Source organism: Condylura cristata, unplaced genomic scaffold, assembly GCF_000260355.1.
Source record: "Condylura cristata isolate star-nosed mole 26May11 unplaced genomic scaffold, ConCri1.0 scaffold00001, whole genome shotgun sequence".
NCBI classification, from domain to species: domain Eukaryota; kingdom Metazoa; phylum Chordata; class Mammalia; order Eulipotyphla; family Talpidae; genus Condylura; species Condylura cristata.
The window spans coordinates 13,504,183-13,576,271 of NW_004567102.1; the positions used below are offsets into that span (position 1 = coordinate 13,504,183).

Consider the following 72,089-nt stretch of genomic DNA (forward strand, 5'->3'; position numbering starts at 1 on the left):
CCTACCTTTTTTTTTTTTTTTTTTTTTTTTTTAAGATTTAAGAACTGGGGTACAGGCCAGAGGTGCAGGTGTGATGAGAGGATTCACCAGAGACAGAGTGGGGAGCAGAACAGGCTGACTGATGAAGTACACTGCTGAGGGGAGCAGCAGGCAGGTCAGGAGAGGTCTGTCGCGCCATGTGGATCTGGGGAGAGGAACGGACGCATGCTGAAGTGGCTGTAGCTTCTCAGTGCTGTGTTTTAACCTTTTGCACCACACCACCAGGAAGGGCCACCATTTTTTTAAAGATCTGTATTTCCTTGATATTCTATCAGTCTTAACACAGAGACAATTTACTATTAGAGATTGAGTATTTCAATTTTTGCTGCTCCTTTTCCTTGGACACCCTTTTCCTCTTTCCTGAGTGCTCCATTGTTAACTTTCTTGACATTCCTTGGCCTTCCTTGGCCTTCCTTGGCCTTTCAAGGACACCCATTTATTATATTATGTCCACTTCCTCCTCTGTGTCATAACTGGTATAACCCACATCACACGTACTTTCAGGTCTATTCTCTTCTGCCAGGTATCAATCAACTGTTTCTAGAAAATCCATCTTAAAGTTTTCATGGGCACTGACAGATTTAAAATTTTATGTTCTCAGGTAACTTATAGCCAGAAAGAAAACTTGGGGTGTTTATGTCTGAAGGTGACAAATGACATAAGTTTCAGAGGTCAGGACAATAAGCAGGGAAGCTCATTTTGGGCAGAACTATCAGATATTTTACAGAAGTAGCTATCTGTAGTGGCCATCCATTTATTTTGCTAGCTCCTGTCTTATACCAGTGCAAACTCGCATGTCAAAGTGAAAATCTGTTATTGCTTTTCAAGAGAATTTTAAGAGTGGAGAAAGTCCAGCATAATTATACTCTCATTCTTGATGCTAACTTATTGTGATTATTTCGTTTTAGAATGTGCGGCTTTACCATACAATCCCCCAAGCCCATCTGTTTAAATAGTCATTTTTAAGGTCATTCAGTATAGACATGAGGACTGGAGTCCAGCTAGGTCTCAAATTACCTCCTGATTTTATGGTGGAATAGTAAAGATTAATCTAGGTAACTGAAAAGATAGTTAAAGCTTTCATGGATAATGAGGAGTTGGGATGTTTTCAGATGTGTCTGTAATCAGTTATGAGAAAGAACAGCCTTAGGAGGTATTATTCATGGTCAAAAGGACTGATGGTTAGCAGGTGTGAGAGCAGTAGAGTGTATTTTATTGCTTACAGGATTGTGCTAATGAGAATAATCACATATAATTTACTTAAATGATTTGCTTTATATCTTTGCCCAGAATTATAAATTCAGGGGAGATCTTGAGAAGCCATTTGCTTTATGCTCCCCTTTAAATGGGATGTTCCTCCCCAATTCTTCGCATAGCCCCTAAAATGTCAGACTCTTCAAAGAAATTCTTCCAGTGCCATGCAATAACAAATCTTTATTCCAATTTAAAGTTAACTTTCTCTAGATGTAACATATGTTTAGAATTCCCATTCATAAATGTCATTTTAATTCTTGATTCTTTAATGCAGCTTTATGGAAGCAGATTTGCTGTGTCCTGAGCATGCGTACCGTGAGATACTGTGCAAGAAAAAAGATGTTTCCATGGTTACAAAAATCTGGCAAACTCTGCATACTATGGGTCCTTGCTGTAAATAATCTCTGTGTAGCTGTCACAAGCTCCAGAAGTTGCCCCCAGACTGCAGTATATTAATAACAACTAGAACACAATTAGCAAATAACATATACAAAGGCAAGAATAACTTCAGAGTTGACTTTAGATATACAGAAACATTTGTTTGGTTATAGGATGTCATAGTGGAGCGTATGTTCTCTCTACCATGTATGTACACATTTATTTATTACATACAAATGAATATATATATATATATATATATATATATATACACTCTGCACTATAATTTCTTTTAGTTTAGATCTTTATAAAAATTGCTAAGAAGCAATAATATGAGTGGGATTTAGCTTTTAACCTCTGATTTATCCAAGAGAGGTCAAGTGGACCAAAGAGAGTAGTGTCATGAGGAAATGAGAAAATACAGTCTTGGATTCCTTGCAAGCTAACTGCAAAGTTATTAAATTCTGACATATCTGGATTATTGAAAAATTTTTACCACTTACTAGTTATCAATCAAGTAAGATCCTGGAAGCTAGCATTTTTTTTAAAGATATATTTATTTATATACACAGAACTGGGGTACACGCCAGAGATACAGGGGCAGTGAGAGGATTCACCAGAGACAGAGTGGGGAGCAGAATAGGATGATAAACAAAATGCACTGCTGAGGGGAGCAGAGGGCGAAACAGGAGAGGTCTGTGGTACCACGTGGATCACCTCCCTGGTCAGGGATCGAACTTGTGCTGCAGTGGCAGAGGATAGATTCATAGGGTTGCGCACCCTTGTACCACCAGAGAGGACCCTAGCTTTTCTTTTTAAAGCAGAGATCACAGTTGTAGATGAGGTTGGCTTATATAAGACTGCTGAGACCTCTCCCCTTGACCTTTCAGACGCCTGGTGGCTGGAGAACAGCATGGCGCTAAACCACACTGCCTTGCCCCATGAGGAGAGCCTGCCACATTACCTTCGAGATGCGGACCCCTTTGCTTCCAAACTTTCCTGGGAAGCGGATTTAGTGGCTGGCTTTTACCTAACAATAATTGGTAAGCTTCTTTAATTTTTCTGTACAAAATCTGCATCTAGCAAATGCATGGGCTGATGTGTTGATTCTGCTTAAAGATCCCCATACTTAATATGATTATTTTGAGTGAAGGTGGAGAAATGGAGGTAAGCAGAAGATGGAATGTCAGTAAGGAGTTAAAAATAAATGTTACAGAGAAACAATATTATCTTTGCTTTTAGGGATACATTTCCCTTGCTAATCCTAAAAACTGTTACAAGATAATTTATCTTGAGACTGTATTTCATTTTGGTTGTTTTGGTTTGTCTTCTGAATAACAACATGAATGATAATGATACTTAATTTAAATGGAATGTTCTTAGTTAAAAAAAAAATGCCTTTGCTATGACCATAAGATTAGAAACTTAGAATGGACTTTTAAAATGATCTAGTTCAGCCTCCTCTTTTCACAACAGAGGAAACTCTGGCCCAGTGCTGTAGTGACTCTGGGCACTCTGAGATTACTTCACCTAAAGTAAAATTCCTCACTAGGTGATTCGGGTGAGAAGTGAACCGGTGTGTCAGAAATAAACAGAAGCCAGTTCAGGGTCAGAGTGTTTTGTGCATAATGTCGAATGTGGGACATCTGCTCCTGGACTATGTTATCAATGTAGTGAGCACATGAGGTCCCTGAACTCTGAATCTGCGATCTTTCCTATTTGAGATGGGCAATAGTGTAACTATCTACCAGATAACGAAGATACTGCACTAGAAAAAAATGAGGTAAAGGAGCTCGGGAATAATTTTAAAAAATTGGCTATATGTCAAACCCATGGTATTTGGAGTTTATTAGTTAAAGATATTTTAATTCTAATTTAGTAATATTTTTACTCTTCCTAATGTGGCTACCAGAAAAAAAGCTAAATATATACATGACTCATATGTGGTTTTACCTTATGTTTCTACTTGACAACACTAGTCTAGGTAACTAGAATTTAACCACAATACGTTAATTATAAAATTGTTTTTTTCAATTTGGGTAACCAGTGTGCAGGTGGGTTATGTCTTTAGGTGTGTCTGCCTTTAATCTTTTCAAATGTTGGATCAAGCACTCTTTTTCTCTCTTTCTCTCTCTCCCTTCCTTTTCTTCCCTCTCTCTCTCATTTATTTATTACTGAACGAGAATTTCATTTAACCTCCTGAAATTAATATAACTCATTGAAAAAATCTGCAGACCTCTCTCTGGTCAGTGCTTGAGGCAAAAGGAATTGATACATTTGAATCAGAAGTTCTACTGCAAGGGATTCCCTTGGCTTTGTTACAGTAGTTATTATCCTGCTTATTTAAATTTTGCTTCTTATACATGGACCCCTATAGCCTTTCAAACCCAAATAAGCATGATGTGCCCATTATTTGTTATTGTTTAAGTTGCTGGGAATGTTGCCAGGAACATAGCAATGAACAAAATGGGCCAACTGTCTGCATAGTGACTTATCTGGTAGTAAAATTCACATTGTGTTTTTATTACACATTCCACGTATCAGGGATTGGATTTAATTTGTCTCAATAATGGCAAGGAATTAATTAAAAAAAAAACATCTATAACATGACAGATTTCTCTAGGTGGCACAAAATAGGGAGAAATATCAGTCCATTCCCCACCTTGGAATCAGGATCCCAGAAAGATGGGCAATGAGGGTGTGTGGGAGTCGAGACTTTCACCTGATGCCCATGGAGTCTGCAGGGAAATCTACAATCCTACTCAAATGGGTGTGCTTAAGAGGAGCAGGAGAGGTGAAAAAGATGTCCTTGGACAAAGAGGCATCAGGTGACTCAGGAACGCTGGGGTAAGCTGAGGTGTATTCTAGAAGCATCTTCAGCGTGAAGTGAGGGCCAGCAGGAGGGGTCTGGACTCATCCTAGACCCTGGTGTCAGCTTGGTCCTGTATCTGGTTTTCTGATCTAGGATAGGTGTGCACAGATACGCACGGATATCTTTGAAGGAACCAGAATGGAATGGCATTCTTGGTGAACCTTGTTAAATACTAGAAGGCTTAGGAAAAGACTGGTCTGAGTTTGGAATGGAGGAGAACTAAATTAGAGAGAAGATAGGGCTGAGTCTGGAATGGAGGAGAAGTAAATTAGAAACCCATTTCCACCCTCTATGGTTTCACTGTAAATAGTTAATTAACAATCTAAGTTGATTTTATTTTTGTAGCCATAGAAAGAGTTAGGATTCGGTAAACTAAATGTGTACCCCTTCTTTAATCTTTACCTTTTTAATATGATTTTTCCTTAAACTATTCCTAGAAATAAGTGTTTGCTCTCCTGGTTACTCTCCTACAGATGAGATTGCCTGTGGGAATAATCTATAAGCAGTTCATAAAGATGTGGCTAATTTTTGGTAATGCCTTGTGTACTGAGTGAAGCTTTATATAATCTCAGGGTTAAAGCAAAAGAAAAAGAATTAATATTCTCAGAAGAGATGTAGAAAAGGGCATTCAAATAAGCTTTGTGTATCAGATGCATGATACTGTCTAACTTTCTTGGATATAAAGTAGATGGCATTTGCTTATAATTTTCAAGCCATGTTTTCACATCTTAATTTCCTAGCGTGCCTTGCTAACTGGTTTTCTTTAATGAGACGTAAGTTTCATTTTAGTTGGTTTGCTCTAGAACTCCATAATTTCTTCTACTTTTTCCTCTTCTGTCTTAAGAAAGCTAAAGAGGTTTTAACGGACCATTAGGTAGCACTGACGCCAGGGATTCAGAATTCCGAAGCGCACAAAGCAGTTAGCTCCAGGTGGTTTCATACCATCAGTTGAAACACACATTTCTTTCCTTGCCCCCCAAATGAATTGTGGTGGAGAAGTAGAAATAAAAATAGAAAAATCTGGGTTTCTCCTGTTAATACTCTCCTTATTCCTTACTACTAAAGGCAGCTGTACCAGATTCTCATTTATACACAGCTACACTATGAAGCAAGAATTCCTGAAGAAATCTACTCTACATGTTAAGCTATGGAAGTAGGTGTATTCTTTTCTTAAATAAAGTCAGTAGGGATTGGGTCTTTTTTGGATTTAAATTGGGTTTGTAAGAACTTTTGAACAGTTTCATTGTAATGCCACCGTCAAATAGTTATTAATAAAAGGATATAAAAAGTTTTAACATTGCTCGTAGGTTGGTGGGATGAGGGTCACTTTCTCTCCCTTTGGTGGGAGGGGGAGAACCCATATTATCAGTTGTTACCTACTTTCCCTTGATTCCTAGTGCAGTAGCAGCTGCAGACACCCAGCATCTATGCATCCTCAGGAGGCAAAAAGTCCTGAGCTGTGTCTCCGGGACCTGACCATTTCCTTGCAAGGGGTTATGCCAGCCTTCTCTGGCCTCTGCCTCTCCTGAAGCTGGTGCTCCCTCAGGAGTTCACAGTGATAGTGAAAGCTCCTATTTTGCTTTGGGTCTCTTCATCTTCAGAATTTATCCAGAGCCAAGAGTTAACCCTACTTGTCAGAGGGAGGGCGTTCTGTAAAGCCAATACTCTATAGAAGTGGCTAAGGACATACTCCACCCTGGGGGCCAGTACAAGAACTGACCATTGGGGGTCCCACAACCTCCTGAGCGTCACTGGGAAGTTAGTGGTTCCTTTTTCTGGGTAAGTTCAGTTGGATAATCCCTGACTACTTTCCCTTCGGAGGCAACCCATCCCTCGCCTGTCACTCACAACTCATGCTTTTTATTTCATCTTCTTAATTTAGACTTTTATTTAGAGTCCTCTCACCACCCTCTAAACCTATGGTGTCCATTTTTGAGATTGAGAAGTGTTTCATATCCAAATGAACGCTAAATCCTAGTTTTAACGATGGGATTTATATTTTTCTTTGTAGGGATTCTGTCCACATTTGGAAATGGGTATGTCCTTTATATGTCTTCTAGACGAAAGAAGAAGCTGAGACCTGCTGAAATAATGACTATCAATTTAGCCGTCTGTGATCTGGGGATTTCAGGTAACACAACCATACTGTTTCTTTTCTTTTCTTTCTTTCTTTCTTTTTTTAACTGTTCTCCATGTTATGATACCCAGTGGCAACCATTCCCTGCCCATGTTCTTTTCTTTTGCTCCTCCTGCTTCACAAATTATCTTTACAGTGTTTATAGTAAGTCATCAGAGTGTTGTCTGACTAAACCAGTCATTTGCTTACATTTATTGAGGCCTTTCTTGTGCCTGGCATGTTAGATGGGGAGGATATAATTTGGAATACAGGTTATTAGATATATTATTAGATGCCTCAACTTGTGATGGGATGAATGAGAGAACAGAAGTTTACAGGTTACTATTTTGAGTTCTGTTACACTCCTCTTATCCCTATGGAAATCTGCTAAAATAGATATCAAGGGGAGGGGGAGGGGAGTAGTGCCAAAGACAGATTGAGAAATGACTATAGGAAAAGAGAGAAGATGACCTGCTAATATCATTAAGTGTGGTTTATGAACTGGTTGCAAGTATAGAATCTTCTAGTTCATTGGCTGAATCTTAGCTGCACAAAAAGTCATTTGGGAAACTTCAAAAAAATTCCTTGTAGAATTTTTTATTTAATAGGCTGCAATATCCTTGTCATTAGGAAACTTAAAATGAGGGTTTCTAGTTAAGTTTAATATATAGCCAAAATTAAAGTCATGGGTTTATTTCTTGCTTCTTTGGCCTCTCTAACAACCCAGCAACCTTCCCTTTAGTTAATTCAATTTTACAAATATGGAAGCTTTGGAGAAAGTACCCTCCCCTCATTTTCATTTATGAAATTTCAGAGTTGCCTAAATACACTAAAAGGTATCTGCTAGATAGCTCTTTCTTTAGTTATTGGAGTTGGGAACTTGAATTTGAACAGCACCCATCAACACCTCTTTCTACTGGAAATCTTTAACCACTTTCTTGTCCTATACTAAATCATTCCTTTTTCAATATTTCCTGATATTTATTTTTCTCTTTATCAGTGGATTTTTATGCCACAGCCAATATCTAAAAACAAGATTCAATAATAAACCTCAACCTTCGGAGTCGCCAGTAGGATATAGCAATTGGTGTGATAGCTGCTTATTGAGAGTTTGGTCTTGGTTATTAGGAAGGCTGTCATCATCATGGACAGACTGAAATGTCATGAGCTATTATGCACATTAAGAGAAGCATGACAAATTAGTCCTCTTGATGAACATAGTTTAGAAGAACCGGAAATTTTCTAAATTAACTAAATGACTGCCATTTTAGTTAATGCCACACGGTGGCGGTGTGGCAACATGAACCTTCTTTTTCCTGGTCCTCTCGACCTTGCTGACCCCTGAAGGTCTCTCGCGGGTACTGAAAATAAAATGCTTGAATGAAACCTGCCGTTTCAGCCACAACCCTTATTACTGAATGATAGCAGACTCATACTCGTAGTTTAATTAGACTAGGCTTGAATAAAAATATCTTTAATTGGTCCCATACATTGAAAATGCGTTCAATCAAGTGTGTCTGTTCTAGAAATGCATTTACCGCCTCATTACATCTTCAGAATAATTCACCAGGACGTGTTTTCTTCCATGTGATAGATTTTTCTGATTAACCTTAATCACTTTTTCTGCTTCTAAGTATCTTTAGTATGCTTTTCCCTTCTAATAAACCTTAAACATTTTTAATGTGTGTTTTTTTTCACCCTTGGTCAACTATATTCAGTTATAAGAAACACATTCTAGATATTAGGAGCATTTTGTTTACAACATTAATATTTGTTTTATAAATACCGAAGGTTCTTCATTTTAATATGTATTAGAATTTCCTAGGAAAATGAAAAATCAAAGTTTACTGGTCCTTGGTTTCCCTTCAGATAGATGGAATGAAGGGTTGGAGTCCTAGATCCTGGACATTAATATTTAAAATGAACAATTAAGCAAAGCAAAATAAAACAATATAAAACTACTTCAGTGATTCTGACATGCAGTTGGGTTAAGCAATGTTCTGCTAAATGCATAACTTTATCAAAATTCCACTCTAGAAGGAAGCTTAAAATAGCTTTTGCTAATAGGTCCCATCACCCAGGAAGTATGAGGCCGCAGTCCTCACCAAGTGGGGAGCAGCAGGCACTACTTGGGTTCCATCCCAGTGACTTCACTTGTGTTTTTGCTGACTTTAGCACCCATCCAGAAGATCCTTAGCACAAACTTTGTGTTTGCTGTCTACTCTGCCTGGAGTATTCCCTTTCCAGATATTTGCTTGATTTTTCAGTCACCAATTTAAGTATCTGCCTACAGGTCACATTTTCGTTTTCTGGTCCCCTTAAAGAGAACACCGATTCTATCGCCTTCCTCTGCTCTATATTTCTTCATGGCACTAGTCCCTACCTATCATTCTACCCCATCACATGTGTGGAGTTAGATGTTTCTTTTGCCTGCTTTCTCTATTAAAAATAGATTAGAAATTGTGACCTTTTGTCCTCTAGCTCCTTGCTCTGTGATTAATAATAAGCACTGAATGATTACATGTTGAATGAAAACCAATTCCTTCACACTCAGTTTCCTCACTGACATTAGGGTTAGACTAACGAGGATTAGGAAGCTCTAATGTGAGGATGCACTGACTCATAAGTCAGACCATTACGTGAACTGTGTAGACAACAAGAGTGTGTCTAGCTTACAGGAGAAACTCAATAAATATTTGTTAACTGATGGAACTAATGGAACTTCAGGATACTTTTGTATACTAAGGAAGGCCACACCTGCTGGCTGTGTTTATCAACCGTATTTGGTTTTCCTACAGCAGTAAGGTTTGGGATCCTTCTTTTGATGTGCAGGTTGGATAAAAAAATTGGAAAAACTTCCTTAGCACATTCTCTTTGAACAGAGAGTGTGCCAGGCATGAAGTAAAGCAGAAGAATGTTTTTTCTAGAAAAATGACTAATGGAAGTTAAAAAAAAAAAGGTGGGTTAAAATCCTAGAAATCTTGAATCTAGTTGTAAACATATTGGAACTAGATTTACTCAACAGTGAGTGAAAGTAGGTGGGTAAATTTCAACCAGAGGGAACTGCCCTTGACAGACTGGTTGGTGCTCTAGTTATAGGCAAACCGTTCACCATCATCTCTTGCTTCTGTCACCGCTGGGTGTTTGGCTGGATTGGCTGCCGCTGGTATGGATGGGCTGGATTTTTCTTTGGCTGTGGAAGTCTTATCACTATGACAGCTGTCAGCCTGGATCGATACCTGAAAATCTGCTATTTATCGTATGGTAAGTACGAAGGTTTCTCGCTCCCTAATAGTGAAAGCTAGGATTGAGTGACCGAGTTGTATATTATTTTACCTATGGGTGGAAAAAAAAAAGATTATCAATATCCTCCAGACCAAGAATATTTCTATTTATAACGGATGGTGTTTAAAGATAAAAGCCTGTGTCTGTAGGTTTCTTTTAATACTACTTTTATAGCAATGTGTGCTGTTTGTTTACAATGTTTTTCAAAGTATTTCCTTGCCTAAAGTGTGTAAGCTTCTACCACATTTTGTCATGCAAACAAAAGCAATAAAGAACATGGAAAGGATCTGAGGTCTGAGCTGTTTAGCTGGTTCCCACCACAAACGAATAATGAATTAAAAAAAAGGGACATATTGATAAGAAAAGATGTTTCTGATTCTCCTTTAAGACTCAGACTCCCTATGCTATCAGAGATGAGGAATTCCAAAAAGTCCACCTCCAAGTCAGAAAGCCATGTAGCTGTGCCTGTGGGAAAGGACACACTACAGAAGTATCACTCACCATTCTTTTTGAGGGAGGGATAGATAGAGGAGGTAGACTGACACAATTGGTGAGGTGTGAGCCAGCAACAAACAAGATTTCAGACACTGAAGATTTTTTCTTTTGAATGATGAAACCATTCTATATATTAAAAATAAATTTTTCATAATTTTGTATTGGGGGTTCTGGGAATTTATTGAACCTCAAAGAAAAACATTTGTCCCTGAGCATCAGGCACAAACAGGGAATAATGCTGGCTTCCTTTGGGGAGAGTGGCATTGTCTCAGTCTCACCACGGCTGTGACCTTCCAGAGCCTGGAACCTGAGGTGGGTAGGTCATGTTGACGTGGCACGCTCAATGTGGTGGAATCGCCTTGATGTATTTGAAAAGTTAAAAAGTCTCAAACTCCAAGAAAATTCTGCAAAGGACAGTAAGGTTGTAAACTATAGTCTAAATGAGCCAGCACTCACGAAAAATATTTCTTAAATCTCTTTTTCTAAACATTTCAAATCTTCCAATAGAAATGACTTGAATTAAAATTTCCAATAAGATAAAGAATATGCATACTCTGGATAATTTGAATCAAAAGAAACTTTTTTTTGTTCTTACCAAATGGATTTTAAATATACCTATTATAAAACCTATTTAGTAGAGACTTTGAAGACAAGAAGGCAAAAAGTTCTACTTCCTGGGAATATTGGAGAAATACTAAGTCTTGATGTTCTGCTTTCACAATGTTTTCTTAAATGTAGACTCTGTGTCAATTAAGGCTATGATACTGTCTACCCCCAGATTCATGTCAGGACATAACTCTGTATGGGAACTGTATATGTCTTCCAGCTTCTTCTAAGGTTGACTTGCAATAGTATGGTTTGCTCACTCGGTTTGGCGCACTATTAAACCCTCCACACAGTGTCTTAGAATTCTGGAATTACAAGATCGCTTGGGAACATTTAGATCTTTCTCCCATGTAATGTGATAAACTGTTTTAAGGCAACCCTGACAGACAGCCATTTGGCCTCTTGAATAATTCCAGTGACCAGTGACGGGGAGCTTACTACTGCACAAGGCAGCCCATTCACTGATTGGTCTGCTCTCATTGTTACAATGTTATTCCTTATATTGAGACAAAACTGCCTCCCAGTAACCTCCACCCATTGGTCCTAGTTCTGACTTCTGGAGCAACACAGAACCAATCTACTAATCTACTCCCTCCTGTACTTGACAGCTTTCACCATACTCGAATGTAAGTATAAAACACCTCACCAAGTAACCTTAACCATAAATGCTTATACGTATTCTTATGCACAGTCCCATATAGATGTAGATTACCCATGCCAGTGTCTTAGCCTTTATAATGGATACTCACAGCTGACATCTATTGTAGCTATGTAATTGTTACCCCTTCTGGTTGGGTTCTAGAAACTTGTCTTTTGTCATAAAAATGCCTCATATTTGAAAAATAGAGACAACAGGGTTTAGAAACAATCTTGTATTCTTGTTAGGGCTACATGAGACAGACACAGAAATAACAGTTCAAGTTAAGATCATTATGTATAGCTCACAAAGTAGGCCCGTGTATTACATTAACCTTGTCTTATTTTCTCCATTCTACTGCTAAGAACACTGACATCTAGAAAGGTTACATGAAGAAATGAGAAGGTTACATACTAGAAAGAAGAATTAGACTCCACTGACTTCCTAAACTTCACATGGCACTGAGCAGAGGCAGGACTTGAGTGAATGTTGAAGAAATCACTAGGCTTTTCTTGACTGTACTTTTGATATTTCTTCTCTGTTATTACAAAACCAAGGCAGTAAGGATTCACTTCTCTACCCCTTTTGGTATTAGATGACAAGTGGGGTGTGGAGGTAATTTCTTGGGAGGTTGCAGCATTAGAGTAGGCCAACATGTGTTTGGTGGTTATGTGGAACTTTGGAAAATAATCACTAGTGCTTCTCAGCTTTTCTTAGATGGCTGCACTATATCTTCTTCTTGGCAATTCTCTTTTGGTTAATGGAAACTAGTGCTGAAATGGAGCTCATTTTTTGTGTGTGTGTGTGTTCCTGAAAATATTTTCACAGAATGACTTTTGTGCAATATGATTCACTCTAGATTCTCTACCTCTCCCACTACCACTGTGTGTGTGACTGTTAATAATGTTTGAAGATTCAAAATCTGCTCAAACCAAGCAGAATCAACTGTTTTAACATCACACCACACATTTATGATCAGGCCTTATCAGCTCCTACTCAACAAGTCCTTTTTTTTTAAGATGTTATTTATTTTTGCATAGAAGAACTGGCGTACAGGCCAGAGGTGCCTGGGAGATGTGAGAGGATTCACCAGAGAGAGAAAGTGGGGAACAGAGCAGGCAGATCTACTGAAATATACTGCTGAGGGGAGCAGTGGGTGAGTCAGGAGAGGTCTGCTGTGACACATGTGGGTTAGCTCCCTAAGGATTGAAATCAGGCTATGACAGTGATAGGTGCTGATACTTCTTAACCCTTAGCCTACCAGGGAGGACCCTCGACAAGTTCTAGGAAGGCAAATGAGATGAGAGACATGAATGTTCTTAGGAAGAAGGGGATTCTAAAGACAGAAACAATGTCTTCTTATTTCTCACCTGCCCCAAAGTACTATCCCTTGAATGACCCATTCTACATGCATTTATGTTGTAGTCCAAATATTGTATCAGTGGACCTCTTGTATTGGATAGGACCTCAAATACCTTTCCCAAGATCCTTCATTGTCTTTGCCATCTTCTAACTGAACCCTGACCCCAGCTTTTGACACTTCCCATTCCAATGTTCCCACTTGCCTTGAGCAAACCTTCCCTGTGCAATGACTTCCAATTTTATTCTCTTAGAAAAAGGTCCAAGCTCTGGAACGTTTCTCCCTTCGTTCCACCCTCCATCAGGCTTCAGTTATATGACCTCTTCTCCCAGAATCCAATGGAATGACTCTTTGGAAATGGAATTTGACATATCAAGGGGAGGTAATTGGGTATAGGGCAGATTACCTCCTGGTAATGCTTTTCTTTCACCTCCAGGGGTTTGGCTGAAAAGAAAGCACGCCTACATCTGCCTGGCAGTCATCTGGGCCTATGCTTCTTTCTGGACCACCATGCCCTTGGTAGGTCTGGGGGACTACGCACCTGAGCCCTTCGGAACCTCCTGCACCCTGGACTGGTGGCTGGCCCAGGCCTCAGTAGGGGGCCAGATTTTCATCCTGAACATCCTCTTCTTCTGCCTCTTGCTCCCAACGGCTGTGATCGTATTCTCCTACGTGAAGATCATTGCCAAGGTTAAGTCCTCCTCCAAAGAAGTAGCTCATTTTGACAGTCGGATCCATAGCAGCCATGTGCTGGAAGTGAAACTGACCAAGGTAACTGCAGCTATAATTTACAGAGGTGTGTTCTGATCAATTAAATCTTCATATGGTGTACACCTGAAACTTTGGTGATTTATACTTCAATTTTAAATATGAGATATGGTGCCTGCCACAAAGTAATAGATGACTTCTAGAATTCTTACTATCGCTATTTAAACCTACCTATCATTTATCTTTCTGACTCCTTAGCTGAAAAAAGCAGCGAAACAACAAAATCTTCATAAGGCCAATGCACTATTATTAGGTTATCTGTACTGATTTTAAAAGGAATGTGAACACTGGGAAAAAATTAGAATTATGTACTTCTTAATGCTTTCTTCTGTCTCTATTCCTCTCTCATACACACACAAATAACTATTAAATTTGTATAATGGATCTAGAAAAAGCTTATACTTTCTTTTCAATAGCATATTTTTGGTTCTTGAATGTTATTTCAGTAACAAGAATAATAACTTAATGAATTATAACGTGCTTTGTAACATGCACTGTTTTGTATGGACGTTGATGAGCATGATTTATAATGTAAGATTTTCCTTCCCACATCTGCTTTCCTGTGGGAAAATTACCTTAACACAAGAGCAGTCTCTGCATGGTTGAATCCTTGGTAAATACTAGCTTCAGGGTTGCACTTGTTTAGGTATTATGATATAAGGAAAAGAGTACACAATTTGCAAAAAAAATCAAAGTTTTGATTTCCTCATCACCACTGCCAGGTTTGGGGCCTAGAATTAGATATTTCACTTCTTTGTCTCCTTATACCCACCCTTGAGGAAGAGGAGCAGTGACATCTATCTCCTGGAGACCGTGGAGATCCAGTGGGCTGGAACAGGTTAGCCTATCTCTTGGTGTGTAGGATGTCTTAAAAGAAAGTGTAGTTCTTCCTTTCTGCTATACTTCTTAGGAATTCTGGTAAAGTCTAAGGCAATGACCTTCATACTTTTATCATGTCTCACCCTTTTATTGAAAAAAAAATTATATCAGCATGTTTTCACTATAAATGATATGCAGGTAAGATGTCAAACTCTATACCTAATATCAGCAACCCCTAATTTCTATCTTACATTTTAAAGACAAAAATACATGTAGATTGAAGTCCTAATGCTGTCTTCTGGCATTCCAGTCAATCATGGTGATTGATAGCCCACTTTTCAGTGTGGTCGGAGCCTACTCAGAAGGCTATTGTTCATGGACCTATAGTAACATAGTTACAGAGGTGTGTTATGATCAATTAAATCTTCATGTGGTGTATACCTGAAACTTAGGTGATTTATGCTGTGTTTCTGTAGGTCCATCATTCATGAATCTACAGTAACACAGTTCCCTCTACTCCAAAATGGCTTCTAATAACTCGGGGCCATGGTCCTAGTAACATAATTCTCACCATAGCTATTTGAGAGAATAGCTATGTAGTGGTCTGTTGGTTGCATAATGTGAACTAGTTTCTGGGTGATTCCAACTGACTTGTACTCCCTAAACTACATGTTGAGTAAGAGAAAACTTTGAAGGAAGTTTTTAACATTAAAATCAATACTGAGGTCCCTCCCTGGTAGCTCAGCAGGTTGGAATGCTGCACTGCAAAGCTAAGCCAAGCCAAGGCTGCTTCAGTGCTAGTTTGATCCCTATCCTGGAGCTGACCCACATGGCGCGGCAGACCTCTTTTGTCTCGCTCGCTGCTCCCCTCAGCAGTGTACTTTTGTCGATCTGCCTGTTCTGCCCTCACTCTGTTTCTGGTGAATCCTCTTGCTGCCCCTGCACCTCTGGCCTGAACCCCAGTTCTGTATGCATAAATAAATAAAATCTTTTGAAAAAATCAGTAATGATAACCTAATATTAAGGCATTTCTACTTGGACATAAGTGCAGAAGCAGAAGACATGATCTACTTCTGACTTTTAATGGGCTTTAACGTAGGGATAATATTTCCATGAAATAGCAGATTGTGAATTAAGTTTTTCATTTCTAGATCTCACATTTTGCAAGTATCTGTGACTTAAGAAAAAGAAATTAGTTTTGTCTGTGCCTTTGCTTAGTTTCTTTGCATTTCACATATGAGTGAAGTCATCTAGTATGCACTTTTCTCCCTCTGACTGATTTCTCTTAGTTTAATCCCCTCTAGTTTCATCCATGTTATTACAAGTGGGGGAATTTCATCTTTTTTTTTTTAATAGTCATATTCCATTGTGTACATGTACCAAAACAAACCCTAGAAATCTGACTGTAGAACAGAGTTTGCCAGACAAGGAAGGTGGGAAACAGAAGCTGTGCCACCATGAAGGGCCCTCTATGGCACATTTTAATGCCCACTTTTGATCTTGCAAAATAAACAATAGTATATAATCAGGATGAATTCAATTGAATGCATTTTCATCCTTTCCCTAAAGATATGTATTAGTGCAAAGGAGTCATGGGCGAGGGGCTCTTTGGTTTGGTCATTGGCTAGTGACTGGTATTGCTGGAACATTTAAGATACTCTCTGGTCTTAGTCATCCTTTGTCCTGAGTCACTTCCCCTTGCTTCTTGTTCCAACTTTCCAGTCTCTTTAGGCTCATAAGCAATTCCAGTTACTTCCTACCTTTCATATCACCAGTCTGGTAGAGACCGAGAGACTGGTGGCACTCCAGGGAATGAGGAACAGTGTTCTGCTCTCCACTGCCAAATGCTTCAGGGTTGCTGTTTCTCCCCATCCTAGCTCAGTAGAGTGGCTTCAGGATAGCTTCTCCAGATCAGTCACCTGTTGTCCTCCATTGCTTTTAGACTGTAGGCCTTATGTTCACACTGAGGTGGGGAAGCTGGCTTCTCTATCCTCATGTATCCCACTAGATTATTTAGAAGTAAACTTCAGACACTTACAGTCATTATTTTGTCATTTAAAGCTCTTTTCTCTCCATTTTTTTAAATCTCCTTTAAGTTTCAAATTTCTTTTTTATTTTTTAAAGATTTATTTATTTATGCATACCACATGGGGGTAAAGGTCAGAGGTGCAGGGGCAGTGAGAGGATTCACCAGAGACAGAGTGGGGAGCAGAACAGGCAGATCAACAAAATACACTGCTGAGGAGAGCAGAGGGTGAGACAGGAGAGGTCTGCTGCGCCATGTGGGTCTCCTCTAAGGCCAGGAATCCAACTAGCATTAAAGTGGCTGCAGCTAGTTTGTACTGCTGTGTCCTAACCCATTGTACCACCAGGGAGGGCCCAATTTCAATTTTGAAAATCAGAAGCTAAGAAATGCATGTTTCCTTCTTTGGGTTTTTCTGCCTGTGAAAGCCTTCACACAATGCAGGGCTCACACCTGCTACTGCTTCCAGAGGGTGGTGGTGGAGTGGTAGGAAGGAAGCACTAGACAAACACTTCACATTTATTCATGTAGCACCTATAGGTCACATCCAGGCCTCCAGTTCATAGCAAGATTTGGTAGGCTTCTGGAAGCTCTTCATTTCCCTTCTTCCCATCAAGTCTCCTGACCCCTCTCACTGGTTTCAGGCCCTCTTTCTGTGTCACAAAGCACCTGGCAGGTTCTTCCTCTGAATGGCATGGCGTGGCTGTCAGTCTGTTTTGCTAGGTAAGGACAGGTGCTACCGCACCCCACTGGTGCCTGCTAGAAGCTTAATCAAGACCACTGAAATGAATGCATAATTGGATAGCTGAGTTTATCTAATTACCTTGATGAATGTTAAGTGTCCCTTGACCCCTGCTTGAGTGCCTGGTTCCTATTATACTTGAGGCTATTGTTTTGCTTTGTTCATTCACATTCACTCCAAAGTCCTTTTAAATTTAGGAACATAAACCTCTACTTCCCTCAAATGACTCTTGCCCTTTATTGCTCATCCAATGTTATTGATCATTAAGGGTTCAGATTCAGAGAACCCATGTGGACTCTTAACACAGTTTGTAGATTAGCTGAACTGTGCTGCTTTCTTTTTTAAATTGAATGAATCCTCTGATTGTTTTTAGTTGTTCCATGCCTAAATGTCACTTTCCAGGAAAGCATTCCTCAAATTGAATTCAAATGTTCCTATTATAAAGATTCACTGCCACCTTTACATTTCTTTTTTAGGATTTCTCACAATTTAGAACTCATTTACAACAGCATACTTAGGTACTTCTTCAACAATTGTCAGTAAAGTCCATGGGTGCAACAGCTTCCTCTTTGTGTTTCCCTCCTATCCCCAGGACCCAACACAAGGCCTTAAACATAACTATGGTAGATGTCGATTGGTTCTTGCACACTCTATGTAAAATGATTTATAAGGAAAGAAGGTCCTCACACAAAGTCATTTTATTCAGTGTTCCCTGGCATTTTTTAAAATTGACGTTGAAAAGAAATGATATCATTTGAGGACTTGCTATAGATTTGTTGGAGAAAATAATTTTGAACTAGGTGTCTATTTTAGTTTTGCTATCAGTTCTCTGAAAAGTTTCACACAGCTGACATTTGTTATTTAGTTTAGCTACCAGTATTTGAACTCCTTTCTGTCTCTGGAGCTTCTGTGTTGAGGAATTTCCAATATTTTGTGTCTCACTGGGAAGTGGAAAGAACGAAGATTACTTCAGTTAAAGAGATATTGAAAGACCACTTATAATTTTCCAAGATTCCCCTGCAGTGAGAGTATCTCTATGGACTGAGGGCAATGGAGGAGCAGAGAGATCTCTCCAGGGGCCATGGCTGCATCAAAACCAGTTCAAGGCATCTCTTTGGGCACCATTTCTGCTTGATTGGCTTCATTTCTGACTAGGACAGAGTAGTGCTCTGTTCTAATGAACACATTCCTTTTCTGTCTCATTCAGTTAAAGTCTTTCTGTGGCTTACACACAGAATATTCATTGATTTACCCTGGAGAAACCACTTAATCTCTCTGGTTCTTTGTTTTCTCATCTGTGAAAGGAGGTGTGGAAGAAGAATCAAATGGTATCTAAGTGATCTGAAATCAAATAAGAGTCTATGAAAATGGCAACATTGGTTGCATTAACCAAAGATCATAACACTAGCTTTTATTAATAAACCACCAGGTCTCTTGTTCTGAGTACTTGTTCTCTCCTGAATAGCTGTACCCATCTCAAGGGCTTTGGTTTATCTACAGTAATAGTGAAAACTCTCTGTTTTGTTGAAACTTATAAATGATAAATGACAAACTATTTCCTGTTCTTTGAGTCAGCCTCTGTGTAGTTGGGGAATATTGTGTTCAGTTTAAATCAAAACACCCAAACACAGATGCACAAAATGACATGACCTAATTCACATCTTTTCCTTTCAATCACAGCTTTTGCTGTGGTATTTTAAGATTTGAGAACATGGCAACTGGGAAGTACAGAATTCTTCTTATGCTTCCTTTTTAAAAAGATGAATTGATATTTTCTACTTAGATAATAAGCAGGGTTGACATATGGCAGACATACCAAAGATCTCTCCTTGTGATCTTATCTCATCCTCATCATAGAAATAAATTTGCTATTAGTTGTCTAGGTCATTTGTGATGGATTCAAACTTTTTATTGCTGGCAAATTTGTTTTATTTCTTGGATCTCCTTTTAGGCTTTCATTCCCAGGTCAATTCCATATCCACTAGTCATCTAATTTGTTAGTCAAAGAAGGTTGAAGTCATACTCATATCTGGGCAAAGGAGCCTGGTTGAAGAAACAGAAATGGCAGTCTTAAGGCATCAGTGTAAGGTCCCGTGGATAGAATAAGGCAAGGAGACAGAAGTAAGAGAGGGGAAGCCTTTATTGAGTTCCTGGACAGGCTCCCTAGAAGGGGCCCGGGGGTCTCACTCAGTGAACAGGCTGAGGGTCTTTGATATGCTCTGCTGTCAGGCTGGGGAGATTGGGGAAGACCCATGCGGTCCTTTTGTCTGTGGTCCCATTTGTTCAGGGTCTTTGATCTTTATCAGGGTGGCTATCTAGGGTAACATCCTGATGCCAGCTCAGCAGCTGTCTCAGCTTGATACAACCGGATATGCTTCCTTTTGCCACTCTGGAGGCCTGGGTGAGAGGCTTGGGTGAGGGGTCTGGGTGACCTTTCAATCAGGTAATCTAACTCACTAGCATTAGATGGTGAAGCTGACCATGATTGAAACCCAAACCGCACAGCTTCTCCATGTCAACATCTTTCCACCATCTGACACTTCCTCAGCTCACAGAGGACCTAGCTTCTCAGGAACCTTGTCTGCTGGAGCTAGTCTGATGCTTTGGGCCCAGTAGCAGAGCCTTGTAGTTGGCAAATTTACTTTCAAGCCCATTGTTCTATTATTGCTTTAGTTGGTTCATTCAGTGGAATTTACTGATTAAGGAGCATGTTGCTTCCGTGTCACTGAAGTGCCAGCTTAGACTGTAGGTGGAATGGGCTGATCATCCTTGGGCCTTTGCAGTGAGATATATTTAAAATGAACTGGGTTGCAGATGTGTGATTCTTTTGTAGAAGCTAAACACATATTCTGTGAATTTCCTCCCACAAAGACTGTCTAATTTAAGAATGTAAAATTTAACTGCTTTTTCAGTAAACTAAGAAGCCCTGATACAAGTGAAATGATTAAAAAATAAACAACTTAGAAATACAGATGCTTGTTAGAATTGATTTACGGATGGCTGGGAGGGAAGGTATGGGAAACAGAAATAAAGACATGCTGAGACGTGAGGAAACCAGGAAAGGACTAATGGAAAAGCTAAACAAGAGCCAAGAGGAGAAAGTGCTGAAAAACTGAGTGTGACATGGACATTTTTGTGGAATAAATCTTAAAATATTTAGTATTTAATATTTTGATGCTTAAATGTTAATATTTTATTGGTTAATATTTTGTATAGTATATTTTAAACTGGACATAATTGTAAAAAATGACGTGCTTTATATTAATTTTTACATACGTCAACAACAGATGTATATTCTGCAGTGCCCCATAGACAGAACAAGGCTTCAGCTCCCTTTCTGTCCTCAACTTGATTTCCTGCCATTCAATATAAAACTTTAACTTTATGCTAATTACTGAAAAATAACAATGATTCTTTTGGTAGGTGTTAAAAGAAATGCACATTTAATTCTTCTATGTACTTTTTTTTTTTTAAAGATTTATTTATTTATGCCCATAGAGCTGGGATACAGGCCAGAGGTGCAGGGGCAGTGAGAGGATTCACCAGAGACAGAGTGGGGAGCAGAACAGGCAGATCAATGAAGTGCACCCATAGCTGAGGGGAGCTATGGGTGGGTCAGGAGAGGTCTGGTGCCATGTGGGTCACCTCCATGTGGGTCACCTCTGGGGAGGGGATTGCACTCATGTTGAAGTGGCTTTGGCTTCTTAATGCTGTGCTTTAACCTGCTGTGCCACCAGGGAGGGCCCACCTATGTCCTTTTAAAGAGGCTACTGGTAAGCCAGTGTCTTATGTCCCTCCTGTTTTCCATTTCACATGCCCTTGAAAGTCAAAAAGTATGCAAAATATAGAAAATAATAGGGACTAAGTGCTAATCTGTTTTTTGTCGTGGACTTTGGCAGAAACAAGGAAACAGTTTTTGTGATACTGTGAACTCATCATATGACTCAGGAAAGGAGAGAGGCTAGAGTTCTGCTAACTTCTCAGACATTGCTGACCCAACCTTTATTTACTGTTTATTTGGAAATTAAAAAAAAATAAAAAGACCCACAGTGTGAGCCTCTAGGCATCCACTTCATTTACAAATGAAAGTCAGGCAGATCAAAACAAATCCAATTGCTGGGGAAGCTTCTACTGAGGGCTGGAGAAGCCAGCTGGTTGGAGCTTATCAGTGCCCACTGGGCCTTGCTTATAACTATTCAGCAAAGGTGAGGATTTCAGTCCAGGACCTGTAAGCAAGACTGTAGGCCCTTAACCTTGCTTGTCAGCATGTGCCAGAGTCTGGTTCACTTGATTCACATCTTTGGGATGTAGTTCCTCCATTTGCAAAATGGAGTAAGACAGTGCTGAGGTGTTTCTCTGCTGCAACTGATTTTAAAAAAATAATCCTTGAACTCCCTGGGTGGAATTTTGCAACCTGAGGCTTTAGAGTCTATTTCCTATTCTTTTTTCTTGATGCATCCCACAAATGTAGGGTTCCCAGGGTAAACACACCCTACTGGCAGGCTGTTCCAAAGGCAAGGTATGGTATGGACCATTCTCTGCTCTGCTGCTAGGAATGCATATTGACATGCATGTCCACATGAATGACTTCTTATTAAAAAAAAAATGTCCAATTAAATTCTTAAAACAGAAAAGCGTGCACAAATATTTTTGCCTTAACTAATATTAATAAAATAGCATCCCAGTCCTATCACTGATGCTTCCCACCAGCTGGTCATGATCCTGGTTCAGAACTATGATTTTTACTTCCAAAATAAAAAGGTGGGGAACAGTTAAGTGCCACTTGGACAGCTCCCTCACTGCATGTTCCTAAGGGTTAGGGAACTCAACAGTAAAAGGAAGGCTACTTCTTAAAGACTCCTTATAAAATCTCAATGATAATGCTCTTTGTAGCTATGTCCATCCTTGTTACCACTGTTCCCACTTTTGTTGCTAAGGGCATGCCATCCTCTGGTCAGGTAGTAGGATACCTTCATGTCAAGGCCATATGCCATCTGGGACATGCGCGGATGCCAGCAATGCTATTGGAGAAGATAAGCTGGGAAGAGGGAAATAAACAAATGTGTAAATGAAACCACATGGTTCATTGGAATATAGAAGGTTAATTAGAATATCATTTCATTATTTTACAGAAAGAATATTCTAGTATACACTATATCCGGGAGATGTTCACTAACACTCCGTGTTGATTGAATAAACAATAACCCTTCTACCTCCCATATTTTCCTCTTCTATTTCATTGATACTTAATCTCCCAAAGCACAGCTCTGCTCAAGAACCTAGGAATGCCTCAAAGCATTTGAAATTAAGTGCAAACCTGGTGATATGTTATACAAAATCCTCAATGCATGGATATTATCTTGCTTTCCAGTCTCATTTCCTGACATTGCTTCAAATATGCCAAAGACAAATTGTTCACTAGTTCCTATGCAAGAGTAACACATACCTGTCTCTGCCTTCTCCTGACTATTCTTTTTCTATTTGCCAAAATGCATTTTTTTTATATGCCACATCCTTCATGAAACAGTTCTTAATTTACCCCACAGGATGTAATTGTGCTCTTCTCTGAACTGGTACTTAAATCCTATTCTGTTTTAGAGCATAGCTCTTTGTATTCTAGAGGGACACAAGCCAGCACTAAGGTATCCTGGGATCTGTCCCAGCACTTAGCACAGTGGCTTGTCCAAAGCACTAACTAAACAGGTAATATTATCTGTAGGGTCAGCTAGATAATCACAGGGCATGAAATTGAAGGACATTACTAAAGGCATTGAATCGGAAATGAGAAACAAATGGTGTTTCAACCTTATCTCTTTCTTGGCCTTAAAGGTTTTTTTTTTTTTTAAGATTGATTTATTTATGCATATAGAACTGGGATACAGGCCAGAGGTACAGGGGCAGTGAGAGCATTCACCAGAGACAGAGTGGGGAGCAGAACAGGCAGATCGACAAAGTACACTGCTAAGAGGAGCAGCAGGCTATAGGAGAGGTCTGTTGTATTTTAGGGTCACCTCCACGGTCAGGGCAGGGATCAAACTCATACCTAAGCAGCCCAGCCAGCTTCACAGTGCTGTGCTTTAACATACTGCTACACCAGGGAAGGCACACTTGTCCTTAATGTTGAGAAACCCCCAAGATTATTTTAATTTGGGGAGTGAAAAATGCTTTCTGGAAAAGTCTCATTTTATAAAGGGTATTGGTTAACGTTCAATGGTTCTAATTTACTTTGTATCTAGTGAATTACGACTATCTGAGACTCAATATCCGAAAGACTTGAGCCAAAAGAAGTAACATTTATTAGAAACATCTGAAACAGCTCATATATTAGAATTTCAAATGACAGAGTTCCTAAGTTTCCTGAGGCCATGGGTGACTTAAAATTTTCCAAGGTGAACTGATTTTTCATCTAGTTTTCAGATGCATATGGCTTAAGAAGTCCAGAAATTTCAGGAACACAGATGTCTTTTGCAAGATTTCTTTCCCCATGTAGGCAAAACTGATAACTTTTATAAGGTTAAACTTTGGGTCTTTCGGTCCATTCAGGATAGATGGTGAGATGTAAATACGATAAAGAATTAACTTCTGGTTGAAATTATGATCAAATGAATTTCTATGGACAAGACAAATGGGAAGCTAATATCTCAGATGGAAATAGGTTACCTGCTCTCTTCACATCATCTTTTTCCATTTGGGTGTTGATTGTGTTTGCTGCTCCTTTCTCTCACCAGGTGGCGATGTTGATTTGCGCAGGCTTCCTGATCGCCTGGATTCCTTATGCTGTGGTCTCCGTGTGGTCAGCTTTTGGAAGGCCAGACTCCATCCCCATTCAACTCTCTGTGGTGCCTACCCTACTTGCAAAATCAGCAGCAATGTACAACCCCATCATTTACCAGGTTATCGATTACAGATTTGCCTGTTGCCAAACCGGTGGTTTGAAACCAGCCAAGAAGAAATCTTTGGAAGACTTCAGGTAAAAATTCAGAAGACAGAATTGAATGACCCTCTTTTCGTTTCAGTATTCCGTGGGGTGCAAGCCATTCTGGGATGCTGTCTTCTTAAGGACAGAGCCAGCTCATCACTTAGGATTATTACAAGAACTTTAATTTCTGCTCATTCGAAGTTCCCGAATGCTGTAATTAGATAAATTGAATGATCTGGGCAGATGGTTGATTATAAAGCTGCCTTTGTTTGAGCAACCAGTGTGTGTTATGCTTTCTTATCCGGGCACAAATCTATGTTACTCCAAGACAACTAGCCCCTGTCTCAATGGTCCAAAATTTAGTTTGTTCAACAGAAAAAAAAATCCTTTTGTTTGGGACATTTCTACCATTAGCTAAGTATATTAGGATTTGGGCACTAACAAGAAAGGGGAAAAGAGTGATGACATGTCTATTCAGTTTTGTTTGTTTGTTTGTTTGTTTGTTTTAATTTTCACAAGAGTCTCATATTAATCTTTTTCATTCCAGACAAGGAAACTGAGGTTCAAGGAAGGTTATGATTAAGTAAGCTGCATGTACTTACACAGCTAAGAAGTAGCAGAGCAGGGATTTCAAGTCAGTTCTATAAGGCTTCAGAACATGTGCCTGTTCATCTCCATTGTCTCTGTTAGGCAGTAAACAAGTGAGCTGGGGGATCTGGTACCCCTTTTCCTAAGGCTTTCATGGCTCAGAAAGCCATGAGAAGGATTGCTGGTCTGTCTGCTCAGGCCAGTGGTAGCAGAAGAATGCAGAGCTGGTGCCTGAAGTCTCAGGGCTGAGGTGAGGGGTGTTGAGAACGCAGAAGTTTCTCTGCACTTCCTTATTTTTGCTCACTTGAGTCTCAATACCATTTTCTTTTGGTGCTTTTCAATACACTTTCCTTGGGCAAGTAGAGAATTGAGTCAAAAATAGAGAACTGACTATTGGAAGATGTGGATTTTTAATCTTGTTCTTTTATTGTGTTTGAGTAAATGATGAACCTCTTTACTTTGGGTTTCCTCACCATACCATATAGATACAGGTTTCAAAGGCAAAAGTCAATAAAAATAATCACAAATGAAGGCCAGTATTATCAGTGCTGCTGCCATACAGAGGAAGAAATTCATATTTGGTGGTAGGAGACCAGTGATTTCTAAGTCTTTCATTTGCTTTGTGCAAATGAACTGTTTAGAATCAAGGACAGGGATGAGTAGATGGAAATACCCACGTAAGGAAGTTAAAAGAGTTACACACAGAGTGTACAGGAAAAGTCTTAGGTGACAACTATCCCCCACACCTCCACATTGGTGGTTAATGCCTTCTCTGTTGAGTTGAATAGTTATATCCAGATACCGAAGTATTTTGGAAGTAATAATACCTTGCCCTTATCAGCTATTAATATTCTCTTATGAGTGCAGGTAGAGAGACTATTTCTAAGAGAAAATAATGGGCACTTTTTCATCTGCTGGGGATGGAATTTGACAGAAATGGCTGAAGGCAAATTTCACATACCTCATAATTTTGCCTCAGACTGACTATTCTGTACATTCCCTCACAAGTGTGAGCAGCACATAAATATTCAACACTCAACAGTAAAAAGGGGGAATTTATGTGAAAGAAAGTGATTTAGGGCCATAAGCCTTTGGAGAAATCAGCCAGGCTAGAGACAGTTCTGTTCACCTGCTTCCCTTAGCTTTTTACACAAGCTACAGTGATTGCTTTGCCAGTGGAAGGCAAGGGCTATTTTCTTACTGCAGAGCCCCAGTGCTTGATGGAGGTAGCAGGCTGCTATGCTGGCATAGAAAGGAGCCTAGCACTCCAGCTGTAGAATCACCTTCAAGGAAGGAAGTGTGATGAGTGGGCAATGTAGAAGGATATGCATCAAGGCAGAGCAGAAGAGTGAGAAGTACCACCAGTAGTTTCTTTCCAGGTTTCAAAAAATAGCTAAGAAAAAACCTGTTTATATTTGTTGTTATTAAGAAGCCAAGAAAGTGGAGGCCCACAATGAGGCAAAGACACTTGAAATTGGTCACAGAATGGTTCATGTGCTAGCAGAACAATTAAATTAAATGGGGTTACTTGATATCTTTGTTCTTTCCTTTCTGAACGCTGAAGCGTTTTTGTTTATAATGGAGACACTCCTGGGAACTACTTTGAGTTCATATAAAAAACTGATGTGTCAAATATGAGATTATGAAAGTAAAGTTTAAGTAATTGGAACAGTTCATTAAAAGCAAACTTATTCTTCTCCTTTTACTTCCCTTTCCCTCTTTCCTGCTCTACTTAAGTCCCTGGGATTTTGGTAGAAGTTGGTGAATTAAAGGGAAAGATGTGAATTAGAGACACTTCCCAGATTTTGAAAAATATTCTACCACCTGGGCCTCTCCTACCCTCCCCCCCCCACACACACCCCACTGATATTTGTCTTTACTTGAATTGGGCCTGCACTTCAGTTACTTCATTGGTTAATGATCCCAGGTGATTCTCCTACACAATCATTGTTGAAAGTGAGCAAACCAGAGCCTGGGAGAGGAAAACATCAGCTCAGGGAGTCACAGCCTCCCCTCAAACCCCCAGAGATGATCAGTCTTCATTCACAAAGACACTAAAGGGGTATGGTGAAGGAACGAGATTTTGCAATCTTGTATTTTCATAGAGCTAAAGAACAAAGTCCTAAACTCTAGTGTTGCTGCTGTCATCAAACCTCCCCACCCACTTAATTTGAATAGTCTTACCAAAGAACATTCTGAGTAGGTGAATCACAAGGCCCATGTGAATGGCAAGGAGTTTTGTCCTGGAAGACAGGAAACTCACAGGGCACAGGAAATGTGTCAGACACCAAGGGTTTGTTTTGAGAAAGCTCTGACCAAGGAATTTCTTGTCTTCGAATATCTATAGTCAATTGTTATTGCCCATCTCTTTCTAATTCATGTCTTGTGCATATAATCTTCATGATAGTTAAGTGTGACATGACATGTGTGCACGCATGCATGTGTATATGTGTATGTGTGCATATACCTGTAGGTTTGCCTGCTATACTGTATTAAATTGTACTTTTCTTCCTCTCTATCTAGGCTGCACACCGTAACCGCGGTCAGGAAGTCTTCTGCTGTGCTGGAAATCCACCAAGAGGTATGAAGATAGACACAGCCTCTTTCATGGACACAATTATACATTATTCCGCCTCTTCACTGCTGTTAATGTTTGTGGTCACACTTTCTCTTTATATTATATTTTTATACTTTGTACACTTTTCCTCTTTTTCCTTAAGTCAGGATTGGCAGTGAAATTCCAATGGCCAAATGGAAGCTAGATGATAGGATACTGCTTTCAGACAAATTACTTGGATGAATCCCCCTGGAGTTTTCTTTTTGTTGGACTTTCAAACCTATTGTCATTGCCAAACAGTAGTAACTCTGAGATATTAAGAAAAAGATTTAAGATTTTTATTTATTAGGGTATTATTTAATCTCATTATATCATCATGATTTCTTAAGGTAGGGCTGAGGAGGCAGTACCTGGGGTTCATGTTGCTGGGCACCCATTGGACTAGTGTGATGGTCGTTGGCGCCTGAACTGTACATGCTTCTTGCTCTCAAATCATTCATGCTGACAGAGGGTTACACTCTAGTGGTAGTGATTCTGCAAAGTAGTCTGGGAAAATCAACTTTGCCTTAAATTCCTAAATGAAAATCTCAGAATTTGAGGAGAAAAATAATTCCCACTGATGATAGTTTTACCCACATGAGTATTTCTCAAGTTCTACTTACCAATAGAGTGTCTGTAACAGGCCATTACTAGCTATAATTATTCAAGAAAGACATTACGTGAAAATAGCCATATGTAAGTGCCCCCCCCCCAACAAATACCTTGTGAGGGCTCCAGGTAAAGAGACACAGACAAAAAATGAGACAGGATGATTTCAAGGAAGATCTCTGCTTACTTAGAGCCACTGTAAGGAGCAGACACGTAAACACTAGGTCTAAAATTCAACTTAATGTCTATGTAATCTCTCCTAATTTGCAGAGTAGGGCTGTCTACATTGTAACTGTTTTCATTCATGACTGTCAGGGGTTCTCCGCACTCCCCTGCCCATCTGCCAAGCTCTACCCCTCTCTGTGAACTCAAGTCTACCCCTCCCCCATTTTTGACCTTACCTTCTGGATGAATAGTGGTGAGAGAAGTGAGGAAAGGGTGACAGCGGCCGCCCAAGCTTATGAACACCCTCTCCACTCTTCTCTATTCCCATCTGAATATTTAGAAAGAACCAAGGCTCAGCCTTCAATACCTGGTGTCTTTAATTTATTTGTTTTATAATTTTCTCCAAAGTTGTAGCAGGGGAATGAGACAGGAGCTGATGTATGTTAGTGGTATAAGGTACTTGATAAATATGTGAACAAAACACCCTCTATTTTTAAAGGAAAAGAGTCACAGCTCTCCCTGAGGCTTAGGACTGCTTCCTAAAATCAAAAGAAAAGAAGTAGACACATAAAAAAAATGGAGGTGTGAAAGACTGTGGTCTCTCAGGTCAAGGGAGACACAGTTTGCAATCACAGTGCCAAAATGCCTGGGTTTGCAAACCAGCCTGTGGCCCTCCTGCAAGTTTGTAAAATGGGGTTACTAACAACTATTCCTACTTGAAGATACTATTTAGAGTAGAGACGATTCCACTTTGAAGGTGTACCTAGGAATTTCAACTTGCCAGTGCCTACATATGCCGTTGTATATCGTATGCATACGTCCTTATTTCCAAAATGTGGTCTTCGGACTCAAAGTTTTCCTAGCTGCTTAGATGCAAAGAACTTGAGACAAAGCTCTGACTTCCTGAATCAGAATCTGCAGTTGTCCACGGTGATTTGCAGGCCTATTCAAGTTGGTTAATTCATGGTTGTGTTAAGATCAATGTCATTTCCCACTGGACATGGTAGTAATAGCACCTCCACCAATGGACAGCTAGTGTATGAGCAGGGACTGGAAGCTTGAAAGTACCTTGGGGAATTGGGACACTTGTGAGAAGAACATTCTACGCTATAGCCCACTCTCAGAACCAGGTAGCATAAGGCACCATATGTCTCAGTGGGAGAGCCCTGAGATATCTCTTGTGGACATTGTGGACAAGGGTCTGTTCAGCTCCCAAGAAACCAGGGAGGGGAATGACTGCTCTTGGGGGAAGCAGCATTTACTCACAATATCAGCAAGGGTTGATGGCTCATGGCTAACTTGTTCAGAGAGAAGGATATTTTTTTCTTAGTACCAAGAGTTATACTTTTGTAAGTATTTTCTATTTTGAAAGTGGCACCCACTTGCAAAACACCCACCCTTCCCACATACACACACACCCAAATGAACAAAATCTAATTTTGTTAGAGGAAAAGAAAAGCATCTGATCTATTTGAAAAATGAGCCAGATTTGGCAGCAAGCATGTGGGATTTATCCAAACTGCCCAGAATTATATTTGAATTTATGAATTTTGATAATCCGTCTATGTAGAAGCAAAGCCATATATGAGTCCAGACTGATAAAAAGTTTAAAAGCTCTGGAAGTGAAGAGTAATAGCATTAATGCAACAAGTCACTCTCAACACTCCCAGAGTATGGAGAAACTGGCACCTTTCTCTAAATATAGGACTGGGTGCCCCAAAATATACAAATGCTCCCAAACCCATGTTTGGAAGGCTTTTACTGCCAGAAGGGAACTGGCAGGACACCTATCCAAAAGACAGTCTAATTCTGCAGTTGAATCTGCAGGTGGGTCATATGTGAGGCCTTTTGCTCTCCAAAGATGCTGCCTCGCTAAAGAAGGGGAAGATGTTCCGGTAGAAGAGAACATCTTTTCTCAAGTCTTGTCCCTGTCATTGCTAACTGGGCTGGCTCCAGTGGGGAGCCTAAGATGGAATGCATGAAATGGTAGCATGGTAGTGTCTGGTACAGTTTTTCAAATTAAATTTTGTGTTTCAGACCAAGAGAGCCCAAGTCCTGTTTATATTATAAGGTTGTAGGGGATTATGATGAGATGACAGCAGGTAAGGATAAATTCAAATAAATGTTTTTAAATGAGTGTGTTTCATTAAAGAGGCTAGGTAAAATATAATGTATGTTCCTTATACTGAAAGATGTTATGGTATGGTAGAAAAGAAGAAATGTGAATAGGTGTTTTCTATACTTTGTGAGAGTGCTGAGGTAGAGGTCACATAGGCAACTGAAAGAACATAGGTGTAACATCCAAAAGCAAATGGACATAGGGATTGAATGGGATCCACGACGTTCCTGGAAGAGAGATGATTCCTTGAGAGGAATTAGTCAGAAATTTCTAGAAGGGTCTTTAAAACCAGAGAAGGCTTTGTGCAGAAGAACATACCATATGTCATCGCATAATGTTTTATAGAAACTCTGTGAAGGTAGTTTGCGACCATTAATTCATAGGAGTCTTTAAGCATCGTAACATTGTGGCCAATTGTTTCCAGTTGTCTGTGTGAAATGACGTACTTTTAGTTCTTAAAGATTATCTATAGATTTCCTACTGGTTCATGTACCCTCAGGTCAGTGTAGGTCTCATTCTGACCAAAATCTGGCAATGGAGCACCTGTGTCTCAGCCGCCTGGGTTGCTTACTTAAAATGTAAATCACCTGGCTTCATGCTACCCTTCCATATCAGAGGCTCTGTGGAATGATACTTAATTACATGTAGTGTCTAAAAATAGTGGTGTTTATTTTTATCTACATTTCAGTAAACATCTTAGGTGATTCCTATATATTCCATTGGCATTAAAAATTGGTTTTGGGGAGAAGTAGTGGGACAATTAATCTAGGTGGGGTCTGATGAGAGCCTGAAGAGGGGTATCTGGGCTATAGATGAAGGAATAGATTTTAGAAGTATTTTGGAAATAAAAATTTGGAAGACTGGGTGATTAATTAGATGTGGGTAGTGAAGGAAAAGAAAATGTCCTTCTTGATTTAAAACATCTTGGTGTGGGTTATTGAAATGAGATAGAGAACATTTTTATCCCATTCACAAGCATACCTGTTTCTAACCAAATTTCAGTTAGCTTTGGTTGATATGAATCATAGTGAAAATATCACAAAATCCTGTTGTGATTCCAGGGAGTCCCATGTAGTCTGTTTGTTGGAAAGAACATTGGTCAGGGAGTCCAGCAGAACTGGTTCTGCCTCTGGCTAGTTGTATGACTTTGGCCCAGAAATTTAAGCCAAATATATATATATATATATATTTAACTCTGGAAATGAACCAGACAGTCTAGAAATGGGCAATTCGTTAAAATCTTTGAAAAACTCAAAACTACCCAGAGGTTGGTTAGAATGTATATTTACTGGAATGAAGATACTGATACAGAATATATGGTATAGTTTTGAAGTTGTCATTCCAACTGTAAGAGAGGTGGGCACTGGAAAAGAGAGCGATTTCATTAAATTAAGACTCTACACTGCACTGCTAATGAAGTCTTGGTTATGATTCAACATCACAATACCTATTTTTCTAAAAAGAATGAAGAGAAAAATGTTATTTGGTTGATGGTTTTATCATCTTTTAAGTCTGTTGATCAGCTTTCAAATGAAATCCTCAGACTTCACAAATTGACAAGCCCATTTGTAATAGATAATCAAGAAATGGTAGAAGAGAGCTCTCATGCATTTGAAGCAGACACGCTTCAGTTAGCTTTGGTTGATATGAATCATAGTGAAAATATCACAAAATCCTGTTGTGATTCTAGGGAGTCCCATGTAGTCTGTTTGTTGGAAAGAGCATTGGTAAGGGAGTCCAGCAGAACTGGTTCTGCCTCTGGTTAGTTGTATGACTTTGGCCCAGAATGAAACTGGAGAGTGATGTTGAATAAAATATGAATTTAATTCTCAAATAACTTTTTGTTTAACAGAACAGGAAAATAGTTTAACTTCAAGAAGGAAGCAGAGTTTGAGCAAAAATTTAGAGGATAAATTAAATCTTAAGTCATAGAAGGAAGTGGAAAAGATGGCTCTAACAAAGCCATGACTAGAGGATAGAGAAAAAATCGTGTTGTGTTTTTTTTTATTTGTTTATGCGTGCAAAAACTGGGGTGTAGACCAGAGGTGTGGGGATTGAGAGGATTCACCAGAGGCAGAATGAAGAGGCAGATTGATTGAAATAAACTGCTGAGAGGAACAGCAGGTGAGACAGGAGAGGTCTGTTGTGCCATGTGGGTCAGCTCCCTGGCTGTCAACAACTTCTTAGTGCTGAGACTTTGCCCCTTGTGCCACGGGGGGGGGGGGTGTTATATTGATTGAAAGGGATGTAGAAGAAAATTAGCTGTACAGACAAGTAGAGGAAAAGTCCTAGGGGGCCTTATAGGTTAGTCTTAGAAGCTTATATTTCATGCTAGACAATGTGGAGGAGTAGAAGACAAGGAAATAACTTAAGAGACTATGCCAGTGGGATATGTAAGAAAGGACACCTAACTAGAAGAGTGGCCATTAGTATGTCCAGGAAGCCAATAGGATGGGGTGTATGTGGAAAAGGAATCTTTAGGACTAATTGCATAGGGAAAAGGGAGAGGAGTTCATGGAAAAGGATCTTTGATAACAGTTACCATCTCAATTCCCACCGTGTGTGTGTATGTAGGGGAGTGTCTTAGGAGTCTGAATTTAATTTTGGAATCTCTCCCTTTACTGGTGATATGCTTCTCTCTGAAACGCATTTTTATTTTTTCTTCTCTATGATGGGGATAACCAACTCAATGATTATAAAGAATGTATCAAGCGAGCTCACATAATGCCTAACTTATACAGAGAAGTTAGCCTACAATGTTAGTTCTCTGACCTCCCACCCTTACCCTGTTGACCCTTTCAGAACAATAGCAGTTGGCAAAAATATCAAAATAGTGGTGCATCCCAGGAATACCGAAGTCAAATATCTTAGCAGAATCACCCTGTTTTAGTCTAATGGCAGAATCACTAACTACAGAGTGATTTTGAAGATGAGGTGCTGGGTAGACCTAAGCAGGCATTGGCAGTACAAGTTTATGACAAAGCAATTCAAGAGGGATTTAATAAGGGAGGCAGGGCTGGGTTGGGAGTCCTCCACCACGATACCTGAACACCTCTCTGTGGCTTTTGTAGACAACTCCAGCATCAACAAGGAGAGTGTGGGCTTTCTAGGACTGTGACCACTCATTGCAGCTGATGTGCTGGTGATGACCCTGTCCTAGCTGCTGTACCCAGATGTGGGTCTCATGTTGGCAGAAACTGTCCATTTCTTGCCATTGAGTTACTTCTTCCTATTTAAAGTCCTTGGAAATAACCCCTGTTAGAATTTTTTGAGTATGAGAAGTCAAACCAAGAAAACCCAAGTCAATGTTTATAAAGGGAGGAATGGAGACACATTGTTCCTGTAACTCTATAGAATAGCTTTAAAGTACATCTAGTCTTTATTTAGAACTATATGAGAGAAATAGAGTAAAAAGAGTCTAACTGCAAAGGTAGCTCTTAGGTGAAGGAGAAAGTCATTATATTTGATAATAGGGAGAGTGGAAACAGAAAATTTAGATGGAAACAAATTTAAGCACCTTATAAATTTTGAATGAATTATAAACACAGGGATGGATAAAAAGAGCCCTTTAGGAGACTATTAAATGGTTGAGTTGGGAAATGACTAATACATAAACACAAATCTTGGTGGCAGGTGGGTTAGCTGTCTGTGAACTTTCTAAAGGTTAAATGAACAATAATAGGATTTTGTTAATGCCCCAAAGCAAGTTTAAGCCCTAATACCGATGTAAATATGCAAGTAACATTAATTGGGCATAATTAAATATAATGAGATATGTTTATAATAATGACATTTAGAACAAATGAGCAATGAGGGGAAAATTCATCTAAAAAACCAAAAAGTGACAGCTACTTGGTTATTTCATTGCTATCAACAGAGATAATACTCTTGATTTAATAAATTGGACACTTTGGTAAGGAAAACAGTTCTAGGCCAACTGCAATCTCTGGGGATTCTCTGGCATCTCTAAACCTGGGCAATCTCAAAAGACAACTTGAGTTAAAATGAAGAGGCTCATCAGTCTTCAAATGAAGCCTACTACTGATTATACCAGAGCAGTTGAACATTTGACACATTCAATTCTCTGTTATCCAAGAGTTAATTCTGTTTTCTCCTGCTTAACTTTTTACAATTTTGACTGTAGTAACATGTCTGGTAGGTGTGAGAGAAAAAAGTTTAGCTAGCCAGTTTCTCCTCGACTATGAGTGATCTCTTCAGGTTCTTGCAGGGGTGTGAAAAGATTCACCACTGAGTTAGTATGACAAACAGAAAACTTACCTCTGCTTGGTGTGTCTGAGTTTGTGACCCTCAGCGGATTGGCTATTCACTTAAATTTTGGGTCTGTATTTTTTTTTTCTGGATTGCTTAGTATTTTTCCAAAAACTCTTATGGAATTTTCCAAGCATATACAGAAGAGAATAAATAGTAGAGTGAACTCCTGTTTATCCATCACCTAGCTTCAATTACCATCAACAGATAGCTTGTTTCCTTTATTACTCTCATCCACTTCCATCCCTCCCTCTCTTCTCCCCTTGTTATTCTGAAACAAGTAACATCCTGGTATTTAACCACAGTTTTATGGATATCTTATTTTTAAGGATGAAATTTACCACAGTATGAGCCACAGAAACTCTGTCCTGAAAGTTACTGCAAAACTAAAGGCTTCTGTTCTTTAAATATCGTGGGCAGTGCTGCACACTGTCTTTCCTTGGTCAAGAACTTCCCCGTACATTGACGTATTAATAACTCCAAGAAAGACATGTTAAAACTCATTTACACAAGTCTCTTCCAAATTAAATTGAGTCTGGAACTCTTCATTTAGAGCAGATCCTATTTACATCATATGCAAGAAATGTTAAGCGGTAATATTTACAAAATTTACTAGGCACTTACTGGTGCCAAGTTTTCTGCAAAATGTCTTTGATATACATTACCTCATTTAATCTTTATAATACTCCTTTGAGATGGAATTTACAGCTGAGGCTATTACCCCATTTTCAGATGAAAAAATTGAAGCTCAGAAATATGAAATAGCTTGACAAAGGTCACAGAGCAGATTAGAGACAGGGGAAGGATTTACTCCAGGGCTCTGATACATGGAATCTGAGCTCTTAACCACTATGTCACACATTGGGAGGGAGTTGTCTGATGACAGCATCACCCTCTGGTGTTTTGATAAAACATTTCCTCTTCGAGTGACATGGAAATAAAGTTACAATAAAACATCCTTGGTTAAATTCACTAACCTAAGGATTTTAATGATATTTTCTATTTCCCTCATGCTATATATTTGTTTAGATTATTCTCACATTCATTGTTTTAGATTGTTTTCCAATATCTGTGAAAAAAGGTAGGATAAGAATTATACCTATTAACCTACGGAGGTAGAGAGAAGGTACATATCTTTCCCAAAGTCAAAGATTCATTACAGAGGTGCAATGAGGACCTAGATATTTATGTCCAAAGCATTTGCTTTGACAGGAAGATGAATATTGCATTGAGAAATGGGATAGCCCCTGACTCCTAGCTTGTCCTGGTTGATGTGAACTGGGAAAGCAAAGGAAAAGAATAGGGTGGGATGCTGCATTAACTCAGAAATACTCGATGGAGCAGGAACTATAGTGACAGAATATTTTTTCCAAAATATTCTAGAGATGAGGTCATGTTTTAGGTTGAAGTAGAAATCTAAAGATTTGTTTTTCTTAAGATAACCTAGGACTCCCATCATGTCCCTTTGCCCTTTTAGGCCAAGGAAACCTCACCAGTGCTCATTGTGATACCTACCCACAGTCCAGCCTCCCAAGCTGCTGTGTCAGCTCTGGGTCATCCCTGTCACCAACCAGAGATGCTTATTGGCTCCCCAGTGGATGTGTCCTCGACCTAGCTGCAAAGTGCATCATGTGGAGAGTCAAAGGAAAAGCGATTTACTTTCAGTCTCTCTTTCCTTGTCAATGTCATAGTATTGTCATCTCGAGTGCATGTTTGGTATATTCTCACCTAAGTAGAATATTATGCAGAAAACTAAAAAAAAAATATGCAATTATTTTCAAATGGATCATGGAAAGCAGAACAGTTGTGTAATAGTTACACAGAATTAAACACCAGTATTATTAGAGCTTTACTGAGGCAAACTAAAACAACTCTGATTAACTAGGTATTTATTCTGCCTTAGACACATTTGCATGGAGATAGGGAACATTTGGATGTGTGGCTGGTAATAATGAACATTATCACTTCATTAAAGTAGGTCAGGTAAGCAAATGTGATAGGCTTTTTTTTCTCCATATGCTATAATTACCAAGGACAATTCAGTAGGCTTTAGTCCTGCATATATCTGGATCATAACATTACATAATAAATAGTTATTTATTGCAAGTGATTAAAATGCATATCTCTGGAGAGCTTAGAAGAGGAGAGATACAAAGTATAACACCATGGGATCTCATTATTTGTTTATTCCTTTTCATAATTAAGGGAGGTTTGAATTTAAAGGTGATTTAAAATGTGGAGGCACCTTGATATAACCAAAGAACATTCATCTGTGGGTTAAACAACTATTGTTAAAGAATTAATTCTTGTATATTTCCTAACGTGACCTTGGGGAGACAGTAATTCCAAGTGCTTGGTCTTTGTTTACTTATTTGAAAATGGAGATAATAATTTTTTCCCCTGCATGATTTAGTTAAGTTATAGTAATATAGACTGACAAATGTCCATTCTTGCTCCCAGAGAACTCGTGCTCACCTCCTCAAACTTTTCAAATCCATGAAAGTGGCCAGGGGAAGCAAAGATAAAGAAAAAAAAAAAAAACAATCAGAGGGATTAAGCAAGGAGTTTGATATAATAACATTCCCACTGTGCCGTACATTTTTTGGATTATTTAGTCATGATTAAAACACTCACTTGCCCTAAAAGATCAGATATTCTATCCATGTTTCATCCATGTAAGACTCAGAAAGCCTCACAGGCCCCCTCCCAGACATAGAAAGCTTGTAACAGAGCTGGAGAAGCTTCGTAAATCAGGGCTCATCCACCTACTTTATCTCCTGGAAGTTTAATACATGTTTTGTAAAATATCCTGAGCTGTCTGTTACTCCATAAAAAGGATCTCATTAAGGAAAACAGAGTCCTTAAAACAGTGAAGATAGAAGTGGCAGGCATTTGCTGAGGGCAATTTGCAGAGGGGTTTGTGGTGATCTGGTAAAAGAAATTAGAAAGTCGGCATAATTACATCCTCAGCAAGAATTTCAGGTAATAATCTTTCCAAGTTGAAAAGGAATGCAGCCTCACTGCAAGGGGGGGGGGTACTCAAGGTCAGCAGAGAAGAATGTGTCTTAGGTGGGGAGGTGCAAAGGGTGAATCAGTTAAAGGTGAGTGAGCTGGCACTGTGGGGAAGCTCATCAGATGTTAGCATGGCAGGAGTGGGTGGGAGACCTTTGCTGTCTTCAAATATACTCTGACATTTCTGTTGCCAGTGATCTTTTTGCTGTCATCCTGCTCTTCGGGATGAATCTGGCATTTGATACTCTCCACTGCTAATCACCCCCACCTCCACCAAGGTTTATTTTCCATTACTTTTCAGAATGAGCCTATGTAAATTAAAACCCTTTTGAGTGACAAGTTGAAATGTTGGGGAAAAAGTTATTTCCCCTGTAATTAAGTTTGTCTCATATTATAAATGTGGTGGTGAGAAAAGACAGATTTCAGTTTATCCTATAGAGAGTAAAGATATTACAGAAATGCTAAGAAGAATTTTCTAAGACTTCCTTTGTTGTTTTCCTCTTTTAATTTATTCATTTATTATAAATACATTTTTATTGCAGTAAATTGGTTTATAACATTATGTAAGTTTTAGGGGTACAATATTGTAATTCTATATCTGAAAACACTAAAAACAGTAATATCTCATTGATATAGTTGGAATGGTGCTGTACAAAGAAGTGTAAAAGCAAAGACAGTTGATCACTTTCCTTCCAGTGTTATTTCAGGGTTGAAAGTTTGATATGCATCCTTATGCACACACCTGGAAAAAAATAAAGAGGTTAAATCTTAGACAAAGCAGAGAATTTCAAAATTCTTGAGATTTTTCAATAAGATCAATCAGACTTACTTTCTTTGGATTGAATCTTCATTCAAAGATACACTGAAGGTTTTGGACTAATTTTGAATGGAGTCTAAAAGGGCACCAAGAGAAGTAGAATTAGAAGCATTTATTTATAAAAAAAAAAAATTAGCTTTGAGCAGAATGCTACAAGCCAATCAGATTATTTCTCTCAAACAATTTTCCTGTTTCCATTCCCTTACCCAAGCTTCACAGAAAGAATTATATGGTGGCATACAATTACTGACTTTCCCATGTTCTTAGAATAGCTGTTATCATCATTAAATATATATATTTAATATATATATTTTGTGGGAAGGTTATATGATACAATGTTTAGGAAATCAAGGTAAAGAGACAGGCTCCCAACTTTCAGAGAATAGAAAGAGAAGTCAAGTATCTGGACATATTTGAAGAATTGAAATAAGTGGCAGAATGAATTGAGTACTTAATAATTTTTTTTGTTGTTATTTGCATCTTGTGGGATAGTAAGGGAGGAGGATCTGGGATAGGTAGATGTTGGACTGATAGCCCTTGAGAGGAGTAGCTGCCTTAATTTCAGAAATACAGTCATCTCTGCCTAATGAATATAACACAAGGAAGTTCTAGAGTGAAAACGAATTTCCTCGCAAAGAGATAGATTTCAATAGGAATGCAGTGAAGCATAATCTTATTACACCTGCATTGTCTCTTGGGACCTTTGACTTACTGTGTGTTATACAAAATGTAAGATGATAGATACTTATCGCTATTAAATACATATGTCCACTCCATAGGGTAAATTGTGGGTCTATCAATCTATCTGTCTTCTATTAATTTATTAATTACTTGTCCATCCAATTATATAATCATATGTCTGCATGTCTATAATGAGACTTTATATACATTTATGTGTGCCTGCATACAATAGGTCTATATCTCATCAAAGTTTTTCTGTAAAGACTTGTGAGTAATAGTTGCATTATTTCTGGAGTCCTTAGGAATGGGAAAATTATATGTTTCTTACTCTTGTGATAATTGGTTTTATTACAGAAAGCTTAGCAGTGATTTCTTAGCTTAGAAATTTTGCATATTTCGTAGTGGGACATTGTACAATAGTGGTTATAAGTTCAGCTGTGTTCAGATCCTACTCTTGGAAGTCTTGCTTTCCCATTAGATCTATCTGAAATTAAGACAAGTGCATTGTGAAACAATCAAACAATTCTCCATCTTCATTCAGTGTCCATTGTTGAAATGTGTATCAATAAAGATGTATAAGAGTTTGGCTCAGACAGTATAAAGAAAGTATCTATGTAATTTGCTTTCCATAAATAGGTATGAAAAGTTTTGAAATAGATGATAATATCAATGGACATATTGCATATCAAAAATGTTCTTTACATAGAACCAAAAATACCACAATTTAGCGATAACTGTGATCTCAATGAAAGGAATCATTGTAATAATAATGGGATTGTGGCAAGAAATATGAACCTATATTCTGAGACAAAACAAAAACAAAACCCCTACATGTGTTCAACTGAGATTCAAAAAAAAAAGTCAAAGATCAAATATGTTTTGAAATTTGGAAAATATTAAGGTATTATTTCTATTTATTTTTAAGCTTGAGAAAATACCAGGCCAGTTCCTGTCAACATGTTTTCATTGAGATTTAATCATGAGTATGTAATACATGTTGTTAAAAACTCTTCATAGATGATTTAAAAATAGTGACCCAAGATGGAAAGGACATTCTAAGCAGTGGGAAGGCAAAAGAGTAGCTTAAGCTTTTCATTCATTGTGATAGCGATTGAGCTTCTTGATGCGTTTATTGTTGTAAAATGCCCTTGAAAGCACCATTTCTTTCTTTCTGTAGATAGTTAGCATTCTAAATATTATCTGAGAAACTTCTAGAAGCATAATCTGTCAAGTCAACTTGTACAAAGCATTCGTAAGTACTCTCTATGAGAATATTCAGAAGATGTTTTGGTCTCTGATTCATTATCTCTAGCTTGGTTGTGTATTGAACTGAAGGACACATTTGGCTACTGCACTGGAAAAAAAATGGATTAGTTCTTTTCATCTCTGTCAGTTTCTCTGTATCCACATATTCAAAATAATTTCTCTTTCTTTTCTTTTTAAGCCACAGCTGTGTTATTCAAGTGTATTTTTTTCAATAAAGAAAATATACTGCACTGAGGTTCTGAATCATTTTGGTTTTGTTGGTATTGTTTATTTTAAATCTAAAGATTCAGCAGCACAGTGGGTAATAAATGGGAGGCTTTGACAGAACTAAAATTAAGGGTGCCTTACATCATAGGGACCAGCCGAATCACACAATTCAGTAGCTCTCTATTTGCCTATTATGGTGATTTGTGTGGATTTTCCTAAAATCGCAAGCTTTAGGTAAAAATGCTCACTGGTTATGGATATTTCTAAACATTTGGTAACACTGGCATCTATCCACATAATTTAGAACAACTCTGAGAGTTATATCACTTATTTCCTTGGCTAAACAAAAGCAATCCCCCATGGCCACCTTCTCAATGTTGGAACAACCATATAAATGCTCTATTATAATCTTTCTGCTTTCTTCTTAGAAGGCAACTTTATTTAGTTAGAAAAGTTGGTTCTCCTGTGGACTATAAGTAAAGCAGTCATTGCATATTATGGTGGGGGGTCTCCAAATTTAGAGAGATATGTTATCAATAAATCCAGTAACATAAAAAATCTCAACCCTATGTTACCATTTATGAAAGAAACAAAACATGGGGAAGAACATCAAAGAAAAGAAAAAAGGAGGATGTGAATAAATGTGTGTGTGTCTGAGTGGGTACAAATAAAATGGATGAACACAAAAGTCAGTTCTCATGACAATCACTTTTTATAATCAAAAAAATTGTCAATAAAAATTTCTAAGAAAAGATTACGCTGTGCTGCAGGAATAACACACATGAGCAGACAATTCCAAACACAACCACCATATAATTTCAATAATTTATTACAGTGAGAACTTTTCACATGTCCATGTCACAAGCCAATGCCAATGGACAGAGAGACTCTGTAGTGACAGTTCTTCAGGGTCAGGTTCCTTCCATTTTTTCCCACAACTCCATTTTCAACAGCCTTCAAGCTCCCTGCAAAAGGAGGAAGTGAGAGTGGAGACTCAAGTGAAGAAACTTATGGGTTACTCCAGGAAGTGTTACGCATCACTTCCACCCACTTCCACTGGCCATACCTAAGTCAGTTGTGTCAATTCAAGTGCAATGAGGTATAGAAGATGGTTTTCCTGTGTGCCCCAAAGGAAAGTGAAATGAGCATTGGTTGTTTGTTTAATTTGTTGGCATTAGTGAAAATATAAGCTCTAAATAGTAGTACAAAGCTTTTTTATTATTAAAATGTAGTGGGGGAAGGACTATATAATATTTCCAGTGGCGTAGAAGTATAGATAACAGTTAATCTCTTTTCCCACATTTCCTTTATGGCATCTAAAGTAGAGACTATAAAGACTATAAATAATAGTTATTCAAAGAAGCCACCAGAAGTTTGTTTCTCTGGTGCTGTCATAATGCACAGATTTACTCTCAGCAGGGACCCATGCTCCCTCCATATCGTTGCTCTGCCATTCTCAATGTGTAATGTCCATCTCAATGACCAAGATAACTGTTCCTGCACTTTCTGACTCTTCCAAATTCCAAAAAGCAGGAAGGATGAAAAGAGACAAGAACATATAATTCTACTTAAGGACACATCTTGGAGGCCCAACACACATTTTATTTACATTCCTTAAACCAGAACTTTTTCACATACTACATCTAATTACAACAAAACTTAAGAAAAGTGTTCTTTACTTTGTTGGAAGGAGGAGTATGTCTCCCCATGACTAAAAATGGAGTTTATTATGATAGAAAAAGATAAATAGAAGTCTTTGCCGGAACATACCTATCTGTTACCCAAACAGATAGAAGATACCCCATCACTTGTCCCTACTTCCACCAAGGAAAGCAGCCTCAATATGGTTAATTATTTAGAAGAGCCCAGAAGTCCTGGATGATAGAAACCCTTTCTACCAAGTGTAGAAGCATCTGTGGTCCAGGGACTACTCCTCATTTCTAACCTCTGAGAATAGACATGATGGGTTGTAGGAACTACATAACTACCATAAAAACTATCATTCAGAAAAGTACCTCATGGAGTCATGGCATTTACATTTCCAATGTGGTGAATTGAATCACTGAATCTGCCCAACTTGGCAAAAATGTTGAAGCTCTTTTTGACCTATTAGTGGAATAAATTTACTAGTTAACTTATTTGGTAACTTGCAGTTCTTTTCACTGCAACTAATTCTTTTTTCAGTTTGGGTTCTTCGATCTCTGGCTTTGCCCAATGGGAATTCTTTTTTATCCTTAATTGTCCGCTAACAAATCTGGGACCTGAAGTGTATGCCTTTCTAAATACTACAGATTCTTGGCTTACTTATTGCTGGAAAAGATTTTGAAGTTGGGGTTTATTTTAGGGGCCAAAATAATACAAGTTAAAATATATATTTATTTATTCATAGAAGAATTGGGTATAGGCCAGAGGTGCATTGGGTGAGAAGATTTACCAACGACAGTGTGGGGAGTAGAACAAGCAGATTGCCTGAAATACCCTGATGAGGGGAGCAGCAGGCGGGTCAGGAGAGGACTGCTGTGCCATGTAGGTCAGCTCTCTAGCAGGGTTTCAAACTCATGCTGCAGTGGCTGCAGATAGTTTCATAGAGCTGTCCTTTATCCCGTTGCACCACCTGGGAGGACCAAATCATACACACAAACACACACATATTTTAAATATTGATTTATTTATGCATACAGAATTGGGGTATAGGCTAGAGGTGCAGGGGTGGTGAGAAGATTCACCAGAGAGAATGGAAAGCAGAACAGGCAGAACAGACAAAGTACATGGCTGAGGGGAGCAGCAGGTGAGTTCGACATGAGAGTTCTGTTGCACCATGTGTATCACCTCTCTGGCCTAGGATTGAACTCTCTCTGTATAGTAGCTGAGGCTAGCTTTGCAGTGCTACACTTTCACCCATTCTTCATTTTGTGTATTTTTCCATCTTGGTTGTAATCCCCATGGACTTCCCACCACCAATTCACCCGTGTGCCATCACCATAGTCCCATGCACTCTTCCCACACCAGTTTTCATCTTATTCCCCTCTCCACCCCCATAAAATGTCATGGTTTATAGTTCATTGTTTTTCATTTTTACTTTATTAATTGCTCCCCACTCCGCCCCAATCCTTTATGCTCCTGAGTGAAACCTAAATAATTCAACACTAACAGGTAGTTTTGTCAGTTAGCAGTTGCCATTTTTAGTAATGGTTGAAAATCCTGTAATGATGATATCCTTTTTAAAATTCTTGTCGATGAAAGGTAGTTCATTTTAAACAAAACTACATGATTGTTTTGCATTGTGTTTTCCAAAGAATTTATCATTTGAGCTCTTCATCCTCTACCTCAATTCAGGAAAGAAAGAGAGCAGCCTCTTTCTTCTTTTAGACTTTCTACCTATATGTCCTTACAACACATAGAACTAGAATAATCTTCCTCCTTTGAAAGAAGGACATGGTCCAAAGTCCAGATAGTTGCTAGTCACAGATACTGAGCAATGGTTTTTTTTTTTTTTGTGTGTGTGTGTGTGTGTGTGTGTGTATGGAGAGATTGATGTATTTTTGAGAAATATTCCTATCATATTCTCTGATATACTGTGCTAACACTGCCTGGTTTAAGCATGATGGATTTTGAAAAAAGCTTCTAGGATGCATCGGATGTTTGACTTTCACTTGCAAGGCTCCAACCCAAAACACACACACATACACATGCACCCTCAAGTTAGAAGTATTGTGTCAGGCTAAGAACATTTGTATATAATGAGAGCTGAAGCCAACATGAGCATTTGTTGATACACTATTTTAATTTCCAATTTTAGAAGTAACTAAGTACTGAAATGTTGCCTTATAGTCTAGACATCAGCGGTCTGATGAGGGTTTCATTGTGCTAAAATCAAGCAGTTAGCAATGGCATATTCCTTTGTATCAACCATAGGGGAAGGATTTATTTTCTTTCTTTATCCATTTCCTGGAGAATTACCATAGCCCACCATGTAGGTGGTTGAGTCCTTTTTAAATGCCATCTCTTTGCTTCCAAACCTCATCTATCTCTCTTCCCTACTTCATCCCCTTCTGATTGTATCAGTCTACGTAAACAATTCAGAATATTTTCTTATTTTAAGGTCTGATGATTTGTAAGCTTAATTCCATTTGTGATGGTCATTTCCCCATAACCCTGTAACAATAAATTTATAAGTTGTAGAGTTGGACATCTTTGGGCACCATTATTCCTTATAAAAGATATCCCAGGAATAGATAGAAAAATTGGCAGGGATAGATAGTAAATTGATTTATTCTGTTTATTTATTTATTTAGGAAATTGGAAGGTGTATCAGAAAGAGAGACTATAATAAGTGACTGGCAAGTCATTATATAAGAAAACCTAACATAGCAGTACAGAATTGTGGGCATTGAGAATAGGGTTTGGAAGGAGAGTGGGAGGTCATGATGGCAAAGTTCAAGATGTGCAAACAGACCATGGGTTTTCTAAGTGATTTTAAATCAATGTGTGTTATCCTGATGGTGGTAGGGAACCACTAAAAGGCTGTAGGATTCAATTTCCTTGGTATGAAGTTCACTACACAGAGTAATGTCAGGAAGGGCAGTAGTATTGGGAGTTAAGGCGCAACAGTAAATGTGATACACATTTATTTTTTTTTAGTCAGAAAAATAAAGACAAGTAAAGGTGAGAATAGAAACAACGAATAGGAAATATTGTCTCTAATGGCAAAGCAAAAACAAAGGTATGTTTGAAGGGAGGGTTGATATATGCGAAATATTGAGGATCTCAAAGGATGTTGAGAAATTTGGTTAAGTAGAAGAAAGCGACAGACTGACAAATCCTAAATGAAAACATATGATTTTTAAAAATTGATATCTATGGTCAATAAAGTTGCCACCTTCTTAGTTTTTTTTTTTTCAATCATAAATGTAAGTAGCATGACTATTTAATTTGAAGATCAGATTGAAATGACAATATAATAATAAGCTTCCCTTATAGCAGATCCAAGTACTTTCTCTCTTCCCTCTATGATCAAACTGAAGATTTGGTGATGAGGAAATCAGTTCATCCACTGTCACTTTGGGGAAAGTGACAGGGGGTATCTTATGAGTAACTATTTACAGTAGTACATTCTCAGCCTCATAGCCAGGAAGCAGAAATAGGCCTCTGGAGGATTTCACACGTTAGTAATTCATTATGTCACAGGTTCCTTGTGGTGTGAAATTTCTCTGATTAAGAAGAGCTGACAGAAGTAGGGGAATGAAGTAATTCTCTTCTCCCCTCTAAACAAATCACACTTAATGTTTCTTCAAGGTCATGTTCAATTGAAAATAGGACAGGGTGATAGCTCCTTAAATTTGGTTAATAACTGGGTATTCTCAGCAGAGGTCTTTTGGCAGGAGAGCAACATTAACTTATCAAAATGCTTGAGAAAGCAAAATTGCCTGCCAGACAGGAGATCTGAAAGTTTCAGGGCTCATCATAACTAGATTTCTCTTTCTTTGCCACTAACAAGAATGAATCTGAAGCTAGTGTAGCAATGCTTTTAATGTACAACTTTAGGCACAGAACAAAAATATTCTCCCTAGGACTTGGCTTGTAATTTTATTTTGTGTGTTACATTATAAACAGATTCAGAATATAGTAGAAAAATATGAAAGAGGCTCACTGCTCTTCATCTTGATGGTAGCGGTTGTTTGAGTGACATTTCACATTTGCAAAAACCAAGTGCCCCTTTGCTAATTTTCCTAAACTAAAGTTACTCACCTGTTATGATTTATAATTCAGAGTGTCAAAGATCTTGATTGCCTGTGGCTTCAAAAGCATTTAATTATATTCACTTTACTTATAGATGTTAAACAGGGACCCATATCATCAGTTGGCACCTCTCTCCAAGAGCGTCAGCTCTGATTTCAAGTCCCAGATCCATCTCTTCCCAGCTGTGTGATCTTGGACAAGTTACGCAACCTCTTTGAACCTCAATTTCTTTATAATTTTTATACTGTGGTGCTTTATTTGTACCATTTGTACCATGAGCATCTAAATGAAACACACATTATGGTAAACCTCAATTTCTTAACCACATGGCAGGCTTGCAAGTATTTGGTAGGATGAGATATGGAAAGCACTCATCTAGTGATTGGCACAGAGTGACCTCTAATCAGGAGGTTGTTATTTTTAATTTTGTATATTAACTTTTTTAAAAATTGAAACTACATTTGTTTACAACTCCATACATGAGTTAGAGGTATAGGATTACAACTTCCACACCCACCACAAAGGTCCCCACAGTTCCAAAATCCATTCTGCCACCTCCCCGGCTTCTCTCCTTCTTCCCTCTCCTTCTCTGGTAGCCTCAGTTGTACAGATTTCTAGGGCTTATTATTGCTTTGGTTTGATCTGAACCTTTGTTTTGTTTCTCTATATTCCACATGTAAGTGGAAGTAGGCACCATCTGAAATTTGTGTTTCTCCTTTTTTCTTTTCTTTTTTTTTAATGAAAAATATATTTTTTTAAAGATTTATTTATTTATTCTTACAGAACTGGGGTACAGGCCAGAGATGTGGAGGATGAGAGGATTCACCAGAGACAGAGTGGGGAGCAGAACAGGCAGATCAATGAAGTATACTGCTGAGGGGAGCAGAGGGCTGGTCAGGAGAAGTCTACCGCGCCAGGTGGATCTCCTCCGGGGCACACGGGAATCGAACTCATGCAGAAGTGGCTTAAGCTTCTTAGTGCTGTGCTTTAACCCGCTGAGCCATCAGGGAGGGCCTCTCCTTTTTTCTTTTTAAGATTTATTTATTAATGTATACAAGCACTGGGGTACAGGCCCATGGTGTGGGGGTGAGAAGATTCACTAGAGACCAAGAGGGTTACAGAACAGGCAGATCAACCCAGCACTGTACAGAAATTTGAGTTTGATGTAGTCCATTTGTTTATTTTCTCTTTTGTTTCTCTTTCTTGCTCTTTCTTTCTAAAGATTTATTTATTTATGTATAAAGAACTGGGGTACAATCCAGAGGTAAAGGGGCAGCAAGACATTCACCAGAGACAGAGTTGGGAGCAGAACGGGCAGATCAATGAAGTACACTGCTAAAGGGAGCAGTGGGTGGAACAGGAGAGGTCTGCCACACCATGTGGATCACCTCTGGGGTGGGGGATTGAACTCTCACTGAAGTTGCTGCAGCTAGCTTGCAATGCTGTGTTCTAACCCGTTGTGCCACAAGGAAGGGCCCATCTTTTGTTTATCTCTTGATGTTTCATCACAAAAAACTTTTCTTCTTGAGGTAGCCCTCTCTGCCAAGCAATAAAGTGGTGGAAATAGGGCTTGGGTGGCATCATTGTCATGGTCCATTCAAGTTTTATCCTAACTAGACCCAGACTTCAATGAATTTCCCAGGCTTTCCCTGAGAAAAGATCCATAAACTTTATGTCTTCTGGTTAAAATCTTTGTTTCTCTTTTCTGATGACTTTGCCCAGAATTGTAGCTAAACTCTGTTTATCCATCTCCTTTGTCTCCTGAATACTTGACTGACTTTCTGCCAAGTTCCAGGGACATTAGCAAACAAGCAAAATAGGAGACCTTCCTCAAAATGTATGGTTTTCTGAAGTATTCCTCCCCCCCACCTCTGCTCACACAGACCTAAACAGGAACTTCTTTATTTTATGTTCTTCTATACTTCCTTCAGATTTCAGTCAAATAGTGTGTTGTTCCTTTTAGAACTTTTAGAAACTATTATTCTCTTCCTTCTAAATGTGTGTGCCTTGGAGTAGGGTGCTCACATTACCAGTGCTTATCCCAGTACCTACCAAATTAATGATTGATGAGGGGAGATGACTGAATGAAAATCTGGGCAAACATTTCTGTGTGGTAGCATCATGGACCTGGAAAATAAATAGATTTGGGTGCCAGTCTTCTGTTAGCACACCTCTACATTCTACACCTCTCCTGTGGCCAGGAGAGATTACAGAGGGACTGTAAAGTAAACAAGTAATGTCACATTAGAGTACCTTTCAACTATGAAGCCTGTATTGCTATCCTGTATTGAGAGATAAAATTCCAGGCAGTGGAAGAGAAGGAAAAAAGTGAACTAGTATTGAATTGTAGGCACATTATTATTAAACCTATATTTACTTGGAAGGAATAAGAATTTCAGAAAAGTTAGACAACTTGCCAAATGATCTATGGCTTGCAAAGTGTAGACTCATGATATACAAAAAGATCCAGAAGATCCCGAGGGCCACGTTTCCTTCCAGTAATCAGATACCATTATGAGTAAGATCCCCTAGGGAGAAACTTTCTCCGTGTGAGATAGCGGATGCCTTTTTTTTGCCACCTTGGGAAAACTACTGCAGAAGCCATCTTTTCTGTCTTGGGTGTAGCAGGTATACTGTTAAGACTATTTCCATGAATGTTGGTGGGATCAGGGGAGGTTATGACAGTGCTTTAATGAGAACTGGTTGAATGTACTATAATTTTGTAAACATATAAGAAAAACGAAAGGTAGGATTTAACTAGTGTTCACTTTCTTCCATAGCCTAGCAGCTATGATTTGTCCAAATCCAGAATTAACAACCTTAGAATGAAAGGATGAGTGGGGATGCCCAATAAACTTTGGCTCCCCGAGTAAATGAGTGACTCACTTCTGATAGAAGTGTGGGCACTGAAAGTGCTCTTGGATCAATTTATAAAGGATGTTATAGAGTGTCTGAGTCAGGAAAGCTGGCAGGGAGCAGCTTCTATCCTGTGGCTGCTGTTGGCTTCTCAAGAAATGAGGAGCTAACTGCAGCATTACCACCTTGGGCTTTGCGTTTCCTGTTTCCTATGAGAAATAAGAGACGTGTGTTCCCAGAGTCAATAAGCATTAAGAAGAATGCTGAAGAGCTTCTGAGAAGTAACAGTTCTCTACTTGTGTAATGACAACCACACTTCTGCCAACAGTGTGATGTGATGCTGAGACAATGAATGTGACCTTTGGCTGTGCAGAGGGGGTAATTGTGCAACAATCAATCTGTAGCTGAAGTGCTGTGTCCAAATCTGGGCAAGTCCTTCCACTATGTCACTGATGAACAGGAATGTTCAAATAGAATATTCACCAGCAGAGTGTGGGTTAGGCAAATCATCTGACCAATAGTTGTGGGGCTGGAGATTCTTCTATTTTTCTGGAAGGTGAGTATCCTCAGGGGAACAAAAGAGGTCTCTTGAAATGTTGGAGGGTTTGTTGTGTCAAAGATGAGATAGAATTATTCTGATTGTGCCAAAGGGCAGCATATTATAAGATGAATGTGAAGAGGAGCTTTCTAAGAATTATATGACGTTTGCCTCATGAAAGAGTGAGCCACCCATTTTAAGATGTGTGTGAGCAGGAACTAGATGTTTTTCAATGCACTGAAACTTGAGGCAAAGTGTTAAGCAATAAATACTGGATAGTGAAGATGGCAAACTGACCCAGGAAAAAGGTCTCCAGTGACATTAGTAAGCATTAAGATAAGACATAGTAGTTTTCATTTACCCAACTTGCAGAGGCCACTCTTGTAGACAAGAGAGAGAGAAGGAAGGGACTTTGACATCATTAATGCAATTGATTCATTTTCAGATAAGTATCATTCATTTAGAGGCAGAGCTAAAGACTCTCTCTCTTTCTTTTAATTTACCAGTAGTTTTCAACTTTTTTTTTTTTTTTTAAGATTTATTTATGCATACAGAGCTGGGGTATAGGCCAGAGGTACACAGGGCAGTGAGAGGATTCATCAGAGACAGAGTGGGGAGCAGAACAGGCAGATCAATGAAGTATACTGCTGAGGGGAGCAATGGGTGGGTTAAGAGTGGTCTGCCACGCCATGGGGATCACCTCCTGGGCAGGGATCGAACTCATGCTGAGGTGGCTTCAGCTTCTTAGTGTTGTGCTTTAACCTGCTGTGCTACCAGAAAGTACCCAGTTTTCAACTTTTTCAAGGAGCTTGGTTGTTGGAAACAGTGGTGAGAGGAAAGTTCTATTGCCTCGTTGCTGCTTCCCTCAGTCACTCCTCAGGTTCAATCTCGGCTTGGATATTTTTAGTAGATAGTATTCCATACTGAAAATTAAGAATATCTGGTTTATACCAAAGACTTTCTTCTTCTGTATCTTACAGTGATCATAGAAGAGGTAATGAAACACCCTATGTGCCTCTAAACATGCTACCAATTGCTTTTTCAAGTGTATGTCACATTGACACTCAACAGTGATGGAACAAGCGGTATGTTTCACCTACCGTTTCCCTCCCATCATGTACAGACACTGTAAATCACTATTCTATTATTCTGTTATTTGAACCATTGCTTATATTTATTAGTATATTCATCTATTTCCAACCTTTTCCCCAGTTTATAGCAAGATTTGGGGATTGAAAATGGCTAATTCCCCATTTCAGTGGTGTACAAAATCTATTTTCTTCCCTCAAATTTATAATGCAAGTCACCCCAAATAGGGCTGACCTATTTGTTGCTTATAAATCTTACAAATTCATTCTCAGCTTTGCTTTGTCATGTATTAGTTGAACTCTGTTTGTATAGCTGCATGTGCATGTCTGAAAACCCTGCCTCTGAATTGCTGTTCAATTTTTTAATGAAATTCATTTGTGTTCTTGCTTGCATCTTTAGCATCTTTGTGCCTGTATTTCTTGTTTTCCTTCCCTTTTGAGGGTCAGGAATACTGACTGCTTTATTATCAGTTGCAAGTTTGGTTTGTTGGTTGCTCTGAATCAATAATGAAGATGTAAAACAAGATTTGACTCTAGGGGCTGCAAAAGACACCTCCCTTCAGCAAGATTCATTTCTATTCATTTGTGGATGTTGTCAGACTTCCAACTATGAAAATGTGCAGGGCCTGATCAGTTTGCAAGTAAAATTTGGTAATGTTATCTAAAATGTTCTCCGAAAAATCTATGTAAACCTGTCTTTATCACTGTGTGATTTTCATGGTTTTTACTGAGATATCTATACTGATTTTCTTTTTGATTTACTCATCTCCCCAAACATTAATTGATCAGTGTTATTTGGTCGTCCAACACTCCATTTCTATCTCTGAGGAAAACTTTTCATTCTTGCAGAAACATTAGGATACAGTGAGCTCAATTTAGCCTACTTATGCACTCACACCCTGCTTATTGGTGATGTGTAAGCTATAGAATGTTTAAGAAATGATGGACAAGTTATAACTAAGGAGATATATCCAGTTGGAGAGCTCAGGTTTTAGGTATATTGGGTAATAATGAATAATAGCTTGAATAGAAAATGTTTTCTATTTTAAAATTACCTGGTAAACTGTTGCTGCATCTAACCATACTAAACCACATTAGTATTTTGAGATGTAACCCTTTTATTGAAAATCTTTACAATAACTTGATTTTAATAATTCTAATACACAAACAATGATGATAACCAACTTACCTCAATTAAAAAAAGAAATTCCAGATTTTGGTAAATAAAGGTGCATGTGAAGTTTAAGTCTCTAAACTTTCCTTTTCTTTCAGTTATAAATATAACACACAGTTTCTTAGAGAATTTAAATTTTGCTCAGCCTTGGTAAGCTGTCAATGAACAGTGGATAGCTAAACTTTTACTGCTTATCATTACTGATCTACAATATTCTTATCAAGAGACTTTTATATCTTGATGGAGAACTCTTAAATTCACTAAGCTGTCAAGAACAAAGTAGTGCAATTATGATACCTAGTCCCAAAATTGATATTTTTGGAAATTGTGGGGTTTTTTGTCCTGTTACTATTGTAATTTACCTCATACAATCTGCCCACCAAATTATAAAAGGAGAAGAAAAGTTTTGACTAAAAGCTATATCTAAAAACAATTTCTATGAAGCCTCACTGGTGGCACAAAGCTGGTGTCGGTGCTATGTAGCAATCCACAGCCACCGCAGCATGAGTTCCATCCCTGGCCAGGGAGCTGACCCACATGGCGTGGCAGACCTCTCCTGACCCGTCCGCTGCTCCCCTCAGCAGTGTACTTTGTCAGTCTACCTGTTCTGCTCCTGACTCTGTCTCTGAATCCTCACTTCCGGCACCTCTGGTCTACACCCCAGCTTGCGTATGCATAAATAAGTAAATCTTTAAAAAATAAACATAATTTCCGTTCAGTTATCTGTTTCATGGGCAATTTGGCAATGGCAGTGCCATTGTGTGTAATTTACTGCCTGGTGTCTCTTGTGATTTACTCTTGTCATTATTTCCTGGACTATCAGGTTTTGAGATTCAATTGTTAAATCTTGCTAACAGTAAATGTTTTCATTTAGAGTTTGGCAAAGAATAATTAAGGCTTACCAATATGGAAATTTGACAGCTTTGTTTGAGGGAAAACTGATAATGTTTAGCTTAGCATGTTAGTAATTTTCCCATAGTGGAGTAGATAGGAGAAGTGACTTCTCTAAGCCTGGTTCCTTTGTCTGTGGTCAGATTTTAATTGTCTGGACTTCGGGTTTTAGCTTGTACCAGTGTTATTTTAAATACACATAAGAGTTTCTGGGTTATTTTCCTCCAGCAATGGGAATTTAAAATAGCCCCAAATGCAGTTTGGCTACATGCAACTTCATTTGCATACCACATAGAAGGGGGAGAAAATGTGGATATTATTTCTGGCATTTTGGTAATATGCCTCTGAGGAAGGTAAGAAACAGACAATTCATTTTCTTTGACAAAACTTTAATTAGAAAACCAGACTCCTCTGATTATAAAAATTACACAAGCTGATAAATCTTGGTAAGTTATAGAGAGAATAATTTTATGAACATTTTATACCTAATAAAAAAGTTAAAATAATTAACAGCATTCATTTAGATTAATTTTGTTTTCACATGGTTTTCTAATATAAAAAGCATATAGTCATCAACCTTTATATAAATCCATATATATTTGTAATAGTTGTTTATAATAGGAAGGGACAATATTTGAATGTAAATAATGATATTAATAATGGGCAATGAATCAAAACTGCCAAAAGCTGAAGCATGACAAAATTTATGATTAAAGTTGCTTAGGGAACTTTTGGGTCTTCTGGATCCAGCACAGATGGTCTTTTGGAGAAAACCTAGATACAAGATTTTTGTATTATTGTAGTATTACCTCACTGGAAAACAATTACTTATGATCAGTGTTACTTCGCATGTTTTCAGAAAAATGACTTTTTTTGTTCTTTCAAAAGTTTTGTACCAGAGTGATATTAACTGTGTGCTGGTGTGTTGTTCTGCCTGTAGGAAATGGTGTTTCGACAGTCAACTAGAAACCTTTTTCACCCCAGGCTAGTGAGAACAGATGCATATTAACAATGCAAAGTTTTTATTTGAGTATGCAGTTCCCCTTTATGGTTAACTTCTGTCCAAACACATTAGATCATGGAAATATATTTCTCTTTTTAAAACTTTTATTCTGGAGAAAGGCAGTATCAAATTGACTTCCTGATAATTGCCTTTGGGCAAGATTAAAAGGATAGCTCTTATAGCTCTTGTGTCCGAGCAATAAATGAGGAGTCTGTGTACTATGGAGTAGTCACATATAACATCTATATTTCTTTATTGCATTCTAATTTTTTCAATATTGCATTGCAATGTTGACCCGACTCATACTGCCACTAAACCATATTAACTACATGTTTTAGCTTAAGAGCATGGCTGTGGTTCTTCAGTAGGAACCAGATAGATGAGCTGTAACTGTTTCAAAATTACTTATTTTCATTTGGAGAACAGCAATGAAAAATGGTGGTATCAATCACTCATGAAGATGGGCTTGCCTTGAGCATACCAATATTAAAAACAACATTTGCCATTGAGCACTCTGTTATAGCTGGTACTTTAACACATTCTAAAGTTAATGTCATTATAATAGTTTTTGAGCAGACTATAATTAGAAATGATTCAATATCAGTACTTTAAGGAATAAGGGTAATACAATAAGTATGCCATTTCTTCCACATCTCAAATTCAAATCCAAACAAACATTCCTGAAACACTTCAGTGGATTGAGTTTGCGACAGAACCAGACTGACTATAGCTATTTCCACTTGAGTGTTTTACATGCAATATCTTCCATCTTCCCTAGGAAGTGTTTTGTTTGAAATTACATACCCAGTGAGAGTCCTAAATGAATACTCCAGTGATTACAGGACAGGGAATCCTCTCTGATAGAAATATAGCTGATTTTTTTTTTTTTTTGCAGTTACTTCTAATTTTGGATTCAGGGCGGATGTAAAAAGAAAGCCTTATCTTAGGTTATAATATTCATCATCTTGTTCCATAAATAAACGCCTCAGTAGGACGAAGCACTGCATATGAAAGAAAATTGTAGGTACTCGGCTTACTTCAAGTTAAGATTCAAGTGAACAAAAATATAAGTAGCAATTTCACCTGAGACCAAGGCAGAGATGAAAACATTAATGGAAGTAATATAGCTATCATGTCTCCCAAGCAACTATCATACGCAAAGCTTAAGGAAGACTTTGCATACAATAAAACCTCTGTAGTATAAGTAATAAAGCATTTTCTGCCACGAACAACATGTTACATAACCAACATATATTACATGATTTTGGATAAATTCTAATAAGGATAAACTAAAGCATAAACAACCAACCAGTAAGAAATTTGAACAAGCAACACAGTTATAGTATACTAGCTGTCCACATAAGCTCCCTGTGGTGAAAATTGAATGATAAATCTGCTGGTGTTAGAGAAACTGAAACAACTTCTAAACTAATGAAAATTTAGAAAGTGGAAAAGTCCTACCAGAAATGAAAACAGTATAGCAGATATTACTATTTTACAGAAAGTGCGTCTAATCATTTTCCCTAAACTAATGAATTTAAATTAAGAAACTTCTGCATAATTCTTTCAGCCATTAGAGGACTAGTTAATGATCTTATAGTACCTGTGATTTAATTACAAGCATCTGTTTTTGAGATGAATCAATGAATCATTAATATGAGCTTGGAAACAGCAGGTAGAATATCAATAAATGATTCATTTTGAGGGAAGAAGGAAATGTTCCTGAACATCAGATGATATATTTTACTCATGCTTAAGTCACGCTGTTTTGGGGTGTTTGTGCACATCATTCTAAAGTTTCAGCCGAAGGTGGCTTGCAGTAGTACTCTGAGTTCCTTAGCAGAGAAGTAGCCCAGAATGACTCCATTTCAATCTGAGGTTGCCTTGATAATCTTTCATTTTTTTCAGTTAATTTTATTTCCTATATTCAAGCTAGAATCTAATCACAGTCCCTGCTGAGTCAAAGGAAAATTAAGACACTTGTTAAAATAAAACTATTGATAAGTATTTATGGAAATGAAGGGCTAAATATTGAGATCATCTTGAAAGGAATTCAAATGCAAGGGACTTTCAAATTTATTAGTAAATCTATTACTAATTGCTTACTACACAGTAAGATACAGATAGCAGTTTCAACTTAACGATTTTAAACGCTAATACTTTCAAGATCCTCTGGAAGTAGGTTCATACTTTGAATCATTCTTTCCTCCCACTCCTTTGTCTTTCTCTTCCTCCTTCCTCTCTCCCTGCCTCCCTGTTTTCCTTGTTTTCTTCCCCTAAATTATTATTATTATTATTATTATTATTTCTTCTCCCATCTTATTGTTAGATGCTGAATATGTACCTGGTGCTATTCTATGGTACTCTATTCTATGGTGCTGTTCTATGGTTATTGCAGTATAAAGAAAAGAAAAAAATTCTCTGCCCTCAGAGCTTTCAGTCCACTGAGGAAGACAGACAGTAAAGCAATCGAGTGACAAGGAAGGAAGGATGCTTACTGGGCATGGGAGATCAAGTGACATGATATTTAAGAAGAAAGAAAGAAAAACTAAAGAAGACTTAATAGTATAGTGCAGAAAAAGAGAATTGAAGGTGGTGAGACAGCAAGCTCAAGAGGAGAAAGGGGACAAGGTCAGAGAGAAGAAGGAAAGCAGACAGATGGCTTCCTCTCTGCTGTGTATCTTCCATCAGAGTTAGCAGCTGTGAAGGGCTGGCTACTTTGCTTAAGCAGATCCAAGGTATTCTTCACAGGGCTTCCTACTTGAAGTTGTGTTTTTCTCATGCCGTCTTCCCCTTTAATGTCGATAATCCCTGATTGCCAGATTCTTTTAACTCTAAAATATGAACCATGCAATTTATCATCGATCATTTTCTGTTTTATTATTCATGACTTATTCCTCTGTTAGCATCTTCAAACAGATCTCAAGCAAGCTAAAGAAAGAAAGCACATAATACATTTTCTCCATCTCTTACCGTGCACATACTGAGCTGAAAGTCATTTAATGAAAGATACATGTAACTATTTTCTAATTAGGAAACACAAAGAAAGTCATGTCTCAGAATAAGAAATTCAAGGAATTTGAGAACATTTCATGTTGCTACAAAAACAAAAACAAAAACAACAGGTTGGAACTCAGTGGATAAGACACAATGTTCTGAGTTGCCTGATGATGTCATTGCCCATCCAAATTTAAAGATTGTTTCTATATATTTTTTGACCTCTCCTGAACTTCAGAAAATGGGGATCCTTATCTGTGTAGCCTTCTTTCTTTAAAATAGTATGACTATCTATTCCCATAAAAATCTGCATTTATTGCTGATATTTTTTTTCCTTCTGAATTTGGACCTCCAGTCTCCTAGAGTATTATTAGGTAGCAGAGTGAGGGCTATAATTGGAGCAGAGGATTATAAATACACCAGAATGATATGCTCTAGGGTAAAATACGCCAAGCCACAAGCTTATTTGAGCTATTTGCTTGAGAGTCACCTACTTAACGCAGGGTCATGGATGCATAGTAGTGATAAAATATCATAGAAAATAATCATTTCTCCCAGGATGTTTATAATTTTTAGTTGAAATAATTTTATAGACATTTTTTTTGTCACTTCTCTAAGGAAACAATGTAGTCCAACTAGGAAATAAATGTTAATGTGCTACATGCTAAACTGAATAAGCAAGGAAATAAAATGCTATTTGATATTTCCCAAATCATTATTTCAGTGGAAAATATCAGTGCCAGTTCAATGCTGGAGATCTCACACCCCTCCAGTGCTCAACTTCAAATTGGACAGACACTTTGGAACCAAGTGGTAAGGAACAAGGTTGTTTTTCTCTATCCAGACGAACTCTTCTATTTTCCTAAATTAGTCATGATTTTTTCTTTCTCTAAGCCATTTTTTGAATATGCCTTAGTCATTGCCATGCTAAATAAAAGTGAGTGGAGGTGGCTACAAAGAAGGAAATGGCTCCTTATTAACATTCTTTTTTCATTTTCTTTCATAAAATGATTTTTCCCTTTCTGTTCTTTTTTTCCTTATCTATGTCTCAATTTTACCTGACTAATCAATCTGTCATGTCCCTTGGGTCAAATCATGAGTGCAAACTTATATTTATAGTCACTTTATTGGGGTCTTAGTATCAAGCAAAGGGATTTATGCCTTCAAGGTTTTATCTTTTGCATTGCTAATAACACTATATCAATGGATTGTTTGTTCTAACCATTTTGTCTTAAACACATCTAGTATTCATTGACACTAATGTCTAACAAACAAAACAATGAATAGAAAACATCTATTCAATATGACAAACATTAACTAAAATTTTGAACCAATTTTAGATTAGATTATTAACAGGAAAATAGTAACTCTGTCCTTTCTAATTTTATAGCATAACTATTGCACAAAAAGAAAATAGTAACTTTCTTTTTTAAAAAAACAATAAGATGTTCCTTTGAATAATCTGAATATTTATTTGTTTTTAAGGTAAGACTTCATCTGTCAGTTGATACTTTTTCAGTATTTGATGTGTTTGTTGGATGGATTAATGAATGAATGATAGATATAGTTCATTATTTCACTTTGCTGTCTTAGATGCTGCATTACTGTCCATATTTCCAGGCTTGGGACATTTCTTCCAATTAATAATAATTCTCTATTATTTTTGACATTTAGTTGTGGCTTTTTATTACTGGAAAACATTTTCTGAGGTTTTTGATAGCTACAGGTATTTTCTGTGGGGCTCAAATATAAGTTTCAACAATTCTTTATTGTACTCATGTGGCCTGATGGGCTGTGGTATTGAGATGAAAGATTGCTGACATTAATTTTCAACTTTTTCTTTTTGACAGATTTCTCCTTTTTTACTTTGTAAAATATTTAGAGAAGTGACCTTCCTCAGTGTTTCATTCACATTTAAAATTTCTCAAAGTTTCTAGAATGCTGTAGCATTTTTAAAAAAGATAAACAATAAAATATCAATGTATTCTTCTGAGTAATTTTTCTTGTTATAGTCTTTTTGGTCTATTCTAACTTGGTTTTAATTTATTTACCTATGACTCCCGGAATTTCTATTTGGACCAAAGAGCAAAATCATCTTTATTAACTAAAACTTAGACTCTTAGTAAAGTTACTCATGTCGATGAGTCATTTTTCTTTAAGGACTATGCTCTTCTGTCAGGACGAAAGTCACTTGATTGTAGAAAGCAGCAGATTTAGGAGATAAGAACTGGTTTTTATAAAAGCCTAGTAATACTTTCTTTGACTTTTAACAAATAATCACATGTACATTAGCTCAGAAAGATGAGCTTCTTTAACATGATTCTGCCCAGAGTTTTCTGTATGGAAAAATACAGAAAAATATTCTGTGAACATAGTGTTCCATGGTTAAATATATTCAATATTTGGAGAATGGAATATTCTTTCTATCCTACTGGGATATCCACTGTATACATCTAAAATAATTCAAAGAAGAGGCTACCTCTAGTCAGCTAAAATAACATTATTATTAAGTATAATAATATAGTGTTGTTTCAACCATTTCCTTCTGGCCTTCTTCGAAGCCACTGAAACATGCTCTGTGTTCTTAGAGTTGACAGACTTAGCAAATAAAAATACAGGATACCCAGTTAAAGAACAATTTTTTTTTTTAGCATAAGCATGTCCCACATATTTCATGGAACATATTTACACATAAACATTTATTTTTTATTTGAAACTCAAATTTAACTGATGCCCTGTATTTTTTTTTTCTGGCAACTGAGGCTTTTTAATCAAATTAAGTCTATATTAGAGTGTCTGTGAAACATATAGGGAAAAATAGGGTTTCTTAAGGCCCACCCCTTGAGAGTTTAACAAGTCTTCCACTTGAGTCTTATCAAACATGACCTTAATTCAAGTGGTTTTGTTTCCTCAGTCTGACATGGCCTTATATACTTTGTTTGACACAACTGTTTAGGCCTACTGATGAGAAGAGGTCCCTCATCATCACTCCCCTCCCTGGGTTGATTTAATCCATTTGCTCTCAGAATACCTACTGCCATTTACAGACTTATATTTCAGCACATCTCAAAGTAAAAATGTGGTTTCCAAGACCAGTAGGATCAGTATCACCTGGAAACTTGTTAGAAATGTAAATTTTCAGGCTTCATTCCAGAGCTACTGAATCCACAAATCTGGAGGTGGAATTTAACAATCTGTGCTATAACATATACTCCAGGTAATCTTAATGCATACTTGTTTGAGAATAATTGCTGTATATTAGTACCCAGTGCTTTTGTTACCATTATATATAACGGTCTCACCTTTAGTTTGCTGGTCTAAATAAATCCCTTTGTGGGTAGCATTCTCTTTGCATTCACATTCTCAGTGTCTGGCACATAGAGTCAGTTAAAAACATTTGTTGAATGAAAGATTAGAAAGTAAGTGAATGAATGGATAATTATGAGGCTTTATAGTAAGCTATCTCGTAAAAACAATGACCCAAAGGATATAAAGCTAGGTGAATGGCTGAGCTCCCCTGAGATCCTATTAGATGGCTCCTGGCTAAAATTCTGTTTTTACATTTTCTTAAACTGTCTCTTGCTTTTCTTTCCCTTGCACATTAGTTGATCACTAAGATTATAGAAGAATACCAAGAGTTCATATGAATTATTGTCTCTGGTCATTTTAATGCTGATGTTAAAAGCATATGTCAATAAATGTGAAATGTTTGACAGGATAATTATTCCAGAAAGTGTTGAATTAAATAGACAGGTCATTTACTGAACTGTGTAACTGCAATGTGTAAGCATATGTTTTGAAAATTGCATATTATATATATATATCCAACATTAACCAATGGTTTAAAATGAAAACATCTTATCTTTATGGTGGAATAAATGTATGGGCCTTACACAAAACTTTCAGAGAAGATGACTAAAGACCAGCTCTCTAGTCAGAGAGGAACAGTGATCTTTTTCTAAGCATCAACTAACTGAAATGCAAACAAATTTAAGTATTTGTTTGCTAAACAAATTATGGTTTTATCTGTAGGGTAACCTGGATATTATTGTGAAATCTCTAGGCAAGATACAAATATTTATGTAAATATATAATTAAGCATCCAATAATTCTATATTGAAGAAAGGAAAACAGATGTAGCTATTTTCCTAAAATGTTTATTTTTGCCCCCATTTGTTTTATCATTTATTTAGGGTACTAAAATGATGTCATAAGGTAGGCCAATTAAATAATTTTTTTTTCCAAGCTAGATATGCAGAGATGCAAATCATTCATTCTGTAAACAGTGATTTCCTAGTATTTTATGGTAACTGTAGCTCATTCTGCATATCAAAACCACAGGGAAAATTTATTAAGGTATAAATTAGAGTGAATAGATCATGCAAAGAATGAATGACTGGCTCAAGTACCTTATCAAAACCACACACACATCCAGTATCCTAATGCTTTGGACACTCAAAATTCTTGAGAGTCTAGAACATCTTATGGTTTTGGTTTTTGTGATACTACAATATTAGTTGAATTCATGTTTTTTCCTTTTTATCTTCAGTCCCACAACCCTATTTCATGCCATTATTGCCATTATATTTGGTGACTATGACAGGCCCTAACATTTCTTTGACCCAGGTCTCCTTTCTCTAATTTATCCTATACTTATATCAGTGCAGTATTTCTAAACCATGACATGACTAATTCATAAAATGTAACTCAATAGTTCATCAAACTAAATATGAATTTTTCAGTGTGACAGAGGGCTCTATACTGAATTTTTCTGCTTGCACATATTCATCTCCTATAGCTAAAACATACATGTAAGTTCACTGACCCAGTACTTGTTCTGTGCTTTTGTTGTTTTATAACTTCCTGAGCTGTTTAATCTCACTTGGGAGACTTAGGCAAATAAGCTTATCCCATGCTAAGTACTATCTTAAATGCAATGTAACTGTGCCTGGTGTATGCCCATTAGAAATAATCTCCACCTTTAGGGACTCTCTACAAGTTCCGACTTGTATCCTAGTTACAGACAGGCCATAGATGCTTTTATTTTGTGACTCTTATATCTCCACTCAGCATAAGGGCTTTGCTTGTATTTACTGAATTGAATGTGCTGATTTGGTGGTCTAAACCACTAGCTTTCTAATTTAGCTTCACATTGAAATTAGTGGGAGAGCTTTACGAATCAAATATGAGATAACTGGTGGAGATAAGTTGACTCAATTGACATGGTATGAAGTCTGAGCATTGAGACTTTTAAAAAAATCTCTCTAGGTCATTGTGATGTGCAGCAAGTGTTGGGGACCACTGATTGCACTCAATCAGCAATGACCCCAAATGTCTTTTGAAGTCTTTGTTGGCCACAATGTCCTATGGCTACTTGGTTGGTAGGTTTTTGTCTATCCCAACACTACGAGCAATTAATTCTTAAACCAGTTTCAAGATATGGTAGATTCAGACCAACTCCAAACTTTGCCTCAAAGCAGCATTATCAGGAAATGGTTATTTTGGATTAAAGGTTTTATATATATATTTCTCCATACTTCCTTATAATCATGCTTTCTGGTTTTGGAGAGCACCAATTATTATAACTAAAATTAATCACATATAAATAAAAATATTGTATAAAATGGATTTAGTTTTATGCTTAAAAACTATGTACATATATTGTATTTAACTGTAATCTTAAAAGAAACTAAAAAATGAATCTTAAGCATATTATTTAAAGTTTGCATTTTAACAGGTTGGGAAAGAAAAATTAATATAGTTATTCATATCACATAAACTTTGCAAAAGGACTACTCTTTACAGACATGTCATATTCATTTATGATAAAAAGGTGATGATGTACTGTTTCAGAGGGCATAACACTTGTTTATGGCATTTCACTTCTTAAATTGTAAGGCAAGCACAACAATACCTACCCTATTAAGGCAGGGAATATTTGAATTGCTACAAAACTATCATTAATAGAGATGATTATTTTGACTTGTTTACCTGGAAGTTTTGAATTCTAATGGATTCATGTCAATCTCTCACTCTTGTACTCTGAGGGATACCAGTGTTTATGAAGCGACCAGATGGCCACAGACATCTGTGACAGAATACAGATGGTGTTCTACCATCAAGAGAATCACTCATGCTCTGAACTGTCTTTTGAAAACACTTTTGTGTGTCTATAAGTTTATGTCATTTTACTGAATTTTTGTATTCCTGAGTTTAACACAGATAAAACACAGAAAAGGGACCATGCTATTTATATTGTGCAAAGCTTTCACTGAATTCAAATCCAAGAACACAGCTCTGGACAAAAGCTGTATTCAAAATCTTACTCCCACTGCAAATAGTTCCCATATCCTGGTGAGATTTATTTTGCAAAATCCTACCTGTCCTCACTCTCTTTTGGATTCTAGTAACCTCATTTGCAACAGCCTTCATCCTGGACAATCCACTTTTTAATTTGCATGCTCATTTGCATTGCATGTCCTCATTTCTCCATCAGAATGCTATCCATGTGTTAATTGTGGACCATTTCATGATGCCTTCCTTAAATATCCCAACCAGATGTTTCTCATGAGATCATACATGGCTATTAGCAGTTTTCTTTGTACAAAATACAGAGTAATATACCTGCTTTAAATATTTACTGAATTAAATGGTATACTCCTGAACAATCAAACGGTGCTATTGAGATTCAACCACAGTAATTCTTGTTCTTAAAATGCTATCAAATTTATGGTCCTTTATTTTTTAGGTTTTAACAGTTAACAAACTTTTGGAATTTAGATTTTTTTTTATTCAGATTACTTCCAATGTATATTTAAAAAAAATAACGAAAATTAAGCAAAAAATAATTCAGTTCTATTTCCATGTTCAAGTGTTTAACTATTTTTTTTCTTTTATTGTTCCTTTGATTGTATTTTTCTTTATGTCTAGTCACATTCCCTTCTATTTTCTAGGTTTCTGCATTTCAACTTTTTGGAAAGGGTGGTTATTTTGTATAAACCTGAACTTTTTCTTTGTCAAGGAGCTTATTTGTATGAAGCTGGGTATAAAGGAGAATTCCAGAAAATAAAACAAGAGCAAGTAAAATATCCTCACATGAGCCTCACAGACTGAAATTATGAAATAACTCACTTTTCATTAGACTATAGGTCTGGGACAGGAATGTTCGTTTATTTCTTTATTGAATAGGTAGTTAGCAAGTGACTGCTGAGTGGAATAAATTATACCATATACTGTATTATGTTAGCTCCCAACTATTAAAATCAATGGGGAATTTTCACTTGATAAACATGTAAGTATCAATGAACAGTACTTTTCCACACTTAAGCATTTGCAAATATGTTTGCCTGTCTAGTTTAATTTTGTTGTTTTTATTTCACTCCTTTATAGTCATGCTCATTCCTACCTCAAAGTAAAACAAAACAACATGTTTCCTTACTTAAAAAAATAGTTTAGAAACAAACAAAAAAATTAACCATGTTTAATCAAAGGAAAAATCAAAATAAGTTAATGATCAAAATATTGACTAAAATATTGGACAGTAAAATGGCTATTAAGTAAATGCAAGCATTCCCATACAAGACTTGAGCATCCTTATTTCAAGAAATATGAAAAATGGCACAAAATGAAATACTAGTAGATGGAGTTCTTTTGAGTGGTACAAATAATGTAAATAATGAAGATGGCTCTGACTGACAAAATCGTGCAAACTGGACTGCAGAATAAGAGGTGAGGTCAGTATAATCTGGGCATCAAGTGGGTTTGCAACCCATGAGTTTGGTTATATATTTTCTTTAAAAAATACCACAAATTTTAATTAGTATATAATGGGATGGCTATATGTTATTGTACAGCTTGTTAGTTTTTAATTGTACAAAAAATGCTGATTTTAAGCACTTATATAGTTAGTCTTCTTATAGTAATATGTAATAATTCAGTGAGAAGTTTGGGCAGAATTTATTTGAACAGATTATAAATTATTTCACACTTGAAGTTAATACAATTTAGGGCTCTGAAAGGCCCATCTAAATATTTCAGTGACACACTACTAATTTATTTTGTAGAGATACTTGCCAATTTAGTGATTCATTAAATATGTCTTAGAAATGCCAAAGTAGTTAGTAGTTGCTTCAGAATGCCTTATCTTACCCATGTAGGAATAATTGATATAATATTTTAATGCATGTTTTCTTGAACCTTTAAAGGATAAAACATAATTTTTTAGAACTTGATTCAATAAATGACAGAAGAGGTACAGATCATGATCATGCTATGTTACATTATGATGACATGAAACTTGCAGGAGGCCTAATTCCTAGTCTAGAACACTCTAAAAGCTAGGAAGCCCAAAGGTTCCACTTAAGATAGATGAAGTTTTGTATTATGTTATTTAGTGGAAGGGGAAAATCTAAGAACATCCTGGTTTGCAGTATATGAGGTTATGTATGATCTAGAAGGAACCGATAACCTCATTTACCTCTAAGAACTAAAAAGGAAACCCTTTTTAGTTTTAGTGATCTATCACTATTGTAATATGTCTAATGGAACTAGATTTTTGTGGTTGCTAAAGTTCAACATGGCTAGAAATGCTGTAAATAACTCTGTCTGGTAGCACTGTAGGAAATAAAGCTGAGATAACATTTTTGCAAAAGGTGAAGACTTTATTTTTCTTAAGAATGTTACCTTTAGGCTTTAGATCACAGCCTTTTAAACAGAATAATAAGTAATTTACAAATAATTTCACTGTGTTTCTGAGGTATGAAAATAATGACATAAATAAGGAAATATTTGCAAAAACATTTTCTCTTGAGTTATGAGATTAATTTAATTATATATGTGTTTGCATGTGCAAACCTCTGAAACTAATTTTTATTTTTATTATCAGAAAACCTGGTTTATATGTTATATTGTTACTCATTGAGATTGGAGATAAATTACAAATTTATAAATTACAAAAAGCAATTTGGACACTTAATAGGAAATCTCATGAGAATATTTTCTCCTTAATAAGATCTTAAATAGACAATCAGCAGTTCCTTAGTTTTGAAGATATTTTGGGATAGAAATATAGCTCATAATTTTTTTATTGACATTTATGTTATAATTATTTTCTAAGCCAATTAAAGGGACTTTTAGTTTTAGAGTGTAAGGAATAAAATTAGAAAGCAGAGAGATTTGAATGGCTTAATAATTTATTTGAACTACTTTGGAAGTAATAAAGGAGACTGTTTTCATGAATGACATGTGGTAAGGACATCTATGTCATGAAACATTAAAAACAAGACTGTTCTTATAGTGAAAGGCATCTGGAAATGGTGTTTTGCATGAGGCTGTTATTGATAAGACAGTGGAGTCTCATAAATTCACGCTTTTTTTTAATCATTCTCTTTTACTTTGGAAATTAGCATTTTGGTTAGCCAGGATTCTGAGCAAGTGAGCTTTTGCTTTATAAAACAAAAAGAAAGAAACAAGATTTACTCTCATGCCTGTAATTTGTCTTTACATGAATATAGGATGTTTCTTACTAGTGTCTTCTCACTGATTCTAAGCATTTACAAAAATGCAATTTACTTTCATGCCTACAATTTGTCTTTACATGAATATAGAATGCTTCTTCCTAGTGTCTTCTCACTGATTCTAAGCATTTACAAAAATGCTCTGTGTTTCAGAATCCTAATTTAATAAAAAATAATATGATGCCATTCAGTGGAAAAGAAAACCAGAATAAAATGCCAAATACTGGTAATGTTGTCTCTTCCTGTTTGCCTAGGGCAATCAAACAAACACAGTGAACTATATCCCTCCATAGTTGAAAAGTGCACTTGGAATTTTTACTGAAGTTATTTGCAGATCACCTGTGCACCTCACTGGGTAGTCACTGTCTCAAGGTCAATGCCAGGTTAGTTTCTTTCTGAATCAAGTTCCATGCTCTAGGACGTCTGAGATAACTAAACAAATACCCTGAGAGATTTATTATTAATGAATGGTATAGTAACCAGAATACATAAGTAGGACTGTACAAAGGAGCATTCCTTTCACTTTTAACCTGATCTAAATTCACAAAGTGAAAGGGTATCAAGGAGAGGTGATAAATGATATTGCTTTGTGGCTTTATTATATTGCCATTTAATTAATGGTTGCATGCCATTTTATCTTTAAATACCCTTATGAGGTAGCTTGGAGAGATCTCTGCCCTTTTCAAGCTGTGACAGATTTCCTATTTAGCAGCAAGAAAGTCTATTGCTGAAAAATATACACAATTAACTGGAAAGTTGCTTTACTCTGGTACAACTTTGGACTATCTGCATTAGTGATTTTAAGGTCTAATTTATGAGTAACTGGCATTTTTATGTTTGAGACGGAAATATCTTCTTGATTGTACTTCAAAACAGCTGTTAAATACTTTATCAGATCATGCAGGAATATTATAATTTGATCTTTTCCCCCCCAGGTCTGGTGTCTGGTGTGGTTACTAATAATCAGAGAATCCAGCTAATAGAATGATGGAAGATATTTTAGTTTCCAGGGAGAGATTCTGTTCACAATCTTAATAATGGATAATTTGCATGTACTATAGACTGCCTCTACCAAATTTATACAGGACTATAGAGTGGTCTACTTATAATTGAACTCCACTTGTCCATTACCCATGGTAGTCTCTTTTCCTACAGCTAGCAAATTCTTCATTGAAATCTTCTAAAGCCTTAAGTTTTTATTTCCCCTTTATTTCAAGTGGGTAATGTTGCTGCTCTAATCACTGTGAAAATAGAGAGGAGGGTAACCCTACTGTTTATCTGGCCGCTAGTTTTGTGGGAAACCAGAAGGCAGACACAAATGATTTCCAAAAACCCTATCTCAGGCATGTACAAACTTGTGATGCATAGTGGAAATCACACACAACCAGGAGATATTCCTACTCCTGTTTCTAAAGTTCCCGTTTGGATTTTTAAGACTTCAATATTAGCACAACTTGTGAGGATTTTCTCAGGGAAAACTTTAACTGGGAAAAATAGTAGGGACTGATTTTCTAGAGTTTATAAAAGTGTAAAAGTAGCTATGATTTTACTTATTAAAATATCTACTTATATTAAAAATACCTTAGAGCAATTTCCAATTTAGAGTGATTGCTCCTTTAATTTTGACATCTTTAGAGGTACAGAAGAGTTGTGATATTACCCATAGATTAGTCATTTGTACTATTCTAATATATGATTTTTGAGTCTATATATTTCTCTCCTTGAATATTTTCCATTTCACAAGAAAAGCAAGCGACTACCAGCAACAGAAAGGTCCTAATTAAACACAGGGAATAGTTATCTAAAAAGTCTCACTATAGATCTCAAAGATGTTCAAAATAAAAGCAGTGGTCAGCAGCCATCCCTGGGAATGAAAATAATGCCTATCTGGATGCTTACTTGAAGCTTCTTTTCCAGGAGTCTTTCTACCTTTACTATTTTACCTATAGCTTTGGCTGTGCTTGGACACTCAGCAGCATTTTCCTGGAAATGTTTGGTAATCTATCTGACAAATAAGACAATCTTTGTGTGTGCTATATTTGCATATGATCAATTTGGCTAGTAGCTAAGAATCTATAGTACTGAGGCACCATGCAGTTATCTATACTATATCCTAAACTGTAAAATATGTGGAATTTCCCCTCCTTTTCTATGATGCTGACAGGCATCTTGATTTATAAACTGGTGGATTCATTTCTCAACATGCTTTCTATCTTTTCTAAATGTTACCCATCCAAACCCACCACAGTTCATATCTAACTAGTACATGATGGTGGGCCATTCAGTGTACATAGCAAAGTAATTTGTTGCTACTATACAACAAATAGTTGTACATAGTCCCATTCAATCTGGACCTGATGCAAAGTGGTTTTGTTGTTTTCATTTATAACCTGGCTACTTTCACTTGGATTAATGTAATTGCAGAAAAACTGTTAAAAACACAATCTAACTAATTTCCCTCCTCTTCAATATACTGGCAGATCATTGCTTAAAGTGATTGAGTCAATGTCATGAAATTTGCTGTAATACGGTTTTTTGTTTTTAAAGAGAAAAAATACTTCTAAAACTGATTTTGAATAAATGACAGTTTTTACGTTCACATTTGAAAGGCTTTCAATACCATCTTTAAATACCAACAAAATAGGCTGAACAGAGATTCCTCTAAAAGAGTTTGAGCAAATAACTGAATTTGCCAATACCCAGGAGACAACATCTAAATTCCAATCTTAAGGCAGTGTATTATCTGATTTGCCATGAGATTGGTGAACAGAGGACATTATAGTATGCTTAGTCGCCAACTAACACAGAATCTGGAAGCCATATCTAGCCTCCAGGAACTTCCAGAGGACATTCTAGAAGAGATTGCTATTATTGACCCCTAGGAGGGTAACTGTTGAATTGTTTTCATTGGTGTGGCTTCTATGGACTTGAGGTCCTTGGAGCCCAAACCTACAAGGCATTGATGAATAGGTGATATAAGAATTTTAATAAAAGTTGCAATAACCATGAAAATAGTACTATTAGTACTAGTTAAAAATCTATATACTATTAGTTCCAATGCATGCATAGTGCTGGGCATTCATAGCTATTTGGTCATAAAAATATGTGACTGTAATAATATTTACAGCCAACTTATAAAAATACATGTAATTCTGAATGGCAATAGTTAATCCCTAGCTCTAACACAAGCCTAGAAGGATTAGCTTATTATGGCAAGGTGCAATGGGTAATTACAAAATGGACAAAACTCTTACCCTCTTGAATTCAACATTCAAGAATGGCTATTATAGCATCACTTCACAATACTTCTAACCTCATTGGTTAAAACTGAAAATCTGGAAGTAAATCAGAATCAAATGGGAAAGAACACTCACAGGATACAACCATAGCAAAGTATAATTCTCTTATAGAATATTCATGCACAACATTCAAAGAGGTTCATAATCCCTGGGAGAATTCATGGATGACGTTTAAACTCATCTTTCTTTAGTTATACATGGTCTAATCTAGCATATGATTATCCTTAACCATAAGAGGTGAGGAATATAACTGTTACTCAAATTTCTTTCTGTAATTTAGGTGAGTGCCTCTTTGAAGCTTTACTAATCATGAAGAGTAGAACTCTTAAGGTACTTTCTAATACAAATGTAAATTCTGTTGGGAGGCAACAAATCCACATTCCAGGTTAAATTCAGAAAAGGTGCAATTTTGCAAACTTTAGAAATCTCTTACATTAAGGGAAAATTTATTTCAACTAAATATATTTTTTGAGGTATTTACCACAGGTTTCTTTTCTTCTAGGAGCTGATCCATCATTTTGTCGCAGTAGGTAAGTTCCTAACTTGAATACTCTCAGTATTTTACAGATGGACAAAATAACAGGAATAAGCTTGAAAAACTAGGGAATAGTTGCACACAAGTTAGCAAAAGTTGCACAAAACTAGGAAATTACCTGCAAATCATGATCTCATATTTTAGGGTGTATCCTAGCATTCAGGAAGTGAGATTCTTGGAAATATGTATTTCACAGTGAGGTTGGGAGGTCAGATGATGCTCTGTTAGATTCTTTCCAAGCCTAAATTATTTCTTAGGACTGTACTGGGGCATTTTGGGTGCGATATTAACTCTCCCAGAATAGAAATTCCATTCCAGTAAATTATTGCTATAGTTCACTAATGAGTTGCATGGTATCCTAGAAAAGATAATGTCCATTCCAAATTCTACCCATCTAGTCACTTGAACAATGAGAAATTCATGTTTATCTTGATCGCTCTGTTGCTGCAAGATAACAACTAAAAAAAAAAAAAATCTTTTTTCTACATCCAAGTAAGGACTATCTAATAGGCGGAGACATGGGGCTAGAACTGCTCCAGGCGTCGGCAACATATACCTCTATCACCATATACACCTGGCTACTGGCAATCTTATTATTATTATTTTTTTAAATCATACTGCCAATCTTCTTTGCATATGAAGTTGTCCATGGTAATTAAGAAAAAAATGACCACCGTGGACAACCTTTAAAAGAGCTGGTGAATAGAGTATGACACACCATGGAAAGAAGTGGATCAACAGTTAATGAAATTCTCTGCTGATAGCCTTCTGTCTTTAAAAAGAGATACAAGACACATTTTCATGAGTCATGAGTATGCTGTGGAAGAATGCTCCCACCCCAAATCCAGTACATCAGACACTGCTGCTTCAGATATGAGATTATGAGATCATGGTCTAGAGGTTTACTCTTGCTAAATACCAGCTCATCCTAGCAGACTAATTCAGGAGGCAAACAAGCTAGGCTATCTGTGACAGGACTTTATGATATTATAAAGGCAGTAACCATATATATTATAGAAATTATTTTCCATACTTGATCTTTTCATATTACACCCAGATGAACATAATTGAGAAGACATGGGTTATTTCTACCAGAAACTCTCAAGGTAGGACAAAACACTCCATTCAATAAAATATAATTTGGTTAAATAGTTCTCATTTTGGAGATAATTCTCCTTCTGCTTAATGTGCTGGTAAATTTTTACTTGTAAAAATACAGTTGTTTTGTCATGTTACTCCATTAAACTATCACCCTCCTTTTCAAACTGTACTGGGCTGGAATGGTTTGTGTAATCTTTTCTGAATTTAACTGAGTCCAGGATTTCTTTCTTTTTTTATTTTTACATTTTTAATTCAATTAAAATATATTACCAAATTTGCTGGGAAATAGTAGTTCTCTTGTAGGTGAAAGAGCTTACTAGAAGATTTTATAAATCATGGACTTTTGTTCAGTCCTACCTGTAAATGAACTTATTTTACTGCTTGGTATGGGAAAAGGCATTTTCTAATAATTTTCTGACAGGAAACACAGCATTAATCCAGGAAACTCCCAACAGACTGAGTCTATCTGCTGGGGAACAATTTTAACTTTAACTCAATGAAAACAGTTACCTCAGTATTTTTTTTTGTGAGAAGATTCAGCAGTTATTACAGTGAATACACCCCCAGGGGAGAACTATGGCCATTGGAGGGAGAAGGTGGCAAGAACTTTCCAGCAACAAAAACAATAACATGGCAAGAAGCTACCAAGCAACATTGATATTGCAGTAGTTAGAGTGACCACTAATGTAGTGATTGTGGCCTGGGTTACTG

General features: G+C 37.3%; 1 protein-coding gene across 1 annotated transcript; it reads left to right on the top strand.

Annotated features, from left to right (window-relative positions):
• The first annotated feature begins 2,564 nt into the window (after positions 1-2,564).
• OPN5 (opsin 5) lies at positions 2,565-27,488 on the top strand. The gene is made up of 6 exons (XM_004673553.2): positions 2,565-2,714; positions 6,555-6,674; positions 9,753-9,923; positions 13,479-13,813; positions 24,123-24,364; positions 27,425-27,488. The coding sequence occupies exons 1-6, from the start codon at positions 2,585-2,587 to the stop codon at positions 27,486-27,488; spliced, it is 1,062 nt and encodes a 353-aa protein (XP_004673610.1). The 5' UTR covers positions 2,565-2,584.
• The last annotated feature ends 44,601 nt before the right edge of the window (positions 27,489-72,089 follow it).

Bases quoted from the DNA above. Each gene is read 5' to 3' on its own strand.
- OPN5 (XM_004673553.2), top strand. From the start codon at position 2,585: ATGGCGCTAAACCACACTGCCTTGCCCCATGAGGAGAGCCTGCCACAT. The intron at 2,715-6,554 runs GTAAGCTTCTTT...TTTTCTTTGTAG, and splicing joins CTTTTACCTAACAATAATTG to GGATTCTGTCCACATTTGGA. The intron at 6,675-9,752 runs GTAACACAACCA...TTGGTGCTCTAG, and splicing joins CTGTGATCTGGGGATTTCAG to TTATAGGCAAACCGTTCACC.